Genomic DNA, 70,990 nt, shown 5'->3' on the forward strand with positions numbered 1-70,990 from the left:
GTCATTAGAGCAGAATCCTTTCACTGATGAAATCCCACAGTCCTGATTCATACAACACTGACACTGGAGGACACAGGAGTTTAGATGAGAGCACATTAAAAATGACTAAGTTAAGGTCTCAGAAATAGCAAAGAGTGACAAGTATGAAAAAAAGAAGTTGCAGAAACTGCTTCAATTTGGCACTTTGGCATAAAGTATGACAACACACAAGCTGGCTGTGCAGTTCCAGAAGCAGAAGAAAGCCGGCAACCAAGACTTGTTCTCATCTGCTCTGAAAGTCCACTGGGACAAGGCCACTTTTCTCTGACGTGCTTCCAGAAGTATCACTTCTGAGCACTGTGCCAGGGAGTTACAAGATACTGTTTGTGTGTACAGAGGAGAAAAAGACGTCTGTCTGGAAACAGACTTGGTGAAGGAGAAGCAGCATTTCCAGAGTACTTCAGAAAGAACTGAGCACTGCCCCAAGAGCTTCAGAGCGGCAGGCTGTCACAGTGTGCCAACCAGCTCAGCTGTGAGTTGGCACTGAAGCTGCACCACAGGGAGAACAAAGCCCCCTGTGCACCCTTGGAGAGCCAAGGGTTGGAGATTCATGAACCTTGAGCTCCTTTCCAAGCCGGGCCATGCTGTGATTCTGGGATTCTCACCTTTGCCTCATCTGGCAGAGGGAGGCAGCTCTTTCTGTTGTCTCCATATGGCTGTCAGGTCACCAGGGCCAGTGTCACACAGGGAACTGCAAACACTGTGTGTGCTGTGCCCTGCCCATGGCAGCACAGAGGCAGCTGCCAGCAGCTGATGCCCACAAGGACAGCCAGCCTGGACTTATTTTCATTACATGTCTTTGTCCTGATTTCCTTCTAGAAGCTTGGACATTTCTCCCTCTGAGCAGCAGAGGGCAGGATGGGTCCAAGGTGAGGGCACACTCTGCTCTTTATCTGGCACTCAAAGAGAAAGAGAAAATGAAAACCAGCTGTGTTTCCCTGCCCATGGCAAACACCAGCCTTTCCATCCTTCCAGTCCTTCCTGACATCAGCACTAATTGAAACAACATCCCACTCACCTTTGCCATGTCTGGCAGAGGTTGCAGCTCTTTCTATTGCATCCCTCTAGCTTTCAAGTCAAGAGCTCCTTTGTCACACAAGGAAAAGCAATCTTTTACCTGCTGTGCCATGCTCATGGCAGCAGCAATGCAGATGCCAGCAGCTGATGCCCACAAGGACAGCCAGCCTGGACTTATTTTCATTGCACATATTTGTACTGATGTCCTTCTAGAAGCTGGAACATTTCTCCATCTAAGCAGAAGAGGGCAGGATGGGTCCAAAGTGAGGGCACACTCTGCTCTTTTTCTGGACACAAAGAGAAAATGAAAACCAGATGTGTTTCCCTGCCCATGGCAAACACCAGCCTTTCCATCCTTACAGTCCTTCCTGACATCAGCAGCAATTGAAACAACATCCCACTCACCTTTGCCATGTCTGGCAGAGGTTGCAGCTCTTTCTATTGCATCCCTCTAGCTTTCAAGTCAAGAGCTCCTATGTCAAACAAGGAAAAGCAATCATTTACCTGCTTTGCCTTGCTCATGGCAGCAGCAATGCAGCTGCCAGCAGCTGATGCCCACAAGGACAGCCAGCCTGGACTTCCTTTGATTCCTTCCCTTTGGATCAGCGTCCTTCAGGAAGGCGGAACATCTCTCCAGCTGAGCAGCAGAGGACAGCAGGGCTTCGTTGTCTGGGCATGTTCTCTTCTGGCCCTCTGGCCCTCACAGACACAGGAGGAGGACACAGAGGCTGCTGTAACACAGCCAGCCCTGCCTCTCAGCTCAGCTCTCAGGCCATCCTCTCTCCCCTCAGCAGCAGCTCACTGTTCTGCACTCCTCTGGCCTGGGCTGGCAGAGGTGTGCAGCAGTTCTGCTGATCTCCCAGTGCTGGCCATGTCTGCAGTGCCTGTGTGAAAGACACAGGAAGCTGCCAGCATTGCACTGCTCTGCTGTGCCCCTGCCATCACCGAGTTTGCTGTCAGCAGCTGCTGCTACACGTCCATTCAGGCACAGGCCTTTCCTTCCTGGCCCTCTTTCCCCCCCTCTCTCCTCTGCTCTCTCTCGTGCTCCCCTTTGGCCTGGGCTGGCTGAGCAGTGCAGGCCTTGTTGTTGCTCCCTGGGCCAACTACGTCACGGTTCCCCGTGACTCTGCCAGCTGCTCTGACACAGCGACTGCGTCCTCAGTGTGGATTCCAGAATGCGACAGACGTCCAGAGAAGACTTCCAGGGCTGATTGGAACATGCTGCCATCAAGAACTGCCATGGCTCAGGCCCCCTGGGAATCTGCTCACAGCGAAAGCTGTTGTCACTCTGTGTGGGCACAGCCTTGTCTGTGTAGGCCTGCTCACACTGCAGCCCCTGTCTGCACCAGAACCGTGCCGATCCACCTTCTCTTGGCCTCCTTGCCTGCATGGAAAAGGGCAGCTTGGGCTGAAGTCCCTCAACTTTCAGATGGCCGAGTGAAGTCTCTGAGCCCTGGTGACCCACTCAGCTCTTCAGCCTGCTGACCTGCTCTGCTGGGGCTGTCTTAAAAGGCAGAGGGCACGTTATCCTAATGTCCCCACATCCATCCCTCTTAGCATACTGTAGGCCAGTTCCTAAAAGGACACCTGCACAATCTCTCTGAATGTTAATCAACACGTAGTTGGTCTGTGCACTGCAGAAATTGCACCTAGGTTTTCAGTGGTGATTAGCTATGTGTTTAGTCAGAGGTGCAATGGTTCTAATGGTGAGAGAAAGACATTCCCAGTTGTCATCAGGTGGAACACACTTCAGACTGGAATTGTACTTGAGGGCATCTGTTGCTGGAAAATTTAATGTCAGTAAGCTGCCTAGATAATGACAGAATGAGGGTGACAATAGAATGGTACGTAATCACAGTGCAATGAAAAAAGTATGCAGGGTGCAGGAAGGGAGGTGTGGACATTCTGAGTTGCAACTCTTTATTTGCTCCAGAAAGCTCTATCAGAATGGAAGACTGAAGGAAATACTTTGAGGGGTTTTTTAATGTGACTGGATGAAAGATCCATGTGGCAAATTGAATAACTGGGTGGTAAAGGGACATAGATACCTCACTGTTTCATGGAACCTTTCAATTAAGCATCTGAGCACTGTGTACAGGACTTGGGAATAACAGTATTAGAGGATCATGGAATATCTGTATTTGGAAGGGACCTCGAGGATCATGTATTCCACCTCCTGGTTCCACACCGGACCTCCTATGGGTCAAGCCCTGTGTCTGAGAGCATTGTGCAAATGCTCTTTGGCCTTTGTCAGCTCAGTGCCAAACCACTGCCCTGGGGAGCCAGTGCCAAATTCCATGTATCTAGTTCATCCTACAGAATGATGCCAAGAACAGTTATAGAGATCGACTTACAAACAAAATTCTTGTCTTGAATTAATGGTACACTCACCATTTAAAAAAAAAAAAAAAAAGAAAGAAAGAAAAAGAAAAAAAAATCAAAGCCACATTCTTACAGTGGCATTTTACAGTATTGTCAGATTTTTGTAATTCTGTTTTGTCATATAAGATTCTCTCATCATGAAATAATGACCAAATTCTCTTTTCAGATCTAAACATACAAATGTTAAAGGCAACAGTGCTGTTCAAGAGTACATTACCAGCTCAAACACTGCTTTGGCTGTAAAACTGAAGGCAGTCAGGAATTTTATCAAGGAGTTAGAAGAAAACATGTAAGTGTAGATTTAAAAGCAACCTGTATTGTTACTTAGAGTTTGATATAGTGTAATCCAATGCACAGTACTTGTAACGTGTGTTTTACAAAATGCTTTGCAATGTAGGCATCTATTAAGATAAATGCTGCAAGTTCTGATATGTCCATGACCTTTTCAAACTGTTCCTTACTCCTACACATCACTACGAGTAGTTCTTCTGTCAGGAAGGATCACATGAGTGATTAACCTGTGACCTTAAGTTTGGAATTAAATGCATACAGTGGAAGTAAGAGCTGTGGGTTATTTTGCTCTTTCAGTGTTGAACAGCCGAGGTGTTTTGTTTTGGAGGGTGGATGGTGATGGGACAAGTGGGGAATGGCTTTAAACTGAGACGGGGGGTGTTGAGGTTGAGGTTGGATGTGAGGAGGAAGTTTTTCAGCCAGAGGGTGGTGAGGCACTGGAACAGGTTGCCCAAGGAGGCTGTGGATGCCCCATCCCTGCAGGCATCCAAGGCCAGGCTGGATGTGGCTCTGGGCAGCCTGGGCTGCTGGTGGGCAGGTTAGAAAGCCCACAGGACTTTATTGCAGCCCTGGGTGCAGGGGGATCACTGCTCCTAGCATGCACACAGAAGAGCTGGAGCACACAGGTGATGTACATTCCACTTGTGAGCATTCCTGCAATTGCAGAGAGCGTGCGCCTGTTCCAATCACTGCTGCACAGATTAAAAACTGATTGCAGATGAGCTGTTTTGGTATGGGGTTCTTGCCAACGGTCTGCAGTGGCTGTGTGATTCCTCGGGGAGTTGCTCTCCAGCCCAAAGGTCATGTCCTAAGTCGACCAGATCCCGTTTGTGTCCAGAAATGGCTGACAACAGATCAGCTGCTGGTCAAGTTTCTAACATCACACTGGCCTTGCTCCAGTGTCTGTGTCATCAGCCCCAGCACATACGGTGCACCTCTTCAAGGCTTTGGAACACTGAGACTCTGCACTTGGGCTCCAGACATCCTGCTGCACCAAGAGGTTATTCTAGCTTTGGTATCTTGCAATTTTGTCTATAACTACATCACTGTAATCATAAATGTCTAGGAGCATGGAGATGGAGAAATTAATCTTCCTGTAATTCTCTGTACTGCAGCCCCGTGGTTGTCAACACCTAATGCAATATTGAAATTTCAGTTGAGAAATTGAAAGCTGTCCCTAACAAAAAAACATCTGCATTTGTTATTGAAATCACACTGAGGATCAATAAATCCAAATGCTTCTAGCATAACCACGATTATAGGCAGTGTTTAGACAAGCTCTTACAGGAAAACCATGAACACAAGGCTTAGGAGAGACTAAGTGATGCACTCTGCAGGAATACTCATGGAAGTCTTCACAGTGCAGGAGTATGGTCTGATTACAGATGCTGTGCTTTAAGTACCCCTTATCATATCTTTTTTTTCACTGTTGTGCAGGGGTTGGACTCAGTGATCTCTGGAGGCTGGAGATGCTGTTTGCTAATGGCAGATGGAGAGAGGAAAAGCAAGTGCAAGGCATGCTGTGCATAGCCACCACATGGCATCTCCACCATTTCCCCCTGCACAAAGGAGGAGCAGCTCACAAGCTTGGCCTGGGCCAGGGAAGGGAGCAGACAAACATCTGGACCGACCCCAAACGAGCTGGTTCTGCAGGTTGGGTGTCTTCTGCTGCTTGTCTCACATCCTGCTGCTCAGCGGTAGATTTGTTCCTGCTCAGTGCTAACAGGAAACTCACACAGCATTTCTGTTTCAGCTGTGCCAACGCTTTGATCCCTTGCTGCTTGGATGCGGCGTTTGAAGAAGGATGCCTGTGCTGATGTCCAGCCAGGCTTTGGGGATGAGTCTCCACACCAGGGTCCGTCTGACAGGACTGAGGGTTGGGGATCCAGCCAGGTCGAGTCCAGTGTGCTTTGCTCTTGTTCTTAGTGCTTGTTTTTGCTCAGGAGGGCAGGAGGTGAACCTCGTGAACCAATGCCTGCAGACGGGGTTTGCAGAGAAAGAGGTCCTGCAGGCCTTGTGTGACAGCCACGGAGCTGCAGCAAGGCTGCATCAGTGTAAAACACCAGAGATCCACGGAGGTGTGAAGGGGAGCTGTGGGCTGCAGTCACGCAGGAAGGGATGTGCATGCTCGGGGTTTGGTTGTTGTGTGTGTGTTAAGTGACTGTGATACCACTGCTGGGTCAGTGTGAGTGTACGGAACAAGTGTGACAGCCTTTTTGATGGAGTCCTGTGAAAGGAGTCCTATGGACTTGAGATCCAACTATCAGCCCGTGGGCATCATCCAGGAGTTGGGGTAGGGGATGAGGCAAGGGAAGTTGGGCTGAGAAAGGGATAAAGCAGTCTGGCAGCAGTTCTGTGTTTCTCCCATCTCCTCCTTTATTTCCTTACAGGTGAGATAGATTGGTGCGGCAACATGCCCTTGAATGTAACAAAAGCCACTCTAGTGTGGATTTGACATGGGCCCAGCACTGCAAGGTACGCTGCTGGGAGGAAGCGTCCATCTGGCTGAGGGCAGGAAGGCCCTCCAGAGGGATGCACTGAGGCCAGTTGTGCGAGGCTCAACAAGAGCAAGCGCCAGGTCCTGCGCTTTGGTCATGACGACCCCGTGCCAGCTTCTCCAGGATTTGGCTGGGGTAGAATTCCAAGCAGCCCCTGATTCCAGAACGTTGGGCTGGGCTGTTGGAATCTTCTGCCCTTGTGACTGGTCTTGCCTCCCCACCCTGTCCGTCGTGGTGGAGCAGCCTGGTGGCCCTCAGTGATGTCATAAGGGCTAGAATGAGGGGAGGAGCAGTGCGTGCTGCGTCCCTTCATTGGAGCGCTGGAGCTCTGACTGAGCAGCTCGCTTGTTGCACTTGTGCACCGACTGCGTCCCTTTGTCTTCACACCGTCCTGTGCAGCACCTTGTAGGTAAGCTGAGACAGTGTGGGAGAGATGGGGGGACAGTGAGTGCTGAGAACTGCTGGCTGGCGGAGCTCATAGGATCACATTCTCTCCATCAGCAGAGGGATGGCCATGAGGGACAGGGAGGTGATCGTCCCCCCCTGCTCTGCTCTTGTGAGGCCCCAGCTGCAGTACAGTGTCCAGAAAGACAGGGAGCTGTTGGAGAGGGTCCAGAGGCGAGCCACAGAGATGATCAGGGGACAGGAGCACCTCCCCTGCAAAGACAGGCTGAGGGAGCTGGGCTTGTTCAGCCTGGAGAAAAAAAAGGCACGGGGGTGACCTCACTGCAGCCTTCAATACCTCAAGGGAGCCTTAAAAGAGGAGGGGAATCAACTCTTTGAAAGGGTAGATAACAGCAGGACAAGGGGAAATGGTTTTAAGTTGAAAACTTAAGTTTTAAGTTGAGGGAGGGCAGATTTTGGTTTTTCCCTCATAGTCTTTGCTAAACCGTGGAAGCAAACTGACCTGCTCTTTCTCTCTCCTCTCTCCACCCTCTGCCTGCTTCCCTGCTGCAGCTTTTGCTCGTGGAAGATCAGAGCAAAGTGACAAGGAAAGGCTGCGGATTCGTGAGATTTGTCTCCCTCGTTCTGATCTCTTGCCAGGTACCTGCCATGGTTTGTCCCCCCACATGCTTTAGCAGCCCGTGACGCCCCGTGTTTAGTAACACAGCCTCATCCAGCTTTGATGGGACGCTGGTCACGTGTGGGTTTTCTCCACGTGCTCTGCAGCTCAGCCCTCAGAAGGATGCTGTCTGTGGTGCTGTGACCAGCTGGTCTACAGGAAAGCAATCCCTTAGGCAAAGAGTCCCAGCCCCAGCTTGTGCAGAGCTGCACAGCATCACCAGGGACACCAGCAGGCGTGCTTGGGCTGTGTGAGTGTGCCCGACAGCTGTAGGGAGCACAGCAGAGATGTGAACAGAGAAAATAAAAGTGTGTTTCTTTTCAGTTCCAGCTTGTCACACCTATGCTGATGGCTGTGGCGTGCAGCGAGATCAGCTGTGGGCCTGACCTGGCATGGACAGAGGTAGAGTATGAAGCTCTGATTGGTCTTTGTTCCCTGACTGCAGCCAGCAGAGTGAGCCGCAGATGTGCTCTCCTGCTTTCCAAGAGAGCTCCTCTGTGGCAAGACAGCAGTGCAAGCGTGGCAAGTTTATGAAAGTACCAGAGCCATCTCGGCTGTGGGGTTTGTCCTCTACTGACTTTTCCCTTGAAATGGCTGCAGAAACAACAATCATTCTCTGCTCTGTTTGGCCTCGCTGTTGGTTGGACTGCTCAAGAGAGCTGCTTGGTGCTTGCAATGGCACTGTTTGCACCTTGTAACTGCAGCCGTAGCTTTGGTTTCCCTCTTCCTGGTCTCCTAGCATCTGAAACAGTCAGCCTTCCTGCACAAAGAGCGCAGGAAAGGTGGGGGCAAAATGCACAAGGCCACCTGTCTGCGTCAGTGCCATTGCTGATTAGTCTGGGTGGGGAGAGATGCATCTTTGCTGGCGTGTGCCTGCTGCACACCAGGGAGAGAAACAGCCGTTATTAGACTTGCAGTTCCTTCTGAAGTGCCCATGATAAGGACCGAGTGCATTTCCTGCAGCTTTCTCTGCAGATGTGCTCCTCACCTTGAAGTCCTCCTTGTTGGTTCCCAGCTCCTCACCGTGGCCTGTGCTCTCTGTTTCAGGCTGAGAACAAGGGGAAGCCCCTGCTGGACCATGAGGTGGCACCCGTGAATGTTCCAGCTATTGCTGCTGCCCATGCTATTAAGAGATACGTTGCCCAGGCAGCGGATGAACTCTCCTTTGAGGTAAGCAGTTCAAGGCGTTCCTTGTTGTTCAATTTTACAATGGCAAATGCCTTCAGAGCTGCACTGGTGCAAGTGCTCTCATGCTCGGCCATGTTTGGCAGTGCAGAAGAATGCAGTCATTTGAGCTGTGCTTTCCTCCCAGCCGTGCTGAAGCTGGGATTGACGTTGCAATCTCTTGCAGGTCGGAGACATCGTGTGTGTCATCGACATGCCACCAAAGGAGCTGACCCCCTGGTGGAGAGGCAAGCTCGGCTTCCAGGTAGGCACAAGCTTCAGACTGGAGAGTGCAACTCTCAGCTTAGAGCTGCTCTGCCTGCATAGGATGCCTAATGGACATAAACAGTTTCCCTGTGTCGGTGTCAGAGGACCTTGCCTTTGGCTGTTAATGTTGAAAAATTATTACCTTTATGCTGTGAACTATGGCCATTTTCTGCTGGATAGTCTTATGGAACGTCAGGCAAGCACGTTCCGAGGGAAATGTTATGTGGCTTTTGGTTTAACAGTTCAGATCTGAGAAGTGCTGCATGCAATAGTTGGCCTCTCTTCTTGTTACAGGTTGGATTTTTCCCAGGGGAGTGTGTGGAACTCATTAATAAGAACATTCCTGAGGCACTCATCAACTCAGTGCCAAAGCCAGGTACGGATGTTACATTTGATAGTGTGGGGAAGCAAAATGAAGTCTTTTTTGGGGTGTGTTCCATGTTTAATACCTCCTTTATGCATCCCACATTGTCCTCTGGGTTGATGATCCTTCATGCACACCATGGGGCAGAGATTTGGCCCAATCCTCCTGTGTTTATGACTGGACTTGGGGAAACTATAGAATCTTCATAGAATGGCTTGGGATGGAAGGGACCTCAGGGAACATCATGCTCCAACCCTCCTGCCTCAGGATGGTCTCCCAGCCCCCACATTTAATGTGAGACTAGATCAGGCTGCCCAGGGCCCCATCCAACCTGGCCTTGGGCTCCTCCAGGCATGGGGAAAATCCCTTTTTGTATGTACTGGTTGGTAATGTTCTTCCCGTTCTGACGTGCTCTGTAGAATGTGCTGTGCTCGGCCTCATCCAACGGAGCCAGACCTGAAATGACCTGGTTTCTTCCTTTTGTTGTGCAGTGGCCAAGAAACGCAGCAAGATCCTCACCTTCTTTCGTTCCTTGGTGAAGGCCCGCCCAAAGAAACCGACCGAGCGGGAGGTGGAGAAGGAAAGGGTGTTTGGCGGTGACCTGGGAGAGCATCTTCTCCACTCCGGTCGTGATGGTAAGGAGCTGCCCATTCCTGAGATCTTCCTCTGCTGGGCATCTAAAGAAGATGAAAGGGAGCTCATATCTAGCAGGGGGCAGGCTGATAGCCGTGGAGACACGTGTAATGGGAGTTGATGGCTGAAGGATAAAGTGAGGCGGATGCTCCTAAGAGACAAGCACATCTGTATTTGCTTCAGCCAAGCCTGGCTGGGCTTAGTGGATGGGATGTGAAGCACAGCCTGCAGCAGGATTGAATCAGGAGCTCCACTGACGGCTGGCACGTGTTCTTCAGTCCCCCAGGTCCTCCAGAGCTGCGCTGAGTTCATTGAGCAGCACGGCGTGGTGCAGGGGATATACCGCCTGTCCGGCGTCGCGTCCAACATCCAGAGACTGCGGTAAGAGTGCTGCGACTGACACAGCCTGAGTGCATCTGGTGTGGCTTTGGGCTTGCCTTCCTCTCGCTCAACCGGGTTTGCGTCCCTCTCTCCAGGCAGGAATTTGAGTCGGAGCAGATTCCTGAGCTCACCGTCCGTGACATTCACAGCGTGAGCTCCCTCTGCAAGATGTACTTCAGGGAGCTCCCGAACCCTCTGCTCACCCACCAGCTGTACGGCAAGTTCTCGGTAAGCACAAGGCCACGTCTTTCATTTCCCTCTTCCTGGGCCTCTTGGCAGATGGCTGCAGCAGTGCCCCAGCTCGGAGGCCCTTTTGCTGTCAGCCCCACGAGGTTTACTCGCAGTGGTGTACTAGCCTGATTGGTGTCTCGCTCCCTTTCTGCACTACTCCAGGATGCTGTTGGTGCCGCTACAGAGGAGGAGCGGCTGCTCAGAATGCAGGACGTCATCCAGCAGCTGCCCGCTCCTCACTACAGGTCAGTGCTGCCCTCAGCCTGCTGAGCTCAGCCCTGCTGCGTTGCAGAGGGCAACGATGCGGTTCCAGGCTCTGTCTCACGCCGGCAACACGATGCCTGTGTATGCTGAAGGGTTGAAGGCTCCATGGGCTTACTTTATGGGGTCAGTTCCTGGGCACGGGGGCACGCTTGGTGCAGCTGATGGCTGCGGCTGTGCTGTGCTGGGGCTTGGTGCTGCAGCGTGGCACTCAGTCAAGTTGGATCTACTTCATCTTCGGTGACAGTAGCAATCACAAGAAGTAGCATGAATGGAGGTTTGCTTTCTGAATTGCAGCACGGCATGCTCGTTGGTGCTGAACGTTTGCCTCTCTTGTTTTCCAGGACACTGGAGTACCTGATGAGACACTTGGCGTGTCTGGCTGGGAGCTCCACGATAACAAACATGCATGCCAAGAACCTAGCCATTGTGTGGGCTCCAAACCTCTTAAGGTAAACTTCTGGTTCTGTTTCAACACTTCCTATGTTCTCCAGTTAAGAAAAACAGTCCTCCCTTTTTCTCCATCAAATGTGCTCTTCTCCTGTAAAATCTGTGGCTGACAGAAGAGCAGGAGCCTGGGCTGTTCTCCATCCCCACGGGCACAATGTCTAGGTGACAATTTCTGCAGCCTTGTTGAGATGGGACTGACATGTCCTTGATCATCCAGGGGAATTTCTGCAATGGCATCACTGACTGCCCACTGCGGAAGTCTCCAGAGCCTCAGCTGACAGCTTTTGGCTGCAACAATTCAGACTCGGGGAAACGGTCTTGGAGAAATGACTTCTAAAATCTGCCTTTTCTACAGATCACAGCAGAATGAGTCTGCCTGCGCCAGCGGAAGAGCTGCCTGCATGGAGCTGCAGACGGAGTCGGATGTGGTGGAATTTCTCATCAACCACACAGACGTCCTCTTCTGCTCCAAATCCGGAGCAGACATCGCAGATGCAGCAGGTGAGTGTCTTCCTCCATTAGCTTGATCTTGACCTGACACCTTGATCAAATGCAGGCCTTCTCCGGGACCTTTGAGATACTCTTTTACCATCAAGGGGACAGCAGACCTCTGGGCTTCCATTAGGGTATGGCATCCTATTGCTGGATGCTGAGAATGTCCAAGCCCAAACTTTACAAGGAGGAAACCGTAATTATTATGCTTTGCACGCAGGAAAAGCTTGATGCAAATGTGGCAGCGAAGCTTTCTCAGTTCCCTGCCCCCATTTCCTTGGGTTTTTCCTTGCCTGTTTTGATACAGTAAGCTGCTCTTAATGATGACCGTGTCCTTTGCCATAAACACACCTCTGCCCACATGGTTATGTTGGGCTCCTCTTCTTCCAGTGGCACGGATAAGCAAGCCTGAGAAAAATACAGCACCTCCCCCAGAACTGTGGTGGCTGTGCTACTGCTTTCTGATCCTCGCTCTTACCTGTGGTTTTCCCTGACAGGGCACAATTCTCTCCCAGGGCCCAAGTCTGTGGGGGTCTCTTCTGCTGCCACAAAGCTGCTCAGCCTGGAGGAGGCACAGGCACAGAGGCGAGGCCACAGCAGCTCTCCCCCTGTGACAGAGAGCAGCCACGACATTGAAGTGGAAGAAAGCCCTGCAGCTGGGCAGGGCAAATTCCACACCGTCATCGACTTTCCATCTGACAGGTAAAGAGGACTTTCTTTTCCAGCAGCTAGCATCATTGTTTGGGTGGGTTTTTCTGTTTTTCTGCAGAAACCAGGCAGTCCCAGGAACAAGCAACTGCTGCCAAGAGCTCAGTGCAGCTCTTCCCTCACCCTGCACCACGCACGACTCACAGCGTTGGCTGTTTTCTCTCTCCAGGCAAAATCCACCCAGCAAGAGTGAGGAATCGCCAGCTAGCAGTTGGTGTTGCTGCTTCAGGCTCAGGAAGCCATCCTCTGGCAGCAAACGCCAACTGCAGCGCAATGCCAGGCAGCCCTCAGAAACAGCAGTGGTAGTCCTGGCAGGTAAGGGTGCAAATGCAGCTTCCAAATCCCTGCTTTTCAGGAACATAGAATTCAAGCTTGCTCTGCACTTCTATCTCCTTCTGGCATTCCAGCCCCTGCCTAGCATCTTCAGTTCACCCCTGATCAAGAACCACTGTCGTAATTCAGCTTGTGAAAGTTTGACACTAACCCCTGTGTATCCTTTCTAGGTGAATCGAGCCCTTGCCAAGCCATAAGATCCAGGGCAAGTAGCAATGATGCTCTCTCTGCTTCCATCAGTGGAGAGCTCATAGGAAGCACGAATCGCTGCAGTTCCAACAGCAGCCTTACACATGACAACAGTGATGGAGAGAAGGAGCTCATCGAAGTTCATGCTCTCATTACACCTGGCTCTGCTGAAAATGCTGACCTGGGCCTGCCAGACACCACAGTCACCAGCCTGGATTGTAACCAGGAGTCTCTGCAGTGCAGCCCATCCCAAGAGCAGTGTGAGTGCCCCGACAGCAGCACCTCCATGCAGGAGCAGGTCAGTGTCAGTGAAGAGGAGCAGAGCCTCTTGCAGGGGGACTGTCAATCAGGCCTCCAGTCCCAGGCACCAGACAGCAGCACTGAGAGCTCTGAGCCACTCTCTCCATGACAAAACAGGATGAGTCCCTAAGTCACCGTGGACCTCTCCCACCCTCCTGTCTTTTATACAATAATAAAAGCACACTTGTGCTCAATCAACGCCTTGACTGCCTCCAGAGTCTTCATTCACACGGACTGGGATGAATGCAGCACACAGCAAGGCACCCCAGCTTGCAATGCTGTGGCTGTGGGGTGCGTGCAGCACAGCTCCGGGTTTGTTCCTGTTTTGTCTGGCTTTGGGATGTCTGCAGGGGGAGCTCTGCTACCATTTGGCATGGTAGCAAATAATCTCTCGCATCCTGGATGCTGCTCATGATACTCCCAAGCTTCCTGGCTGTGGCTTTGTGATGCTTTTCAGGGCCTTCTGATGCATTTTGATGCCTTGGCTGTTCCTTAACACCTCTCTCCTCCCATCATGTCCTTTCCTGGCTCCCACCTACGAGCTGGTCGTGCAGATCATCTCCAGACCTGTCATCAGCACACTGCGGCAGGAGAAGCTCCCCCTGGCCAACGTCAGGCAGTACTGCTTGGTCTGCAGCTCAGTGGCCATTTCCCTTTTAGGCGGCTCCTGCAGAAGAATCAAGCAGCAGAACCTTTTGCTGACCCTGCACCACACAAATGCTACGAAAGCAGAAACAACCTGGGAATCTCTGGGTCTGCAAGACTGCATGGACACTCACCGACTGTGTTGATGGCTCCCTCCCATCCTTGATTTCCTTCTCCCCTTCTCCACGTCGGATCCCACTGCTGAGCCATGATCAAGCTGCCCAGTGTGGCAGAGCATCGTGCAGAGCCGTGCTGGCACCTCCTCCCCTTCCTCTCCTGCAGCTCAGCCTGCAACCTGAGCAAGTTTTTTTCTGAGAAAGTGACCAGCTCTTTTCCATCCCTTTGCCCCTACAAACAGTTGTCCAGAGGATCTCGTCCAAGAATTCCTGGAACAGCCTGCAGCTGGCTCTCCTGAAGTTCAGGCTCCTGCCTTTGCTTCCTGCCAGGCCCGCATTCCTTGAGATCACCAACTCAAGGAGGGCATGGTCACTGCAGCCCTGACCGCCTCCTGTCGTAACCCCTGGTGTGCACCATGTCCAGCAATGCTTCCCTTCTGCTTGCTGTGCCCAATGCCTGCACCACAGAGTGATTCTCACTGCACTCCAGGAGTCTGTCAGATTGCTTGCAGCCAGCCATGCTGATTTCCCAGACTGACTGGAATCCCCCATCAGGATGAGAGTCAGTGAGTGCGATGCTTCTGCTGGCTGCAGTAAGCAGCTCCCACCAACAGGCTCTCTTTCCAGGCGGCTGTAGCAGACCCTCACCTCCAGAAGCCCTGCACTGCTGCACGTCCTAATTTTACCCACAAGTTCACAACCTGCTCATGGCTCTTCTTAGTTCTTTGCAGTCAACTTCTCATCATAGAGGGCAAATCCCTTGCCTTCCAGAATTCCATAGTAACACTTGTGTCAGGATTTTTTTATTTTATTTATTTATTTATTTATTTATTTATTTCCATTTTCTAGGTAGGAAAATGAATTTCTGAGCCAGGAGAAGCAGAAGTGAAACAGTCTTCCTGGCACTGCTCAGGTTGCAGGAGTTGCCAAGTGCTCCTCAGGTAATGTGTGCTGAAGAGCTGACCTTGGTGGCAGGGGCTGTGGCTGCATTTTGTGCCTGTCATGCGGGAATCCAAGAAAGCCTATTCAGAGCAGGAGCTGCAGAGCGAGATAAACATCACGAGAAGGTAAGGCTGAGAAGCAAGGACACCTCCAGAAAGAAGAGAAAAACTGAGTCAAGTGAGCTGCGTGACGGCCGTGTGATGCTGACCATGATTGGAGGAAGAGCGCATGGCTGGGAATGACTGATGGCTCTGGTTGGATGGGTGCCTGTGTGCACAGAGTTAAGGAGTGTTTGTGGGATGTTTTGCTGGCATCTAACGGCTGTAAGGGGAAGTCAAGAGAGAAAGCTTGTGAATGCATAGAAGGGATGTTAAAATCTGGAACAGACTGTTTGGATCAGTCACAGCTGAGTCCATGCCAGATTGCCACACTGTCAGAACCTGGGGCCTAGGATTTTCCTTTAAGAGTGCCCATTGCAAATTTTAAATGATAAAAAGTAACATTGAAAAAAGCTTCCCTCCTTGCATTAGAATTACGTATTGATATTTGATGTTTCTGTCTTTCCATTCCTTTAGCAGCCTGGGTGTTGATGCAGCTGCATGCATCTGCTGCCCTCCCCTTCTGTTTTGTGTAAAAGAACAGTAAAATATGCAATCAGTGTGAGATCTTTCTGAAGTATTTTACTTTATTTGCCCCTAGGCTGCAATGGCTGGGAAATGGCAGTGTCACCCAGGAGCCCACACGGCGACCTGATGTCTCATTGTTGGGGTCTATTGGAAACCACCACGATGACAAAAGAATGCCTGGGATTCCTCCGGCCCAAATGCCAAACCTTGCACTTGGCTGTGCTGAACCTCATGAGGTTCACCCAGGCCCACCTCTCAAGTCTGCTGAGCTCAAACAGATGTCATTTTTCTCGTGTCCTTCCATTCCGAGTCCATCTGTTCCCCAAAGCAAAAGAATTCTGACCAAGGCTGCAGTTGCAGCTGACTTCCCAAGGCTGCAAGACGTGGTGGTGACACAGCCTTGTGCTTCTGCATTGGTGCTCATCCCACGTTTCCTTTCTCTGTCTCGCAGGTCAGCTCCTGCTGGAAGCAGATGGTATCCCAGTGTGAATGAAGGTCAGTGCAGGAGCAGCTGCTGATGGGAGGAAGGAAGTCCATGCTGAAGAGCTCTGAAGCATCTGCAGGTATGGTTCTGGAGGAGGCAGCAGTGATGTCGGAGGGCTCCCCAGCAGGAAGCTGTCTCATCCAAATGCTTGCTGAGTGGTTGGAAGGGAGCTTTCTGCATGACAGCAGCACCAGTCACTTGCTTCACATGTTGCAAAGACAAGGATTAGCACGAGTTCCAGTATCTACAGTATCATCACGAATCACGATAGGATTACAATGTGTCCTCATACAAACGCAGCCATTTCTCTCTGAGTCCAAAGGCTGTCCGGAAAGCATCTTTGAGGTCTCTCACACCAAACCACTGCTGTCCGTGTGGGATCTGACTCATTAGGGTATAGGGGTTAGGAACCACAGGCTGTCTTTTGAGAACGGGTTCAGTCATTTCCTTACATCTTGCACCAGCCGATACGTGCCGTCTGCCTTCCGTGCCGACAGGATTGGGGTGTTATAAGGCCACAGACAAGGTTCCAGAAGACCATCCTTAACCAGTGTCTGTGTTACAGCTTTTAGACCCACTCTCCCTTCTAAGGCTATGGGATATTGTTGCTGTTTCACAGCTCCACTCCCTCCTTGGGCAGTTCTTTGTAAGGGAAAATTGTGAGTCCACCCCGATTTCCTTCCCCTGCCCACACCTTTGGATTCATTTCTCCTTCATCACAGCTGTTAACACATTCATTGACACCTGATATCTGTTTCACAGACTTGCAGCTGTAATCCTCATTTAACTGTTAAATCTCTCCCCCATAAATCGGTCCCTGCTTCAGGCATAGAGAACAATTGCCCTGCAACTATTTTATCTTTCCATTTTAGTTCTGTGGTCTCCAAGAGTGGAGCTGTCATTTCTGATCCCTCAGCCCCAGTTATGCACAACAGCCACATCCAGATACACGCCTGGTACCTCTGAACTAGCTAATGCTGTAGGATGGAATGTTGTTTCTGCACTGGCTATCAAATGTGGGATTGCTCTGAAGCAGTACAGCACCATGTGTTTTGTAATTTGCCCTTGGAAACAGTTTGAAAAAGTAGAAAGACTTTATTAGTATTAGTAAAAAGAAGTTATTTCATAACATATTTTAGAAATACAGTTGTTCAATCATGTGATCAATTCTCACTTACAGAACTGTAATAGTTACAAATTGCATGGGTATAGCATTAAGGACCAGAAAGCATGTAGTAAGGCCATTCTGTTTGGATAGGAGAAGCTCAGCAAAAGAAAAACAGACTCCAAAGAAGCCAGGGCCTCCACACAAGGCCGAATTGACTCACTCTGTGGGCAGGTTGGGATGCAACAGGCAGGCATCAAGGGACTCCCCTCTGTCTTCCTTCCACACTTCTCTCTATTCAGGGATGGGCAGCTGTCCAGAAATAGTGCCCAAGTGTTGATAAGCAGCTGTCAGACGTTCAATAATTAGCAGTATACCTGCTGAGCTAGCAGCAATTGGTGTTTAGCCAGTCACACACACACACACAGAATGGCCCGGGTTGGAAGGGACCTCAAGGATCAGGAATCTGCAACCCCCTGCCACAGGAAGAGTCACCAACCTCTGTACCACTGCACATATGCACATTGCTGGATAGAAACAGCAGTGTGGGAAAAAATTGTACACTGTGGTTCAGAATGGCTTAAGAGCTCAAATTATGAATGTATTTTCACCTTCACATTACCCATATAATGTCTGAGAAGGAGCTGTGTGTCAGATGTTTTTCTTATGCTCCCTTTCTTTCACCAGCCCTCATGTGAAGTGCCTAGCTGATGGCAGTCCTGCTCAGCCTCAGAGAAAGGTGACCCCAGCCAGCATTTCTGTGCTTTGTGTCCTGTGTCAGCAATAACTCTGAGTAACTAATGCATTCAGTAAAACCAGGGTCTGTTCGTGGACCATTTGCAAACATAAAGAGATGCAAAAACCCAATGGATAACTGAGCTGTTATGAATGATTATCCCCACCTCTTCTGTTTGCAGCTCAGTGACTGTGGGCAGCCAGTCGAGCCAATGCACACCCCAGAAACATCAGACAAGGCACTTCTGACCTCGTTCTTCCTGTGACCTTACAGCACTGCCCTGCAGAATGAATGTGTGTCTTCAGAGATCTCTCTTGGCATGACTTCAAGAGCAGCTCAGTCAGTAGTTCACAACTTCACACCCATCTAGCTGTTAGATCTACGAGGGAACTGTTGATGTCAGAGCTAGAACATTGCCAAGCTGCAACAAAAGCTGCATGGCAACGCAGTGTTGATGATCTCCACATCTTTCCGGCAGTGAAATTTATTTTTAATTCTCTGCAGGAAAAGGTTTGTGCCAAATGACAAAGGAATGAACCCTTCCTGCAAAACGTCTGTTAGAAAGCAGCACGTTGTCAGCTGGAATCATGAGTTATTTCAGCCCTCACTGGGCTGATCTGGAGAAGGGCTGTGCCAAGGTATTTACAGATGTCTTCTGATGGGTTTGAAGCATTTCTGGCTTGCGGGGTAGGCATAATTCTGCAAAGCTGGTGGATTGCTAGATCAATCTGAAATACAAGAAAGATCAATAAATGACCAAAAAAAAACCAACGGAAAACAAAAACAAAAGCAAAAACCGAGATACATTGATAGCTACATTATGTACTACATGATTCCTTTCAGCTATATGTTTTTTTTTTTAAATAAGAAAGTGTAGAGCTGCCAGTTCCCTTATCCATCCTTTCAAGCTCCAGGCTAAGTAAGAAATGTTATTCCTCTCAACTGGAAGATGTATTCTGGGAAGAATGGTCTTCAAACTATTTGCGTTTCTTTAAGACATTCAGTTATGGGAAAATAAAACAAACCAAAACAAAACAACAAAAAAACCCACCAACAACCTCTATATTCTGAAAATGAAAAAAAAACCCTTTTGACTTTCTCTTGACTGATTTAAAAGTATAACAGATCACATACAAATGTTTAAGGAACAAAGAGCTGTCACGGAAAAGGAGGGAGCTGCTCTTTTACCTATCAAACCTTCCACATCTTTGAGTGTCTGCCAACAACCAGAATGTGTGGAGGCACCTTCAGTAAATGGAGGGCAGTGATGGCACTGCACTTACATTAATCCTTGATGAAATAGTACAGCACTGATAGAAACTTCCCAACAGTCTGTGCTGATCTGAAATGCTCTGGCAACTCTTTGCAAAAGGTTCATCATGCTGAGTATTTTTATGTCATTGCTTGCTTGCTGGTATCACCTGTGCTGAGCTAGCTGGACAAACCCAGATTGGCAGCTCCTCAGATGTGTTACCAGCTAATTTCTCACTGATCATTAGAAACAGAAAGTTAATTCTGCTGGGAATTTTGACTCAGCACGAAAAGGAGAGCAAAAGGAAGGGCAAAATGAATGAAATAGCAACACAAGTTACCCAGCTGTTCTGTTGGAAAGACCATTTTTAAGCCAAAAGAACTGCAGAAAGAAGGAATGGATGGATTTCCTGGAGCATCTAGTTCTCCAGATGCCTACAAGAGACTGCCTTTCTGCATGTGGGACACAGAGCAGATCCCCTCTGATGTTCGGCACAGGGATGGATGGTGCTAAAAGCAGGTTTGTGTTTACCTGCAGGGCCCATTTGTTGGTTTGCTTCCATGTACAGAGAGCCCGTAGGAGGTATCAAAACCATCTCACAGTTTGTGCTTGTAGGTTCAGTGTTTGGGAGCACTGACCTTCTGAACAGCTGAAACCAAAATCTGCAATTCAAAACCTGTCAATAATATTCACATAATAATTACTTAAGAAATGCAATAGATAAACCTTTCACACCTGGAGCTCAGCTGCCATCACAGACCATTGCAGTGACTGCCCATGCATTAATTCTGTGTTGATAGTATCACTGGTGTCTCTCTTCTAGAGATGGATCCAAGCTGAAATGTGACTGCTGGTCGAGTTTCCACCTTAGCAGCTCCTCTACTGCTGCTGTCACGACTGCATTGTCCACCTGAACTGCGGGTTGGATGTGACCTTGTGAGCAGCAGTCTGCTGGCAGACTTGTGAGTATTTTCCAGTATGTAGTTATCCCTGGTCAGTAGAAGGAGGAGAGAATTAATGCATATATGCATATATTACAAATACATTAATTATATAATTGTATAAATTACACTTAATTACATAAATTATATGTAATTACATATTATAAATCTATGAAATAGACATGAATATATACAAACAATTACAAATCCATAACCATTTTTGTGCATATTTAAATGTAGGAATGCATTCTATTAGAGGCATTGATAAGCAGGCATTTAAGCACACCTTGCTTTGCTGTTTAAGCAGGTCTGCACCAGAATCCTGACTGTAAGTGACATCTGTGAATGTCTTGAAAAGGACAGCTCAAATCTCAGGTGATGCATGAGCATGGAGAAGCTGATTTCCTCTTGATTAATCCTTGAATGTTCAGTGTACAGTGGTCAGATGGAAGACAACATGTAGTCCAAATGTACTGATTTGAGAAAACAGCTGCTCTGGGTACTAGGAAACGGAGAGAAAATGGAGAAACAGACACTGCCAGAACTCTGCTGTGAGCACTTGTCTCATGAAGGATGTATCATAACAAGCCCAAAACTAATGGAGGAAGAAATAGGCTTTCTAGCTGTGTATTCATCCTTGGCATAACTAATTCTGTCTTTAGACATGTTTTTGAAACACTCACACGTTTTACCAACAGATAAGTAGATAAGAGACCAAAATGCTGAATGGGAATGAAAAAAAAAAAGCCATGTCAAAACAACAACAACAACAAAAATAGAAGAATTAAAAGTGTTCCAAAAGGTTAAAGATGTGGACTGAAAAAGTCTCAGCCAAACGTATTTCTGAGGAATTTTTAAATTTATTTCTGTATTTCTTCTACTTGCCAAGAAAGCACGATCTTACTTCTCCAGCAAAATTGGTGTGCCCTTATCTTACTAGAGAAAGGGCCTCTCACCGTGGCACAAAGCTGCTAGAGTTTCCCAGGACACAGGAACAAGATTTTCTCCACTTTTCCACTCCTCCACTGTAGCATTTTGCAGTCAATGCTTTGGGGTTTTGGCAGAACTCACGGGTTACCCTAGTGTAGGATACTGGCTTCTATATTGCCAAGATACCTCATGGTAATTTTGGTCGCCCAGATTTCAGCTCTGTTGGGGATGAAAAAAGAGGCTGAATTTCCCACCGTCAGTCCCACAGATTCCTTCTCTCCCATTGGAAACGTCTGGGACATTACTGAGAAAAACACTGCAGTCTTTTGTTCAGGCGTTGGCAAAGGCAATGCTCCCTGCATTCCTTGCAGGGGGCTTTTTCCATGACTTTTTCACTGCTGTACACAAGTGCATACGGATACTTGGACACTCCGATGTAGGTCGCTCCAAAAGTAATGCCTGCTGTTGATTTCGATGGAAACTGCAGCTCTGCTGCCATCTGCTGGCACGACAACAAAACGTAATGGAGTATTTGTAGGAAGGTTCAGCCTCTGCTGCCGTACCACCAACAGTCACCTCTGATATCACGGGCATTCATCATTATCTGTCATCACAACACCTGAACGTACGGCCACTGACACAGATTGCTGACAAGGCCTACGATTAACCTGCAGCAGTGAGGAAACCCATGAAGTCTACGTGGAAATGATAAAAGCTGACCAGGATAACTGCCAGCCAAGTTTCATGTTACAGATCGGTGCATCATTTCTGTATTTGGCAGGGTTGAGCAGTCGGCAGTTGGAAAACAAAGCACTGGATTTTGCAGTGTTAGTGAAAGAGTGAGATGTGAACAAATGAACCACTTGTCACGTACTGCCTTCTTCTGTAGCGACATTAAACTCTGCAGAAATACATTTTTCCTGTGTTTGCCTGCATTTGTGAGGAACCGGGGCAGAAAGAGAGCAGCGTCGGGCAGAGGGGATGAAAGATGGAACCCTGCTTTCTCGGGCTCTCCTGCTTGCAGGAGGCCGCCACCGCAACCGCGAAGAACGTCTGCTTTATCCGAGACGCCGTCCCAGAGCGTTATGTGGAGACTTCCCACACTGCGGCACGTCCTCCGGCATCACCGCGAAGTGCGGACGCCTCGACCGCCGAGGTTCGCCGCTTCGGAGCCGTTCCCGCCAGAAGCGCAGCGACGGCCCGCGAGGCGCGGCGCGGTTCCGGCCGCTTCCCTCACTCACGGCTCCCCGAGGCGACGGAGCGGCCGCGCGGCTCTCGGCCGGGCGGCTCTCGCGAGAGCGGCCGACGCGGCGGGGACGTCGCCGGGGCTCGCCTGGAAAAAGCCTCGGGGGCGGAGCGGAGGCGGCGGGGCGCGAGGATCGCCCGGGCCGCTTTAACGAGGAGAAGCCGCGAGCCGCTCGGACGCGGGACCGCGCGGCGAGGGCGGCCGTCGGCGCCGCCGGGCGAGCGGTGAGTGCGCGGCTCCCGTTGACGGCCCGGCGGCCGCAGCTCCGGAGGCGCCGAGTGGCCGCGGCCGCGCCCGGCGGAAGGCTGACGCCGCAGCTGCGGAGCCCCGGGTGCTGCTGGGCTGATGTTCTTTTGTGTCCGTGAGATTGGCAGTGGGGCTGAGTGTTCCCTCAGCAGGTCTGTAGATGACACCGAGCTGTGGGCTGTGGTCAGCACACCGGAGGGATGGGGTGCCACCAACATGGACCTGGACGGGCTTGAGCACTCGGCCTGGGAGAGCCTCAGCAAATTCAAGTGCAAGGTCTTGCACCTCTCTACTTTGCGCTGGTGAGACCTTACCTGGAGTCCTGTGTCCAGATGTGGAGTCCTCAGTACAGGAGAGACGTAGACCCCTTGGATTGTATTGAGTGGAGGGCCATAAAAATTATCCAAGGGGTGAAGCACCTCTCCTATGAGGACAGGCTGAAAGAGCTGGGGCTGCTCAGCCTGGAGAAGAGAAGGCTCTGAGGTGATTGTGGCATTTCAGTATCTCAGTGGGAGCTACAGGAACAAAGGTGATAGACTCTTTATCAGGCTCTGTTGTGATAGGACCAGGGGAAATGGTTTCAAGCTTAAAAAGGATGGATTTAGGTTAGATATTAGGAAAAAGTTTTTTACAGTGAAGGTGGTAAGGCAGTGGAACAGATGCCCAGAGATGTGGTGGATGCTGTGTCCCTAGAGACTTTCAAGGCAGTGTGCTGGATCAGACCCTGGGGAACCTGATGTAGATGTAAATGTCCCTGTTCATTGCAGAGGAGTTGGACTAGATGACTTCTAAAGGTCTGTTCCAACCCTAAGGATTCTATGATAAAAGACACTATACACACTCTCTTGGCTTTGATTTCTGTCTCTTGCCACTTACTCTTCCTTTCCTCCTGTCACTGATACAAACATCTCATTTGCTTTTCTCTATTTTGTTTCCATGTAATCTTCTAGTGTCTTCAGATGCCTTTCTTGCACTCAGTTTCTTTGTTTCCTACACAAAGGAAACCCACCCGTGACCCTTTCTTCCCCCCACTCTTCTAACTTCTTTCCAGGCATTCCATTCCTAAACTTATTGGTATTCTGAACTCTCCTCTGATTTCATCATGCAACAATCCATCCTCCATCCTTGACATCTCTCTAGAATTTCTCTCACTAAAGCCTTTGACTGCAGCTGAATCTCAGATCCACATCAGTATGCTTATCTTTTTCAAAATATCAGACACCTGCCTCACATTTAACCAGGCTTTTCTTACTGAATTCTTGCCCTTCCTCAGGGACTGTATCCTCTCTGAGCTTCTCTCATTATTCTCCAATTTATTTTTTTTTTTAGTTTTGTTTTGGGGGGGTGGGGTAGGAGCAAGACAACACCTTTAACTTCCTATGGGTTTTGGATACATTTTTTGTCTCTATCCACGCTGTCTGTGGATAACTTTGTCGGGAAACAAAGTCAGTTCCAAATTCTGAGACAGTGAAGCAGATTAAAACTTGGTTTTCTCTCTTTGGTGCTCTCTTCCAAACATTCAGCAATCCACTCTATTTAGCTGTGACTAGAGGAAAACTCATTTTCTCTAGGCCACCTGGCAGCTTTGTGTCCTGTTTGTTCAGTCCTTAGTCACTGAGGTTATGGCCTGTGACTAGAGTGCTGCAGCAGTGTGACAGCCAGAATGACAAATAGCCACAGAGTTGAATTAGGTAGAAACAAGTCAGTTTTGAAACGAGTGTCACAGTACCTTGAAGAACACCTACATGAAGATTTACTGTCATTAAAAACTAAGTATTTGACTCGGTTGTTCAGCATTTGTGTGCGTGCTGCATGGCCTGAATTCAGTGCTCTACAAAAGTTTCTGTTGTTTGGCATAAAAGAGGTCTGGATCCTGTACTTTGCTACCCTAGTATCTCTGGTTCTGCTGGTACATCTCTTGTGCCTGGAGCTGGCTCTCCATCTAACTGAGGCATCATCTTTAACACTTAAAAAAACAAGCTCAAGGAAAAAAGGTTTTGGTGATGTGACATGAAAATAGACAGCACAAATACAGACCTGCAGTAACAGAAGAAATACGTGCTAGGTGTTGAATATAATTTGGAAACCAAGCCACAGATGAGAGGTCTTACTTGATTTGGTTTATTTTTGCTAATCAGAAAGTCAGTAGATGTAAACTACAGATGCAGCATAGGGATATTCAGTCAGGTGATGCAACATGTATCTAATTGTTTTTTCATAATTACAATGATTAATAGATATTAGCATGATAATGACTCTCTTCCTACCTTAATATATGTTATCACTAAATTTGAAAATGGCACACTAATAAATAGGGCTTCTAAAAGAGGTGTGTTGGTAAAACCTTCTTTTATCTACTTGTTTTTCACTGTAATATCAATATATTGAAACCATTTGCACAGGGCCAAGTAATTGTGAGGGAATAAAACAGCATATGAGGTTATAATTACTATGTTAGGTAAAACAGAGCATTATCAGTCTTCATTGTTGTTGTTTTTTTTTCCCTTCCAGTTACTTGATAGTCCAGGAAACTTTTCACAGCTGAGCCATTGTATTTTCTTCAGAAGTTAGAAAGAAGATTGGCAGCCATGCAGCAAAGTACTGGAAGAACTGCACTATTTCATCCTACTCTTCTGTGAGTTTCTATTATTTACCATGTAAGAACAACTTCTTTGTAATGTCTCCCTTGTAGAAAAATGACATGTTTATCTTCAGTGCCAGCCCTGGATTTCCAGTGCATGTTCAAAATAGTTAATGGGTAAAGGAATGCTGGCTGGTTTTATGCTAAGAAAAAAAGCTCCACAAGTTCACAGTTAGTAAAGTACACTTTTTTTTTTTTTTGCCAGATGGTCTGCTGGTTTCTCAAGTCTTCTTATGTAACATGAGGGAGCATTTTGTTGTTTGAATTGTTATAACTGCCTATTTTCTGTGCTCAAAGGAATAGATTCCCTTACATGTGGGGTATTTTTAACTGGATAATGTAACTCAGAATGATAATATATAAAAACAATCTTCTGTGTTGGTTGTTTGAAAGAAAGTTGTTTCTTCATTAGAAATACTAGAAATGTAATAATTTGATTTGGTAGTTAGTTTTTCATCTGAATATTAAGTTCTGAGTAGAAAAGAAAATAGCACCAAGTTTAATTGCATGCTTTGAACAAGTTTTAATAACCTATACACTTTCTTAAATATCCCTCAGTAGTGTATGCTATTATTGTCCTTAGAACCCCTGGATGTCCTTGTTTTAATGGTTCAAAGCATGTGAAAAATCTTTGTCTGGAAGAATATAACAACTGGGATTTTTTATTTGTACATGATAACACACTAAATTCTATCACTTTTAATTAAATTGATTAATTATAATTTAATAATTTAACTATATATAAAAATATATAGCCATAATTCACTGCTGCAGATCTCAATACAAAGATTGCTGGGGCAATGCTTTCAGGGCCAAAACTTCAGCTAGACTGTTGTGTCTTTTGAAGGAATTATGCAGATCCTTCCTATTTGAGGGTCTAGCTTTTGGCTGTCATCTTATGAAGTCACTGCTTTCCATGGACTTCCTGGCATTCACCTTAATCAAGAGTTGGTGAGGGATAAAAGCCCCTGGCTGATCTCTTATCTGCACTTCTTGCATAACCATTGTAGTAAGTATCATCTTTAATCTAACATTGTGAAATAGTTTAATTTATAGTGATTAAAAAGGTGCAAAAACATGTCAACCTTCACATACCTTTGGAAGATCTAGAATCATATAATGGCTTAGATTGGAAAGGACCTTACAGGCCCCCCCAGCCCCAACCCCTGCCATGTGCAGGGCTGCCCCCCACCAGCTCAGCTGCCCAGGGCCCCATCCAGCCTGGCCTCCAGTGCCTCCAGGGATGGGGCACCACAGCTTCTCTGGGCAGCTGTGCCAGCGCCTCACCAACCCCTGGGTACAGCATTTCCTCCTAACATCTAACTTAAATTGCCTCCTTCTTAATTTAAAATCATTTCCCCCTGTCCTATTACTAGCAGACTGTGTAAAAACTTGTAAGCTCCCTTCAAGTACTGGGAGGCTGCAATAAGGCCTGCCCAGAGCCTTCTCTTCTCCAAGCTACACAAGCCCAGCTCCCTCAGCCTTTCTTCACAGGAAGTGTTCTCCAGCCCTCTCATCATCTCCATGGCCACCTCTGGACCTGCTTCAGCAGCTCCACATCCTTACTGTACTGGGATGCAGTACTCCAGATGGGGCCTCACAAGGACAGAGTAGAGGGGAGCAATAGCTCAGGTTGGGTAAAACCCAGCATCCTGGCCGAGAAGCAAGGATGTGTAAGCAGTGTGCTTACATGTATTTCTGAAGCTGTAGTTTGATTTTTATGGTGTATATATGTATGGGAAGAATGGCCTGAACCTCTGATTGATCACCTGAGGCGAGCAATGAGTCAGCCCTGGGAGCACAGGTGAAGGCAACTCAGCTGTGCTGCTGGAAGGAGTGGAGCCTGGCTGCACCTCTCCTGGTCCCATTTAAGAGCTGACTACCAGTGGGGAAGGATCTTTTTCTGGAGATCCCTTCTTTGGGGTTTTACAGCAAGCCCAGGTAAGCGTAAGCACTGTGCTTTCTTTGGTGTATGTAATAATCTGCTTAGCCAAACTCTCTTGTGTTTCGTAATTATAATGTCCGTGTATTCATTGATTATACAGTATAACTAAGGTTTTCTAGCATGTGTTCACTGCAGTTGGGAATTATCTAGGGCAAACACGAAAACCTGGCAAACTGTAGCATTGTGGAATAAAGAGAAATCCTGCAGTAGAACAACTTGCAAGCAGAGGCATCTAAGCAGAGAACTAATTGCTTAATAGTATTGTTTAATCGTTTGTTTTCTTGAGAGCAAGAAGGCAAAATGGAAGTCAAGAAGTAAGAATGGACATCATGAAAACATCAGTAAGAATTTCTGTTCTAAAAGTAAGCTAGAGAAGGAGTCTGTAAATACTTACAATGCCACATTAATCATAAATTGTTTTTCTTGAGTTCCTATATTCAAGTTTATTTAAATAAGAGGTTGACATAATCTCTGTTTATGCTTGTGTGTGCATAGCAGTATGTTTGGAGATGCTCAGGTAGTAGAAAATGGTGGGCCAGTAACTCAGTCACTCTGTTATAGCAAGAAAGGGATGTTTTAAATTCTTTATTTATTAAATATTTAAATATTATAGAAATAGTTGCTAGTCAAAAATGGATTTTTTTGGTTCCCAGTCCTTACCAATACATTTCTCTGGTCTTGAGTCAACAGATGGGTCGCTCATTACAAGATGAAGAAAATCCAGCAGAACTGTGTGGAGCACTGAGGGCATAGCAAAATAATGGATCGTCAGTACCAGATGGATGTATGTATTTCTTAAAATTCCCATGTTTTTATGTAGCAATATAGATGGCTCTACTTATCTTGTCCTTAGTACACTTCAAATACTTTGATTCCAGCCTGTTCTGACTTCCTTGTCAGTACCAACTGGGGTACAAATCATCTCACTTGACATCAAACCTGTAACCGTTAGGTGTGAAGTTAAGCTGGCTGAAGATCAGATTTGGCTGCTATGGACGTTCTAAGTGCATCTACAGAGGAAGCTTAATCTTTCCCATCCCAGATGGCTGTCTTGAAAGGGTATGGATTGCTATCCTTAATCACTCCTTTCTCTTTGCTGAATATATAGAGACTGTAAATACTAACTTAAGATAATGTCTAATTTTTGGATGGCTGATTCTAGAGAGCAGAAATTCTATTTTAAGGAGGCACACAAATCCTTCCATGCGGTACTGTTCTTTCTGGGATGTAGTGTCTTATGTACTTTGAGGAAGATAACAATTTAACTGCTCTGTCTTGTACTCCTGGTGTATTTGTTTGGTGCTGGGGGAGTACTGGTCCATTAGGATTCCGGTATGAAAGGCACTCAGAATCTGTAAGGTACCATTTGACCTGCTGTTTATTAGATCGAATGCTAAAAGGACAGAATAATAAATAACTGCTGTCCCTTTAGATGCTAAGAACCCCAAGTTATGCAGCACCGAAGAAGCATCTGATCCATGCACAACACTATGCAGACCCCTTATTTGAAGGGGTACTCCCATTTGGATAATTTCCCAACATGCCAGCTTTTTGCTGTACTTCTAGACAAAGGCAGGATAACCCATGTGGCATAATCACTGGTACTAAATGGGAGCTGGAGTTTTTGTGAAGGAAACTTAAAACTTGATTGCAGTACTGAATCAACAGGTGAGAATGATGCCTAGAGCACAGATCCACGGCAGTTCTAGCCGTTCGGTTACATTCACTTGTGGCCTTTAATGTCAGGAAAGGAGTTGAGCACTGAGCTGTGTATGCTCTGTTTTGCTGAGAGTTGCAGCGTGGCTTATTGAGTCAAACTGCCATCTCTTCCTGGAAGGCAGGTTCCATTTAAGACACTTTTGTTTCTCACACACTCCAGATTATGCAGATGCATGTTTAAAGGTTGTGAATGACTGGCTCTGGGTCTTTTGAAATGCTCCTTTCCTACCTATCTACTTCAACAAGTAAATAGTTTTGTGTCAAGTTAAAGATCAGAGGGCATTATTCTACCTGATCGTATTTGTGGCTTGGAGACAATCATTATGGCAGATTTCCTGCTCTGAAGAGTACTGCTATGGCATTTAGCTAAGAAACAGAAATTCTGTTGAAAAGACAGACCTCTTCTGTTACTGAGGCTTACTGTCTAGAAGTGCTTTTTTTGGGAGAGCAATTTGAAGGAAATTGTCCTGGGAGCTTGAGACATGTCTAACTGTAGACAGAGCTGTTCAGATCTGTTTCCAACCACCACAGAGCCAACAAGAAAGCTGCCCCAACTCCTCTGTAGAGGTCTTATGTGACTGATGATGGGGCAAGGCCAGGGCCGCCTCCTGTTACCTATCCCCCTGTCAAGGAAGAAGCATTGCTGCACTTGTGTTTTCCAGAAGAGGTGACAGACCTTGGCAGTGTGACGTCTGGGATGCTAGCAAGGAAGTCAAGCTGGCCCTAAGAAAAACTGAAAAAGCGTCTGGATGTAAATATTGCCTTGATAACCTGGGATTCCCCTATTGCATCTGTTTGCAGAGGGACTGGGCTTTTTCTTGGTGATGGACTGACAAATTAATGAAGAAGATTCAGTATGGATCAGATAGATAGAATTGGAGCTGGAGGTCTCAGCAGCAGTATGAGATGCCTAAACAGTGTCATCCTATGAACTCAGAAGGCTCAGGGTGCATTACAGCCATACATGGATTCATGGAGTTCAGTAAAAGACTCATGGTAGGGGTTGCATGGTCAAGGCATCTGGCTTTTGATCTGAAATATGCTGCATTTAACACAGTACTCAAACTGATGGTGTGGGGCCAGAGCAATGGAAATCTGTGTCCTAATATGCAGTTAAGTCATATTATGGGCCTTGCAGACAAATTTAATGTCAGATTATTATTATTTGGAAGAGAATATCAGTGTACAGCATGGCAGACACAGATGAATGAAAGGATTTTCATTTGTAATTGGCTTGAAGCTAATTTCTTTTCTATTAGCATCTCCTCTACCAAGATTTAATAGCAATCAGAGGGCTGAGGAGGCTTCCCGTGCTCTTCAGCTGCAGTAGCATGTGCAGTGTCAATTTACTGGATCTGTAGGTGAAGTCTGTGCCCTTTATCTCAAATCCCTGGGCACTGCCTGCCTTTTAACTACATTTCTGGCTTTTCATCTGATGTTCCTCCCGTTGTTTACAGATACTTGATTTTACCTTGGTAATCCAGTTTGGCTTGAAACTTTATTCTGGACGATGAGCTTTAATCTCTTACTAAGTTAACAAGAAAGCAGGCATGGTTTTAGGTTTGCTCAAAGAAAGCTTAGCAGTGATTATGTGGGGACGTTTTAGAAGCCAAAGGTCTAGTTTCATTTGATTCTGTTTTCTGTATTGTTTACCATCTCTATCTTAATGTTTGGTGGCATAGCTGACTTCATCTCCCCAGCGTCACCGATTCATTCCTAAGTTTGTTGCTTGGATGAATCTCAGCTGTATTCACTCCTCTCTGTGCCTTATTCTCAGATTTGGTCGTTTCCTCTTTTTTTTTTTCCCAGGCATTTATTGAAGTGCAACCTTTTCCATGTAGTCCTCTTTTTCCTTTGGTGTCCAGACAGTACTACCTCCTCTTCATCCTGAGCTGATGAGATTTATTGCCACCCTGCTTCAATCTGATCAGGCAGTCAGGAACTTTCTTGCTGTTGATGGAATTGTTAAAACTTTCCCAACTGTGCTTTTTAAGAGTTTCCAGTCTCTTGAGTTTACTGTGGCAAGATCAAGGTTCTCAGAATTGTTGTATGCCTATTCATTATGAGTAAAAACAATGTTTTTCATCTGTCAACTGAAGACATGCTCAGAGTGCTAAGTAAACATGCTACAACAGACAGCAAGAAGGCTAAGCCTTTAAAATCCCCTTCATTTGCTGTGATTTGTGACTGCTGTCTTTCATTTTTTGAGTTTTGTAGGACTTGTATCTAACCCGCTTACCCTATGGCATTCATTCAGATGTTGTGCAGGTCGGAGCAGAAGTCTGCATTTGTGCGTTTGAGATTTGCTGTAGTTTGAGTCTAGCTTTAATATATTGATTCACTGGATGAAGGACTGATTCAGCCTTGATGTGACTGTTAAACTGCAGTAGGTAGAGACCTTGACTACAGCTTCCTCTGCCTTGAACTTGGCCGTCATGATCACTTGGGCACCACTCCTGGAAAGCTGCTGAGTATAAACTTAGCCTGAGAGGATGAATCTGTTAAATTATCTAACTTTTAACAGGTGGACTTCCTTAGATGGAGAAGTCTCTGTTATTCTATGGAAAATGCCTTTCAGAATTGAGGAAGAATGTATGAAAAGGAAAAATATGCAAAATTGGCATTTTCTTTGGCTATGGGATGCTCAGAACAACTTAACAGTTACGGTTGGCATGTAAGTAATGTGAGATAAGATGAAGCTTCTTTTTGAATCTGAAGTTTTCAAAACTTCAGAGATGACGTAGATGCTATTGCAAAATAGCATAGTGGTTACAAGTGACATGCTTTTGTACCCATATAACAAGCAGAAAAGATTGTGTATTATTTAGAATAATTTAGAATAATTCAAATAGAATTAGAAAAAATCCTTTATGTAAGCAAGAATGAATTTGGTATTCCAAGCACTGTCATTCATTATGGAAACTTGTCAGTGCTCATGTATCATAGATATCTACTGGGATACTTACAAATACATGCACTTAGGTACAAGACCTAATATTTGCAAACTAATGAAGATCATTTAGTTCAGACACTGAAACTAGCAAAAAAGAATAACCTTAATGAAATAAAATAACCCCACAATAATCAACTGTTAGGATTCTGATAGGCTTTTGTAACAAGTCTTTGTCTCAGATACTAGAAATACCTTTGGAAAAGACAGATGGGGAGCTTTCTGACTGGTTTTGTGAGAACAGCCAAAATGTGCTCTGAAAAGGAATTTCCTCCTGTATGACCTGATGCACTGATGTGTGTCCAAGCTGCAGCTCATTTCACAAGTGTTGCTGGGCTTGTTAATGGTGCGTTGAGAGAGCTTTTCCTCATCTGAAACTGCTCATTAATGACACAGAGGATCTAAATAACCTTAATTGGTTTCAAATACCTATATACTGAACTCAATTACGTAAATTTGATTTCTCTTCATTCTTTGGAGATAATTTGATCGGAATATCTTCATCTTAGCTAAAATGATCCCATTTGCTCCTGCTAGTATAGGTATTGCTATCCACATTTCTTAAATAATCACAGATTTCTGTACATTGCATAGTTAGTCAGGATAAGACAGCTGTTACATTCTCCAGACTGGCTCATATTGCATTGTATGCATTACTGTTTTTGAAACATTGCATATGCCTCTGCTGACAGCACTTTCATATCTTCAAGATTAACCTTCTATTGAGTACAGTGATACCATGGTTTTCATATTGCTTTACCCCAGCCTATGCACATCTGATTGCTGTTGTGGGTTCTTCCTTGTATAGGTTTGATTTCACACATCTTGACAGTATTGACCTGTATTAAATTGTAAAAACCTTTTGCTTGGAGAGTAATAAATGACTTTACCCCGGAAAGAACAGAAATATTCCTTCCCTCCTTCCTTCCTCCCTCACTTACTGCTTTGGCTTATTATTGGAAATGCAGAACTCCTAGAGATCTTATTTCAAGTGTTTCAAATATTCTCTACAATACTTGTCATTAATTTCTGTTATTGCTTTTTTGCCCACATTCTATTTATTATATGGAGCTGGCCTCAGTATGAACCTTGAGAGGTTGCCATCCAGGAGCATTAAAGAGATTTAAATCCCTTAACGTTCAATGCATTAAAAACTATTTTATGATATGGCAATTAAAAATGACATGCTGTGGAAAGTAAGAGGATCCCACAGAGTCTGTTACAGGTATGGCTCAGCAGAAAATGAGCAGTATGTCCAACTTCTCCCCTTGGCCTCTTCTTATCTCATAAAAACTGTAACTTTCAAAACATAAAGGAAACAATACAGATCTCTACTGGGTTGAAGGATGATGTTTTGTTGCAGGATGGAAAGTTGCAAGTTATTAGAAAGAAATGACCATTGAAAGTGGTCAATTTATGGTGCAGGAAATCTAATTTGTGGAGCTGTGTGTGCATGTATGTTCTCACTTCATCCCTGTTTCCAGATGATGGGGCTACAGACTCAGGCAGTAACTATCATCAGTCATCATTAGTCTCAAAGTTCAGATCTTCTTTCTGACTTTTTAGAGATCATTTGATGTTTGTAGCAGTGGTCATGGCATTCTCTGTTTGGCTGCAGCTCTGACTAAATGGAATAGAATGATGAAGGAAAACATGGAAGCTGATATTCCCTGGGCAAACCTGCATGCCAAATGTACCTTTCGCAGAAAAAGATGTAATGTTTTAGAGCTCAGGAGAGCTGTAGCCACACGCTGCAGGCATATTTGATGAGCTTGCATTCCCCTTCTGTTGAATCAAAAATCTGGGCTAAGAAGGAACTTTGTAGGGAAAAGAAGATAGAATGTGTTCCTTTCCAGGCTCGCTTGGGAAATGTCAGGTCTTTCTAAAGGCACCATTCAGCCACCGGCATTTTTGCCAAAAAGATAACAAGACAGCCAGCACTGCAGAACTGAGTATTCTCCATGTATTTACTCATAGCCTGAAATAGACTATGGCAGTTGTCTTTAAGATCATCAGTATACAGTTAAGAAGTGAGCAGCTGACAAAGGTAAGGGCACACCAATGAGTCTTTCCATTTTGAAAGATTTTCATGTAGACCTTAACTCTAAGTATTACAGATTGATCACAGTCACAAATGCCATCTTTCATCCCAAACCTATTAAGCTATTGCAAATTGACCTTATCTGAGCCCTGTTCTTTTTTCTTTTTTTAACTTAACTGCTTATTATGTATTCATTTTATGTAGCTCTTATTTTTGCCTTGCCTCGAGCTGGAAGTCACTTTAAGAAAGCCATCTAAAAAACTCTCTATCTCTATTTAGTATGTAAGTAAATCTTGTTGTGAATTGTAGGGTATGCGTATCTTTGGTTCATCTCCTGTACTGCATAATGTGGCAGTATGGCTTTACTCTTTCCAAAACAGTATGCCTTTCCAGAAAGCACTTCACTGACAGCTGAAGCTGTTCCTGTTTGTTTTTTTTTTTTTGAAATGTCAGGGGGATAAGAAATGCCATGTGGCAGCAGCAGCTGTGCTGGCTGCATCTCCTCTGTTGTCTGGGGGAACATCTGATAAGGTGCCCATCTTGCACCTTATCTGTGGCTCCAGTGGAATGTGTAGCAAGGCAGAAGCAAAAGACTTGAGCTTTGCAGCTGTGAAGAAAACCTACAAAATAAGACAGTTACTCACAGCTTGAGATAAAAGTGACAGATGTGAATAATGAAGAAGTCCATGTAATATCTAACCTTCTTCCTCATCTTCCTCAAAGCAGAGATTCACTGTCAGACAGGCTGCTTCAGACATTGATCTCGTATTATCACACATCTGGAGCAATGACAGCCTTTGCTTACTGCTTACAGGGAGACCTCTAGGGTAAATGCACACACAAGTGTACAAGGAGAGTTAGCAGTTGTCACTCTTCCCAAATGCACTGTGACACGGGATGTGTTCAAGGTAACAGACTTGCTGGAGGGGCAGATTTCCTTGCAGCTTTATAGGAAACCTGAGAGCTCAGTGCAGAACTCTATGATAAAACACCCTTAGTAAAATCTATTTAAGAGGTGAATCCTCCTGGTTTCCATGAAGTTTGGGACTCCCTAATAATGAAATTAAAATTTGCACGATTGGAAATTATATGTTTGGTTCTTTTGATCCCACTGGACTTTAGTTTTAATATTTACCTTCCTGCCTATTGGGGTACTTGAGTAATTTTAATCTGCCACAATATTATGCAGCTCCTCTCTTTAACAGAGTGGTGTAGGCTGTTACCAACTTGGCTGAGGGAGCTGGCACTGTTCAATCTGCTGGAGAGGAAGCTCAGGAGAGACGTTATAGCTCTCTCTACCTACCTGAAGGGAAGTTGTAGCCAGCTGGTCTCGGCCTCTTCTCCCATGTAACTAGTGACACGACTGGAGGAAATGGCCTCGAGTTGCACCAGGGGAGCTTCAGGTTGGACATTAGGAAATAGTACTTCTCTGAAAGAGTGGGCAGGCATTGGAATGGGCTGCCCAGGGAGGTGGTGGAGTCACCGACCCAGGAGGCATTCAGGGAACGTTCAGATGTTGTGTTGAGGGACGTGGTTTAGTGAGAAATATTGGTGATGATCTTGCAGGTCTTTTCCAACCTCAGTGATTCTATGATAGCAGGAGAAATAGTTATTGCATATCCTTTTTTTTTCTATTCTGCCTCACTTTGTATTTGGGCTGCTGCTTGGGATCTGCTCAGGATCACAGATTATCTTAGATACTTTTGATCTATAAAGATGAAAATAAGAATGAAGATGGGGTGGATTTTAATATTAGCTTTTGGGTGAGTACCAAAGATGTAGAAAGGGATTAGAAATATTTTGATGGAGAGAGATAAAAAAAAGATCTAGTAGAGATTGAATTGTCTTTCTTTCTTCATGTATCAAATTTGTTAATAGAGAAAGTGCTCTTTAAGATCAAGCGAAGGTGACAAATTTTAATTAAATCATGTCTTTATGGATTTTTTTTCTGTTCTTATAAAATCATCTAAAAATGTAAAGAAGACTGCAACATTTCAGAGGAGGAGTGAGATTCAATTTCCAGTTGATTGCTTTCCTGAACATAGGTGTCCTCATGTCGGTGTGCACATGGAGCTAGGAACTTGGCTCAGTTCCCCACATGCAGGCACTGATGAAAGTTGAGGTGCTCTGGGGTGCTCCTTGTTTCCTGCTGCTGGCACAGACGAGTCTGGGTGTCTCTGAAGCTGCCTGTCACGTTCAGCAGTCCTGTATGTGCTGAACTGCAGCACAGTTCTGTGCACTTTTAAGGCCATGCTGTTGGATAAGGTGATGAGAGCACTTGACCAGTATAGGGCAGTGCAGGAACACAGGATTCAGTATTGCCTTGAGACTTTGGAGAGGAGAAATAAGATTCAGCTACAAACAGGCCCAGGACTGGGAAAGGGTCTTCCATCCCAGACAGATCCTGCTGATGAACTGCTCAGCATAGAGTTGCCTCCTGCTCCCCAGTGAGGAAACATCAACAAGAGCAGAGCTGAAAGCCTCATGATCAGGGACTTTGCCTGAAAGAGAGTTAAATGTGGCTCTAATTCTTAGTCTGAAAACCATATCAACAATTTATTCAATTACTGTTTATAGTAGAAGTAGCTACAGAGGCTTACAATTAGTACAGGCTCCAAGAACGCCTTCTATTTATGTGCAGTTTTTGTTTGTTTTCCCCTTGATCTCCAGATGGGTTTTTCATTTGTTCACATGAGAAAAAAATGAACAGAAGTAGAGAGGTGTGAATTGAGTGTGTGTATATACTTTTACATCTGTTCCTTGTGCTTCGCATGCTCTATAGGAACGTAGGTGACCTGGATGCAAACTCCATAAGGCTGTGGGGGAAACTTAAATATATTCCTACTCCCTGGGTGGCAATTAAGTATTTGTTATCTTACAGAAGGAGGCTGTGTATGAACTGAGATGCCTGTCAATTTCTAATGACATTTCTGTAAGTCTTGTGGTGAAAATGGTGAAGACAGATGAAAGGCAAGTAGGTTGGTTTATTAAATGATCATTCTTCACATTGAATAGCAATTTCATGCACTCTGAGTCTAAGTATTAGAGCCTCTTGTTGTTTTGTAACTTGATCACACACAGTAACTCCTAAGCTAATTTCTTAAAGGCTCATCTGTAGTCTCAGCTGATTATGCTCCGACAGTGAAATGTTTGGGATGGAAAACAGCAGCAAATGTAGATCACTGATTTATTTTATTGCAGCCATTATGTCTACCCTTGGAGGCCTTATAAGCAAATTCTGTTTTCCATGTATTCATGCTAGAGTAAACCTTTGCTCCAACAGTACAAAATGTAACTATCTGAAATGTTTTGTAGTGTATCAGTAGTTAAGAGTGAGCACCCTATTCAGAGTCACTGAAGTCCAAGACTTGCAGGTAGCTGTCAGAGCTGAAGACAAGTGGCTCTGTGGGCATGTTGCATAGCCACGGTCCCGCATGCATCCCTACTGGTGGACGGGCTGTCGAAGTGCCCTGTGGTTCCCTTTCAGCCTCTGCACTTTCCTTCTCAGGGAATCAGAGTAAGAGATCAAAGGCAGAGAGAAGGTGCACAGTGTTTTGCCCGCCCGTATTTTCTGGAGAAGTGCCTTCAGATGCCTTGGCACAAGTTTTTCCCTAATGATTTCGTAGGGCTTTGCACATGGCTGCGGACTAGCACTGTCTGAACACACAATATAAAGGTAACGTAGGTGCCCTGCTCACAAAGAAGCAAAATTGTTTCTGACAGATTCTTGGAGATACCAGGCAAAGCATTCACAGGTAGACCAGTAATCATAGCAAGAAAAATTGTGCTCCCCCAACTGGTGAAGGGGCTCTATGGCTACACAGCACTCCTTCCCAGGAAGCAGCCTAGCTCCAAGAGATCCTCTCTTGTTGTGGTCTTATGATTTTTGGTCAGTATTCCACATCATAACATCACACTGTACTGGGAGTTAAAGGGTTAGTACTGCAGTTCAGTGGCTTGTCAGCATTTCTGGTTTCCTGGTCTCAGAAGAAAAGAGTGAGCTACAACTCCCAGAAGACTTCATTGTTCCATTTCCATTCGAACAAAAAGATAAAACTGGCGGAGTCTCAAGACTGCCTCTCTTTGCTCTCTGTGCTCCTGGCTGTCTCTCCTATAGCATTAGAGTAAGGAATGCAGTTTTGTAAACTCTCTCCTGTTTTATTTGAGTTATTTACTCCAAATCCCATCGTATTCTATTATCTCACGTTCCGCCACTGTATTTTTTTAAATGAAGTTTTTCCCTTAGTTCACTGCTGCTGGTTTTTTTGCCTCTTCCCCCACCCTTTTGTCTTCCCAGTCCATAGATCCCTTAGCTCCCTCCCACCAAACCTGGCCAAACTATGACAACTTCCTTCAGTGACTGGCCCTTACATAAGCCCAGGCTAACAGAAGGGGACTTATTTTCTGGAGAACATTTTTGTCCTTTTGTTTTTCTTCTAAGACTGTGCAAGCTTTGGGTAGCAATGTCATGGTAGGGAAAGGAGAACGTGTGGACTTAGCAACAGGTAGGACATACTGCCACCTGCAGAGCCTGAGTTGACTTCAGACAGAGCACAGAGGGCACCTGAAGAATGGGGGATAGGGCATAATGGATATACCTCATCTTACTAGAGGATCATTAGATGAGGTAACTGGAGGTAAAAGGTAAAGGAGTTTACACTAGGCAGCAGGGATTTATCTGAGCATCAGCTTAGTAAGGGCTGTGCAGAATATCTCATCGTGCCAACCTAGCTTCTCCCCATCTCACTTTTGAGCACTGCAGACTTTTTGACGTGCTGTACTTTCTGACGTGGTGGGACTCAATAGTCAGGAACCAGAGGAGATAGACCATACCCTCTCAGCCCACCTGGAGGGTTTGGTTTGGAAATGTCTTGGGCTGATGCAAGCGAACAAATCAGGAAATAATTTTAGCTGCTGTATTTTCAGTTAGTGAGCAGGTGTAGCTTGTGAGCTCTCAGGGCCAAATCAGAGAGTATTCAGGAAAAGCAGAATTACCTTTAGAGTGAGGGTGGAACCACTGATGTGATGAAGTTCTGAAGTGTGGTCTAAGCTACTTAAGTAAACTCCAGATTGAATGAATATAGCTTCACATGAAAAATGAAGCCGTGTAAATGCTTACAACACGACAGTCTTGAAAAATGCAGCTCTCTTGGTGTTAGATTCTTATATCCTATTAGGGAAAGAAGTTGTGTGATTCCTAATGATTTCATCTGGGAGCACCCAAAGGTACAAGAAGAGTAATTTCAGAGAATTTCAATTGGAATCACAGATTCTGGAGGGACACCTTTGGAGATGTTCTAGTCCACTGCTTGCTCAGGCAGGGTGTTGCTCGCAGACGTGTCCAGTTGGGCTTGAGCATCTCCAGAAATTCCATCACCTCTCTGGGCAATCTGTTCCAGTGTTTGACTTCTCCTGGAGTAAAACTGTTGTTTTTTTTGTTTTGTTTTTCCTATTTATAGAGACTTTCACAGGTGTTCACTTTGTGTTCATCACTTGTTATCCTGTCACTTGGCAGAATCTGGCTCCCTCTTCTTCATTCCTTCCTATCAAGAATTTATATCATCAACAAGATCCCCCTAAGCCTCTTCTTTTCCAGGCTGAACAGTCTCAGTTCTTTCAGCTTCTCTTCATGTCACATTATCCTCTTCCTTTGTTATTTTTGTGCCCCTTCACTGCACCTGCTGCAGTAGCTTCCTGTCTCATACCAGTAAGCCCAGAGCTCCAGATGTATCGCACCAGAACTGAGTACAGGAGAGGGAATTCCTCTGCTGACCTGCTGTCAATGCCTTGCCTAATGTGACTCTGGAGGTCGTTGACTTCCTCTGCTGTGAAGGCACAGTGTTGGCTTGTGGTCAGCTTTTTGTCCTGCAGAACCCAGATTCCTCTCTGTAGTGCTTCTCCTCATCCTGTCATTATGTACTGGGGAGTCATTCCTTGTCAGACACAGGACTGCATTTCTTCTTGTTGAATATCACATGATTCTTTTCAGCCTAATACTGCAGCCAATCCAGCTCCCTTTGAATGGCAGCACACTCAACTAGTGCCTCAGCAGCAATGTTGTACCATCTGCAAACTTGATGAGAGTGCACTTTGTCCAGACGGTCAGGTCATTAATGAAGATAGACAATGTTGGCCCTGATGTTGTCCCCTGGCATACTTGTTGTGGTCTCAAGATTTCTGCTATTGGTATTCCACATCATAGCATCAGGTAATGCACGGGGAGTTAAAGAGTTAAGGCCTCAGTTCCATGGACTGTTGATAGTTCCAGGTACATTTCACAGAAGAGAAAGAATGAACTGTATCTCCCAGAATACTTCACTGTTCCATTTCCATTTTCTGTTTAAAGGGAAAGAGAAAACTGGGAGTCATGAGACTTCTTTTTCTGCTTGGCTCTGCAGTGTATGCTCCGTAGCTGTCTCACCTTCAACATTAGAGTAAGGCCTTTGGTTTTGGACAATTTCTTGTTTATTTAATGTATTAGCTACAGTTCCAATTGTATTGTGTTCTGTTGCATTCTCTCACATTGTGCTCTAATACTTAGTGAATTCATTTTCTCCCTTAGCTCGTTCCTGCTGTTTTGTTTTTAGACCCCCACAGGGTCCCCCTGTCCCATTTAGTCAAGGAACCAGGTCAAACCAGGCCAGAACTGCGACAGTGCTGTATCTGAATAACTGGGTAAAAGGCACGAGGTGCACTGAGTAGGACTTCTGCTCCACCATACGTTTTTGTTGAGTTTGTAATATAGAGCTGGTTGTATGGAAGTGGAGCTTAATTGTAACTTTCCTAAAATCAGCATGCTGTAATGTTGTAATTCCAAAGATGTTCACTATATGTTTCCCATTTACGAGTATTTATAGCTGACCTACTGTTACTGAATCCTTGCTAATTTTGTATTTACTTTTATTCTTTGAGAGACATAACTGTGAGGTGAGAAGATGAAAAATTCATTGTACTCTGCGGAGAAGACAGTTTTCTTTGTATGAATGGCAGAACAGCCCCATGGCAAGACTTGTAGGGTGAGTTAATACCTTTTTCTGGAGTAACTGAAAAACCATAGAGAAGACATGAAAGCTACTTGCAGTCCTGAAATGGGGGATATGGCAGAATAATTAATATTGACCTCCAAAGGTAAATCCAGACTGAGAACAGTTGTAATGACTGCAACTGCACAATGTTGCTCAGTTAAGGAAAAATTAAATGTAACGCAGTGGAGAAAAGGAGAAAGAAATGAAGAGTTTAGTGTTCAGATCACATACACGGAGCCAAAAATTTCCATATATCACATGTGAGATGCCTCTGCTAAGTGAAAAAGCATCATTGATTTAACCCCTACAGACTAAAGCACCATGAATTTCTACCAACCACTGAAAGTATGCTTGCTTCATCACATTTTTTCCACTCTCTGTCAAGACTAGTGGGGTAAGAATCCTCCACAAGGGAAACACTGGGGCAAAAGTACTAAGAGAATCTGCTGGGAAAAGGTGAAAAGGAGTTGGGGGGTGTTGTCTGTAAGAGTGGATGTGATGATGCCCCAAATTGCAGGTGTATTTTGGATGTTGGCAGCAGTGTTTTCTTTGCGTAACTCTGCTTCATGGTATGAGTGGTGAGAGGCAGTCAGAAAGCTCACCTGGCTGTCTGCTCAACAGGGATCACACTGAACCTCTATTTCAGTAGCGAAAAAATGGTGAATATATGATGTCTGACTGTCTGCTAGCAGTCAGTTTGGGTATGCAATTTTTGTGGGAAGAATGGTGGAACTGAGCAGACAGCTGGCCTTCTAGTTGTTCCTGAAAAGCAGCTTATGCTACCATGGCTTGGAATCACAGAATCATGGAATCATAGAATGGTCTGGGTTGGAAGGGGCCTCAAGGATCATGAAGCTCCAACCCTCATGCCACAGGCAGGGCCACCATCCTCCAAATTTAGTACTAGACCAGGCTGCCCAGGGCCCCATCCAACCTGCCCTTGAACACCTCCAGGGATGGGGCATCCACAACCTGGAAGATCTTCCTGGAAGATCTGGGCATTCACTTAGGGACTACCTGAGTTCAGTAACTCCTCTGCTATCCATAGAAGTACATGGAAATTGTGAGTAAATGATACTACAGCACATCAACCAATATTAGTACTGCTGCTAATGCTGATGGAGGTAAATGAATAGATGTAAGAAAAACTGGGAAGTTAGAAGACGCAAAGTTCTCCTAAAACATTTGCTGAGAGTTTTACTCACGTAAGTGTTTCCATGTGTTAAAGTGGGACTGTTCATGCACATGAATACATGTTTGAAGGATTCACTCTTTAGCAATGTCATCTTTTCCACTTTAGAAGATTTTAATGTGACTGTTGTACTTTCTTGAAAAGACAAACAGATATTTTACTGTAGTATTCTTTTCTTCTACATCTTTTTAGTTGTTTTACATAAACTGCTTACATATGTGATTTTTTGAGACCTTTTATGCTTCTCTTACTGTATGATTGTCAATTTCTATATTTGATTCAAATGAATGACTTTTTAAATTGTAATACATTCTATTGGTTATATTGCAATGAGTCACAAATATGTCTCATGCTCAGTTTCCTCTCATTCCCTTTGATCACTCTGTGCGACTGATTTCTCAATACTGGTGTGCTGTCTTTCATGGTTTTTGTCTTTTCCTTTTGCAGAAATTGCTGACCTTCACACAATCACCATTCATCCATACTCTGTTCTCATCAAAGTTAGTATAACCACAAGCTTTAGGCTTCTTTTTTTAGCTTTACTCTTTCTCATCTATCATAGATGAGCTGCATTTAAGCTACAGCCAACAGTACCTCCTTGCAGGTCCACGCACTGGAGATAACGGAGGTTCTTGCTGTGAAGAAAGGGGAATAGAGATGCAAGGGAATGATGGAGCTGAAAAGAAGTACAATAAGAGAGTTTGGCAAACTTTTTTCACAGGACAATGATTCATCAGTTTGCTCTCTTCTATTTATAAGTCATCTGGAAGTGGGCTTTGCCACAGTGTATGCTCGATCTGTGTGTTGCTTTTGAGTTAATTACTATGACTATCAGCCTTTCTATTAATTTGTAATGTGTAATAATCGAAATCACTTGTGTGATGTCTTTTCCTTGGTTCAGAGATTCATTAATCCCACAAATGGCTTTCACTATAAATGTGAGTACGTTGATATAACTTTCTGTTCACAAATCTATGTTCAGAGAATAGAAGTAGTCCTATCTTAATTTTTTTTCGCTTACAAACTGCCATAGAGTGCGCTTTCAAATTTACATGAAAAGAACATGAACAATGTGTTGAAGGAGAATTTACAGACATACAGATATCATTGTGCAATATTTGCCCACGTTTAAAGTGTTTGTATAAGTATCAAACATGAGGAAGAATCAGAAACTCATTAACAGAATTTCATGTACAGTTAATGTAAACACTATCTACTGAAGTCTCCAGTTAGGAAAGCATAACATGGTTAATGTATGTGACTCAGCTGAATCCCAGTGTTAAACGTGCTGGGATTAAGTAATGGATGGCTTTTGGGAAATGAATTGATGGTCTCAGGCTTGTTCCTGCTGGACAGTTATCACTGTCATACAAATGAAATTGTTATCCTATTGCTTTACGAGCTAAGGAGAAAGATAATGAACAGAATAGATAAAGCAGCAGAACTATTCCTTGTCCTTAAAACATTTAAGTGGCATTTAATCATCAGAATGATGTGGTAGTAACTTATATTGCCACTGGCCTCGCTGAAATCTTTGTGGCAAAAAATATAACTTCCAAGGTCTCTAAATCTTTCTTATCAGTGACATCTCAGATGTAAATGTTCACGCAGGTTCCTACATCAGGTTGCTTTTTACTGTCAGAATTTTACACAGAAAGTTTTCTAAAAGCTTTACTACTTACTGGGAAATGAGTCCTCACGTGGAAGGAACCCAACCCTTGAAAACCAAAATGTTGGTTATAATAAAGCAAAATAACAATATGCAGTAATGCAACATTAATTAAATAACTTTTCTCGGAGAAAAAGTTCATAAGGTATTTTTCATCAGCTCACAAGTGTTCGAGAGGAGTCCATTCTGTTAAAAAGAGCTCAGATACTTCCAGTACTTAAAGCTGAAGATACATATTATGAAGTATGAAATGTCAGGAGATGCCTTAAGGTACCGTCTACTCCATCAGTGCCTAGAAAGACAGGATCAACCACAGATGTATATCATTCTTTACCACTGTCTAACTTGTTATTGAAACTCTCAGATGACGTAGATCCTGTTTGTTGAACCAACAGTACATCTCATTGTTTAATTAGCTCTGTTTATTCTTCCTCATGTCTGCTTGGATTCTTCTGTACTTCAGTTTAAGCCATGTTTTGTCTTACTGTCAATGGATTTATGTAATCCATACGTAATATGTATGTATGATGCCATGGGCTTCTCCTGCCCTATTCCCTACAAGGCTTTCTCCTCTCTATCGTGTAAGCCAGTTGTGAAGATTCTCTTTAAATCCTAATGATTAATATTTTTCATCTTTATTATTTTGTCAGTCTTCAAGGAATTGAGAAAATGACAACATGGCATAGAACTGTGGCTTAAACTCTCTTCTAACAGCTGTCACTAAACCAGCCATCTGTACAGTATCTGTAAGGATTCCTAAATATTCATTTTTCTCTGTTTTTTGTTTTAGAAAAGATGATGGCTGTACCATGAGACACAGAGGACCTGAGAAAAGATGAAACAAAGGTCACTCATCTCTGGGCCCTGCAAACAGTGCAAGGCAAAAAACTCTTACCATCCCGAAGGCCTGTTGTTGCACATCAAATATCCAGTGTGGAACCCTGCAGATACCAGTAAGGTGTGCCAATTAACAGAATGATGATGTAGATTGCTCTTACTCATAATAGGCCATTAATTTTCTGGTAACTCATAATACAAATAAGACAGTAGTTATCCAAGCATCCCAGTCACCTCAATTTCACATAGTAGTTTCCCTCCAATGATTTTCTTCCCAGTGGGAAACTGTCCTCATGGATTATTATAAAACCATTTTTCTTGTCTTTCATATCCCCTCTGCTTCCACTCATTTGTACAGTCTTCTTCCCAGATGCTTCTACTGAGAATGTCAGTAGGGAAAATACAGCAACAATAAAGCCAATGAGATAAAGGGTGAAGAATAAAACTAGGAGATTTGAAGTTGGACAAAGGGTTGCTTTCCTCAGTTCCTCTTAAAAAAAAGAAAGAAAGAAAGAAATATATAAAGCATTAGTGATAGGGTACCACTTTGCCACTTAATGCTTTCTCAAAAACATGCTATTGTTGATAAGAATCGTATCGCCCCTGTGGGTTTTGGATCAGCTGTATCCTTGAGAAGTCTCCTAAAGTCTCTCTGCTCTGAAGCAGACACTCATGCCAAGAATAGGAGTGCTAGAGATGGAATACCACACGTGCTTCAGAGTTTACACACTGCATAGTGCTACAGGCAAAGAGGCATAAAGGAGGAAATATGCAGAGCAGATGTGGAAGTTTCATGTGAGATTATCTTCTCCTCTTTTACCAGACCACCACTAGATTAATGCTGATGTCTTTTGCTGACAGGTTTACAAAATTACCTCATTATTTCCTGTGAGTGTACATTCTTCCACTCAGTGAACAAATAAGCAAAGACAAAAGCAAAACCAAAAATCACAGCAGGCTGGAATTCCTACACTAAGTACGGGTCAGGCAACACAGCTATATGATGAAAGGAATTCACACAACAGAACTGATCCAAACCAAACCAAAAACACCTTGGTGAAGGCTTTTAGTTAGAGGTATCTGGTTCAGCTTGTTATTGGAGTAATATATTGATCAGCATTATTGTCACATTTTCCTGGACCCCATAGGCATTCTGCATTGCCACTAGTTGCTTCTGAAATATTTCCTATTTTTCTGTAATTTTCTATGTTTCTCTAATTTTCTTTCAGAATTGTGTTCCTACTAAAAAAATCCAGTTTTATGCAAGCACTATTGTTAAATACTATATATTAAAAATATAGGTACATAATATATTTAAAATTTAAAACAAAGGGTATAATTATACCCTTTTTCAGAGTGATAAAATTAACCCTTTTCATTTATAGGAATATTTGAATACTGTCTATTTATGGACTACTTACAAATCATCTTATTTCTAGATGAGCAAAACTATTTTTGGAACGTGATGTTGCATGTGTCCTTTTTAAAAGCTAGAAACTATGCAACACTTCATAAAGTCTTACAGGTCTTACAGTCCATGCTTGCAGTATTTAGTTTTGAGGCGTATGGCTTTTAAAGCTCATCTCCTTAATGTTGTTTGTGTGCCAAGTTTACAGCTTGGCTTCCAGACTGGGATTCTCTTCTTTGTTCTAACAACTGTGAATGCCTAAAGCCCTAGCAATGTGTCTGGAGAATTTGTTTTCAATAGCACAGTCAGCTGCTCATATGGAAATTAGTGAGCTACTTTGACACTTGTGAAATACACGGATCACTTCTTAGAGCTTAAACATGGCTTTTCTTTTTTTTTTTTTTGAGGAATTGAAGTTGAATAAGATCAAGTGGGATAAAGATTAAAAAAGACTGTGGACAGCTTAGAAAGTAGGTGGAAGGGAAATTTTCAGGACTCTACTAACAGTACACAAATCACATAGGAATGACAGAGAACAGAGGCTCATGGAACGGAGGCTGAATAAATTACAGAAAATATCAGATATTATAACTGAAGTAAGATGCCTGTAGGTGGAAATTCCACACCTAAGTAGGTGAGCAGAGCATGAAAGCCATGCAACTGCCTGCCTCTCTTTATCCAGGTGATGCCAGTGACTATGGAGAGCAAGTGACCATGGGATGCTGCTACCTCACAGTAATCTGATTGGAAAGGGGCTTCAGGAAGTCTCTGTCCCACCGTAGGACAAGCTTTGGGGTCAGACCAAGTTGCTCAGGGCTTTGTTCATTTGAGTATCTAAAGCCATCACAGCCATATCATTTGCATAGTGATGCCAACACATGTCAGGGCAACCTGCTCCACTTTTCCAGGATAATTAAGAGGCCTTACCATGAGCAGCTCCCTTCACTAGGTGCATTCCATCAAGTTCCTTGGGCTCACGTCCTATTCAAATGCATCCTAATCTGATTGTCCTCTGCTCAGGATAGGTCCTTATTTGGCTTCTGACCTTCCCTCTTTTCTCAAGAGTCAGGAATTCCTAAAGACCAGTCTTACCAGGAAAGACTGAGGTAAGAAAGGCACTGAATACCTCATTCTTTTCAGTGTTCTGCAAAGGGTTCCTTCTTCATTCAGCATTGAGCCCTTATTTTCCCTAGTTTTCATATTCCTGCCTGTGTACCTGTAGAAGTCTTTCCTGTTGCCTTTTATGTTCCTCACCAGATTCACCTCCAGATGGACTTTGGTTGGAATAATGACTCTGTGTTTGTCCTGGGTCATCTGTTGCTGCTTACATTTGAGTTTAGTCAGGATATCTACACTTGATCTTTTGATCACCTGTGTCAGGATCATCAGTGCACTCCAGAAATCTGGATTGTTTCTGATTGTGCTGGACTGCGTTGTCTCTTTTGCATTTATTAGGCTGTGCAAACAAGAGGTTTCTTCCAGTTATCTAATAGGCTCTAATTATGTGAGGTATCCCACTGCATTCTGATGAAGTCATAGCCCTTTCACTGCATACAGGCCTCCATTTCATGCTTTTGTTCCCATGACGTGGGCATCAGTGTAGAGCACTTCAGCGAGTCACAGAGATGTGCTGGTTTTCCAGAAAGAGTGTGAAAGCCTTCCCCACGTGCTGAGGAGACCTTTTCAGGAGACTGAGGCAAAACAGAAAACAGATGAATAATGTCAGATATTTGTAACTTCACTAGACCACTTTTGATTCAGAAAAGTTATATTACTAGGATGTACTTGTTATGTATTCAAATAACATTACCTCTGCTTCTTAGAGCACGTTGTCCTGCAGGCAAAAAACAGCTCATGACTTAATTATAGAATCAGAGAATTGTTTGAGTTGGAAGAAACCTGCAGAGGTCATCTTGTCCAACACCCCTACGATGATCTGGTGCTCAGTGCCCCATCCAGCCTGACTTTGAGTGTCTGCAGGGATGGGGCAGCCACCTCCTCTCTGGACAACATGTTCCAGTGACTCACTACTATTACTGTAAAAATCTTTTTCCTTATGTGCAATCTAAATCTCTCCTTTTAGTTTAAAACTCCCCCTGTCCTATCACAGCAGGTACTGCTAAGGAGTCTGTCCTCTTCTTTCTTATAGTCCTTGTTTAGATATTGCTAAAAATGACAGTGCCATTATCAGTTTCGTCACGCTAATTATTCACCTAGATAATTTATCTCGACGTAAAATGAAAGATGAGTCAGACTGAGCGCTATAGATCTTTCTGTGTTCCCTACCTGTCTCGTGTTAGCACTTTTACTCAGTGGAGCAGTGTGGGAATCAACCAAGAAAAGAATATTTTCTTTCTTTCCAGTATCTCCAACTAAAAGATCAATCAATTTGTTTTGCTTATGTATATATAGACATATACACATATTCTTGGGATATCTGTTCCCAAATTAGATGATAGTTATTTGATGGATATATTTGATTTTTATTTGGGTTGTTTCTTTTTTTCCCCCCTGAAAGCATCAGTTGGTGAACTCTTCTCTGTGAATTTTCCCTTCTTGTAGCAAGCTGGGGAGAATTTTCTTGCCCTTCTCAAAACTCACTGGCCCTCAACCTGTGGGCTGGAGTATCGTCTGGTCTGCTTGGGTTAGCATGCATTCTACTTTGCTGAGCATAAATGTTAGCATCTTTGATAAAGCAAGAAGGTGCCTGCCTGGAGGCAAGTACTGATACAAATAGGGAAAAACCTCACTCTTAGAAAACCTTTGACAGCACTGATAACCTGAAAATGGCTTTCATTGCTAGCTGAGAGCAACATAGAAAAAAACGTAGACTTGATGTTCATGGAGAATGAAAAAATCAGGTACAGTTCTTCTTCATAACACCCAAACATTCCTGAGTCTTTTTCTCTAGGAGCAACGAAATTGGTTTAGCTTATTCACATCAGCAGAAAGTTTCATTAGGGAAGTTTAATAATTTTTAATAATGTCATGGCATAATATTATTAAACTGTATCTCACGTATTAGAGTCTTTCAGTCAAAATAAAATACAATAAACTATTTATTTTGTCTAATGACTAGTAACAAGGTTACTGATTACCTTTCCTACACAAAGGGAGACTTGTCTCTGTGAAGAACTGATTGTCTTCAGATGCTTGTTGGCAGCAGGTGACGTTGAGTGTTCAGGTATTCAGCAAGTATTCTTGTCCAAAAAAACCTCATGGCCTTGCTATGTTCTGCCCTCAGAATGAATCTGTACCTGTTCTGCAAAGTGGAAGGCTGCACTGGAGTTCTCAAACAACTTCACACGTGCAATTTGTCAAGGGCAAAAGCCACCAATCCCCAAGAAGCTGATAAAGGAGTGGGAAGTTCATTCTATGGCTTTGCCTCTGTCTGAATTGCACCTGTTCTGTTTATATCCAAAACTGTGCTGAATCTTACAGATATTGCTGCCTTATACAGGGTATGAGGACTCTGGGGAGCCAGATTTGCTGTGTTATGATCCCACAGATGGAAAAAATTCTGCCAATTTATTTAAATAAGAGGCATAATTCATTACATCTTTATTCTAGGAAACCTAACTTTGTGTAATAGTAAGTATTTGAAGAATCCACGAAGGAAAAGGCAGCAATCCAAGTTTATCTGCTGTCAGAATATCAGCAAATAACAGAAAGTCTCTATGTCTGCATTTTCCTACCTCTGAGTCTCTAACCTATGGAGAAGTGTAGTGATACAACTTGAAACATCCCCTTAGGAACAAGGTCTAACTGGAGATTAAACTGAGGATGTTATCAAGATGAAATGAGCAATAGATGGGGCCCTGCACAGCCTGAGCTGGGGGGGGCAGCCCTGCCCACGGCAGGGGTTGGGGCTGGGTGGGCTTTGAGATCTCTTCCAATCCAAACCATTCTCTGATTCTATGATTCCAACATCTCTACTAATCTCTACTCTAATTCAGGGATTTCCAGTAGTGGAAGTGTAACAGCAGAACTTCCTCTGTCTATTCTGTGATTATAAGCTCTTGTCACATGTGCCCAGGGTTTCCAGGCTCTCTCTCCTGCAACTGTGAGACTGGGAGACTGGCAGGGCACGCAGCAAAACTCCTGTCTGTATACCAGCATCGATGGGAGCAAGGGATATAGCTGTTATAGCTGCATAAGGTAAACCAAGAAAAAAACAACAACAAAGCTATTTCTGTGCCAGATGAATGTCACATTTATTTTTTACTGCTTTATGACTTACTATCCCACTACAGTATAAAATAAATATCCCTGTGGACCTGTGAATCAGCCTTGCCCTTGTTTTAATATAGGGGTTTGTATTTATGTTTGTGAGTATAATAACTTGTCCTCGACTGAAGGAGCTCTGTGATTTTTCTTGCTCTTTGTTAAATTTATTTTTGAGAGGTACACTTGCTGCTAGTTTGATACTTACATTTTCTTTTAGCATTGTGCTGAATTCAACCTGATAGCAGTGAGAGCCCTAGGCAGAAAATACCAATTTTATGATTGTATGGTAGGTTTATTACGCCTGAGTAAAATTTCCTAATTTGCTATTGCTAGTGTCATACACTGCTACAACTGAGCAAAAGTACCTTAGATGTTCATTGTGCATTCTTATTAATAAGACTTTCTTGCCTCTGAGCCCTTGCAAATCCAAAGTTGGTCAGTAGGAGATAAAAGGAAATATCAGAAAGGGATATTCTTAGGCAAGTTCTATGAGATTATAGGAATTTTTCTCACTAGGAAAACAGACCATACGTTTGGCAAATTACTAGGTTTTTTTCCCTATGTTCAAAAGTTTTTATGAAAAATAGTCAAAATAATCCTGAAGACAGACAGCAAGAAGAGTACTCTTCTTTTCCAGTGGAGATAGTTCAGCTATTGATTTTCACTTTTCAAATACTGTTAGCCATGAGAAAGCTATGGAAAAAACAGAGTCTGATGACTATGTGCAGTGATTAATGTAATTGCCTGCAGAACTAGGCCCCAGATATGTCTCCTATTTTCATCTTGTGGGCACTGTTGGTTTAGGAAAGCTATCAGATGTGTGGATTTCTCCTCCAGGTGTGTACTAGAACCACAAAATTATATAGGATGTAAAGGACCTCTGGAGGTCATTTAATCTAATGTCCTGTTCAAAATCAGGTACAGGCTAGATCTGGGTGCTGAAGGCTTAACGAGTCAAGCTCTGAGTATCTTCAAGGATGGAGGTCTCACAACCTTTATGAAAGAACCTGTTCTAGATTTTGACTACAATTTTTGTTACAAGATTTTTTTTCTAGCATCCAATCATAATTCCTCTTCTTGCAAGCAGTGTCTGTTGTCCTTTGTCTTTTTCTCTATGAATCTTCAAGAAGTGATGAGTCTTGTTCTGCTAGCCTCCCACTGGCCAGTTGAAGATACGGTCTGTCCTCCTTCCACATCCCAACACTGAACAAACACAGTTCTGTCAACCTCTCCCACATGTTTCTGTAGACAATGGCATAAAAAATAAAAGAAAGGGATTTGGGAAATATGTGGTAGAAGGGAGAAAGGTCATTGCTGGGCTGCCCAATATTAGATCAGATATATCCTTAACATATATTAACTTGTATCCTTGACACTAAAAATGTCAATATGTGTTGAGTGCAGGTTTAATTTTTCATTTGTTAAAAGTCTGTAGGAAAGAGAAGGGCTCTTCAGCCACAGTGCAGCCCAATGGAATACAGGTTTTCATGTCTCCTGGTATGTGTTCATATCTTCCAGGTTCCCACAATCACAGTGCTTTATGTATCAATGTTGCACTGCAAGCAGATAGCTATTTTGATCTTCAGGCACAAATTGGAATATTTTTACCCTACATATTTTAAAATATTCCAAACAAATGATATTTCTGTTTTGAGTTATTCTCCCCAGAGACATCAGTCTACATATTTAAAATCTAACCTCTTTTTTTTTTTTTTTTCCATTTCTCAGTCTTCTAGATTCCTTTTCCCTCTATTTCATTAGAGACTACAATCTTTTCTATTTGAATAGAACTTGCAGCACACTATTGACCCTTTCATCAAGTTATGGAGAAGTCAATTGGGCAGTCTTTCCTGTACTCAACAAGAACATCCCTCTGCACTGTGCTGGTCTATCGTGACATCCTGCCAGCATTGCTCCTCTCTGCTTATAGCCCTTCACTGAGTTCATTACTGCTCTAACCTGCCATTCCATGCAAAACAAACTGCAGTACATTTCACTCTTCAAATAAACTATTAACCTGTATTCTTAGAGAGGGAAACTTTTCGAGCTGTGTCCTACAATATAGATTGAGAATATCAGTAGAAATGAGCTCAAAGAAGTGTGAGGAAATATTACCAAGAAGTTAGGAATTAATGTTAAAGCATTACATGTCCTCTCCAGATTGATGCAGCTATATCCCACTTAAAATGTCAGTGCATATGCAGACACCATCTTCAAAGAACTTCTACTATATGCATACACGTATATATAAAACTATGTTAATAAGATCAGCCATTTCTGTCTTTGCTCTGAATACTTTTGAGAAAGTGTAGGTGGCTTTCTGTAGTATGATGAATATCTTTTCAGATTAAGAGACTGTAAAAAGAGAACATTGACCTAAGAAGGGCCATCAAATGATATCCAGACAAAACAGTGAATGACTGCATTTCTTTGTGCATGGTTACTTCTTTTCCCTGTTTTTCAAGATACATTGCTGTTTGTTTAAAAATCCCACTAGAAGAGTTTTTCTGTTGAACAGACAGAAACAGCCATACTGGATTGAACAGGAGATGCCTTAGGGTTAAGTCTTTATTGTCTTTTGAGATAAGCCTTAAAGCAACCTTACAGCCAGTGTGCTATGCCACATGGACTCACTCACGCTCAGCCACAGGCACATCAATCACACATCAGTCTTTCAGGGACATGCAGGCAAACTCCGAGCATGCCTCTGGGTCCTGCTCTGCTCACTCATTTAGAACAGGCTTTGGGATCTAAAGATGTGTAAAGCAGTTGGTATCCCATCTCTTATGCAGTTGGGGGTTAGATGCTTCAAAGGAGGATTCCTGGCTATACTAATGGTGAAGAATTTTGAAATCAATTAGAATCATAGAATCATTGAATTATTTAGGTTGAAGGAGACCTTTGGATGCCATCTAATCCAATCTGTTGCTCAGAGAGGGTCTGATTATATCAGTTTGCTCAGGGAGGTTTCTAATTGAGTGTTCAACAACTCCAAGGCTGGAGATCCCAAAAGCTGTCTGAACACGTTCCAGTGTTTGACTATCCTTATAATGAAAATATTTTCCTTATATCTAATTGGAATTTCCTGTGTTCCAAACTCTGCCCACAGCCTTTTTTCCCCCTGCTGTTCTGCACATCTATTAAGAATTTTGCTCAGCCTGGCTCCACCTGCTCTGAGTCTTCTGTTCAGGTACCAACTTGGTTGTTCCTCCTAATCTAGCGTTGTCTGCAGACTTGCTGAGAATGCATATTGTCCTGCCATTGGGGTTAATAATGAGGACTTTAAACAGTATGAACTTCAGTGTCAGCCCCTGAAGGGTGCTGTAGTTTCTGGCTGCCAGCTGGACTTTGCACCGCTGATCACAACATTTTGCTATGTTGTTTTCGCAGGGACTGAACTGAGACTGACCAGCCTTTAAGTGACCTGGATCCTTACGCCTGCAATTCCTGAAGCTGGATGAAGACCTGCTGAAATGTTCTTGCCCTGAGGCTCCTGTGCTTAACCATTATTTTATTCTTTATACGTAAGAACTTACAAACCTCATAGATAGTGTATCTAGACTTCCATTAAGTAAAAAATGCTGCAGATTTCGTGGCTCTAAGAGTAAACTGGGTTAGCAAATTCATGGGTCTGAAACTGTTCCTGTCGATTGTTGTTCCTGAATATGAGCCAGTGCCAATTTTTAGATGTTCTACTTCTCACTAACACAGCTTTATTAGGTTCCTTCAGAATCCCTTGCAATCTTCTCTGATCTTGCCAAATGAAATAATTTTCAACCATCTACAAAATTAATTGACTGACTCACTGTTCACATTTTTTTTTCTCAGTGATTGTACTCATACAAAACACATGGGGTTCTATCAGACGTTGGTCCTATCATGTTCCCTGAGATGTTTTAAAAGACTATTTTTATTTAAATTTTACAAGATTAACCTATATTGAAATAAAACTCTATGATCTGTGTTTCTCCAGTTCCCTACCTTTTCTTTTTTCCTTTCTTTTTTTTTAATAGCTGGAACAGTTGTTACCCTGCAGGTCTCCAGTGGAGCTGCTGATTTTAACCAGAGATTGAATATTTTGATAGCTGTTAAATCCCTTCTGTCTTCAGCATCTGCAGAGCTTTGGAGAGGTACCAGCTAGTCCTAGTGAGTTGTTGTTTGCCAGTTTGTGCCAGCCTCGTTTGCTGTACTTTTCATCTTCAGTCTCTGTTTGAGGCCCATCTTCATTACTTGAAATTACTGATCCTGGATTGGTGAATGAATACTTTTGTTGTGACATGGTGGGAAGGGATTATTCAAAGAATTCCTTAAGTTTATTTGCATTTTTGTTGTCTTTTAGTTCGTGGTCGTCTTGGGCTTGGAGATAACTAATTCACTTCTGACTTCCTGCTTCTGTAATACCTAGAAAGTTTCATTGGGTTTGTTGTATCCCGTGCAGTTCTTCTCCAAATTCCTGCTTTGCTCTTCTATCTTTTTTTCTGCACACTGTCACTAATGAATTTCCCTTTCCTGTTGACTTCCCTTTTCTTGGGTCAGATTTCTTTCTTCTCAGTGAGATTAAGTGCACGTCAGTAGATTTTTAACTTTTTTTACTTATCTAGCTAACTTCCTCAGCTACTGGCTTATATTTCATATTAGTCTTTCTTACCTGTATATATATATACATAAGATTCATTGTATCATTTTTCCTACAAAGTAAAACTTCTAAGATACTTCTGTTACTGCACAGAAAAATCCAGCTTTAAATAATGTTTTGTGGAAAACCCAGCTAATCATGAAATCTTTAGCTGTCAAGAAACGTGTTGCTCAGTCCAGTAAAGCTACTTCTGTTAATTAAGGATTCCATTAATTAAGCATTCACTTCGTCAATGGAGACCACAGTGGAAATGTCAGGAGATGAGGAAGTGGGAGATTTTCCAGCAAGAAACGTTTAAAGCAGTAACCCTGAAGTCAGCTTTAACAATAACCAGAGAACAAAAATTTCAAAGTGCTTGACAGTGGCCTTTAAGGTGAAGGATGAATACTGAGGGAGGAAGAAAGAAGCCACACTCGTGTAAAAGCAGGTTTTGGATTTATAGGTTGCTACAGGCTACTGAAGATGCTTATGTTCTTCAGTTTCTATAAATCTTTCTGTGTGAACTTGTTCATCCAGATGGAGACTCAGTAATAGTACTGATACTGCAGCCTGCAGAGTGGAGTTGTAGATTACTTTCTTAAAGATTACTTGTGAACTTTTGTTATAATTTCACAGAGATCCACATATATTCATGATTTTTAAGAGTGAAGAAACTTTTATTTATAGCTAGAAGATAATACTTTCTCAGCACCAACCCTCAAGTACCACATTTATTTCTCTAGCTTTGTTATTCTTGGCAGCAACTGAAACCCACAAGAACTTCATCTTCATAATCTGCAGCTTTCACTTCCCTGCAGCAATTCTGAGTACTTAACAAGTACATTTCTAAACCAGACATAGAAAGATGTATTTACGATAAAAAGAAATTGCCAAAGGAATTCTGAAAGCTAAGCAAGCTATCACTTTCTTTCTTTCCCCAGTTCCGTCACAGTATGATGAATCACAAATCAAGTTATCTTTTATTCTCTTGGAAAAGCTTCCAACCAAATCCGTGTTTAATGTCATAGGCAGTGTTTCAGCTGGGTTTTCTCAAGAGAGTAGCTCTATTTCATGAAACAATTACATTCAAATTTGCTTGGTGACCTAAAAGTCCTCAACTGGATTTCAAGCTTGTAAACACAGTGGGAAGAAAATGATTCCTGAGAAATGAGAACGGAGTCAAGCTGGGGATAAATACTCTAAATAGTGATCTCAGCCACAAATCCTGTTTCAGGAGCAGAGAGAATGCAGGCAAGGTGGTGATCCAGACTGACAAGACATGAAACTGCAGTACTGGTTTATTAAGTCTAGCACAAGCATGTTAATCAAAGTCAGTGAAAGAAAAAAGGAGTTGCTGGACTGAAGTGATAAAATCAGATACAAAATCTGATTTGCTAAAACAATCTGCAAGAGGCAAAATTTCATTGTAGGGAGCACGGTCACAAAAAGGTAGAGAGTGCTGTGCTCACTTACACTGAAGCAAAAAGCTGTGTAACAGTGAGGGAGAAAATCAGTATCATATAGGAATAAACAAAAAGAGTATGTGCCAGCAGTAAGTCCTTTCATTCTGTTTGAATTCTAGGAAGCTGTGGGGACTGCACTGGGATCTGAATGCTAACTGCATTGCAACTCTTTTCAGGTTAAAGGTAAGGATCACCCCCAGACTGTCTGATTTTCCACTACATTCACATCAGTGCATATAAAAGCAGTTAAGCAAGATAAGAGCTGAATCATAGAAACATATAATCGTTAAAAGGTTGGAAAAGACCACTAAGATCATCTGGTCCAACCATTCACCTACCACCAGTTAAACTGTTTTTGGATATTGTGTTTTAGGAAAGCCTCAGTCAGTGTCTTGCTAGTTCATACTTGCCTTCTGCAACACTTTTTGAACAAACAGTTTAGTGATACATTCTGATGGGGGGACATAGCTCTGGTCTTTGGCACTATGTCTGACATTTTCCTTAACTTGCTAGCAGTACCTTACTCCCCTCCCATATACTTACTCTACCAAGCTTTCTCCCTGCTCTGATCCAAAGGATCACTGCATTTTCTGTTGTACGTGGCCCAAATCTTGGTCTTCAGCAAAGTACGTATTTCTGTGTAGATGTTCACTGTTCCAATTGGTCTTTTCCATGGAAAGGATGACTAGGTTCAAGTGAAAACAGATTGTTGTAAAGTTTTTTTCTATGCCGTATTTTGGCCCATGGAAAGGATGGAATAATGCTGCTCCACTGCCACACTTGTGCTGCTTTTGAGTTGTGTCAGGGAAGATATGCTGCCACAGTGAGACCCGGTGTGAAGGGCTCTTGCCAGTGCAGTGGCTGTTTCCTGAATGCAGTCCCTGTAAAGATGGGAAACAGATCTGACTGTCAATTCTTTTTCTGCTATTTTGTAACTGCTGGAACTTTTACTATTTGATGCAGGTGCTCTTACTAAAACCTCTGTCAGTTGCCATCCCTAGGGAAGTGGTGATACTTGGCTGAGTGTAGAAAAGGGAAACCTCAGATAGAGAAAGTGAGAAGCCTGGGGCAGGGAGCAGGGGGAGCACCCACCATAGATTTTCCTGCTGGAACCAGCAGGGAAAGGCTCCATGCACTTCTCTTTCTGCTCCCTCTTTGCTGAGTGGGAGGCAGAACACTTCTCCCCAGACATCCCCTGGTGCCTTCTGACGTGTCCTGTGCGGCACCTCTGAAGCACACAGCAGTCCCTGCAGATGAGAGAGCTGTCCTTCCATGCTTTCCTGGGGACGTTCGAGCAGATTGCATTCTTCAGGATGGTTACTTTTTGTCCTAATTACCAAGAACAGCTTTACAAGGTTACTCAAACAGTGGTCTATGCAGAGGAAATTGTGTAACTTGTGACCTGATGGCACTGTGACTGACTCAAATGGGTTTTGAACGTTCAGATCTGGTGTTATTGGCTCTTGTTGTCCAGTACAGTTTCTTTTCAACATGGGCAGAGTGTTGAAATATTTCTTCAGTACACTGCATCTTCAACATCACACAGGCAAACAAGAGCCTCACAGCTCCTCCCTTCAAATTTGTGACAATTATTTAAATACCACAAGAAACATCACAAGAAGGATTGTATTTTTCTTTTTCTTTTTCTTTTTTTTTTAAATATATATATTTTTTCTCTGTTTACAGCCTTTAAATTTATGGCTATGGTGGATTGCCTCCAAGTGGCAGCTAAGTCCCCACTCAGTTTCTCACTCCCTACCTGCAGTACTTGGGAGAAGGAATTGGAAGAGCAAGAGTAAGAACAGATTATGGTTCAAGACAAAGACAATGTCTGTATCCCCAGCTTTTATGGTTGAGCATGACGTCATATGATATGGAATTTTGTTCAGCTGGAGTCAGCTGTCCCTCCCAGCTTCTTTTGCAGCCACAGCATCCTCACTGGCAGGGCAGTATGGAAAGCTGAAAGTCCATGACTTGGTGTATGCACTGCTCAGCAGCAGTCAAAACACTGCTGTGCTATCAACATTATTTTCATCCCAAATTCAGAACACAGAACCACCCCAACTGCTATAATAACTCTGTGCTACCTGAGACCAGGACACCTCCCAACCCCTTCCCTTCTCTCCAGCCTACTTTCAGTGGGGCCAGAAAGGGAAAAAAAGACAAGGCCTATATACCGTGCAAGCGCTGCTCAGCAAAAGCTGGAACACCAGTTTGTTATCACCACTCTCTTGGTCACCAATCTAAAGTAAAGCCCCAAAGGAGCTATAAAAAATTCCAGCCTAGGTGGACTCTGTTCAATCTCTGCCCCTTTTTCCATGCCATTTACATCATGGTCAGTAATGCCCCACTATCTAATGCCTCTTTGTCAGCCACACCTCTCAACCTCACCTTCAGCACATCTACCCATTCCCTGTGTAACATCTGTAAAATGTACAGCAAATATCCACCAGGTTCATTCAGCTCTGCCTGTCCATGCCCACCCCTGGGCCTTCCCTTGCCCAAGCCCAGGCCCCCACACCATCCTGGGGCTGTGGTCCCTTTCCCAGCAAGACAACAGCAGGCTGGGCTTCGGCCCTTCACAGCCCTGCCAGGTCAGCCCTTTGCCCAGCTGAGCCCACCTGTGGCCCAAACCCACCCCAGCTTGTGGGCCTGTCCCCCCCCAAGGAGACTCCACACCCAAGGTCTGCACCACTGTCCCTGACCGCCTTCCTGTGCTTGGGAACACAGGATGGGATCAGGTTGCCAGGGCCTGCCCTGAACTGCCCATGGGGACCCCCAACACTCTTGTCTTACAGGGTGCCCCTGGCCCATCTTCCCATGCTGTGTCACTGAGTGGCAGAGAACTCTTCCATCCTTTTAAAAAAATTGTTGTTGTTTTCAGCTTTTGTTTGTTTCTTACTTTCTGCATCCAAGCTGTTTTTCTTGCCCAAGTGTGAACCTTAGAGATGAATCTTTCAAAAACAACAGAAAATAAAACCATACTTCACAGCAAAATTGTGTTTGCACTTGTGAATGTGTTGACAAAAAGGCCAACTTTCAAGAAAGAAAGAAATTCAAGGGAACACAAGAGACACAGGAATAGTCTGTAGACAGAAATATGGCCTGCCCTTACGTATGAATGGGAAAATACTTCTTCTAATGTAATATGTAAATAATTGCAGATGACGAGCCCTAAGAAATATCTTACAAACAGTTGCTTTTTCCAACACCTTCTATTTTGTTGGTTTAGGTTGTTGTTTTTTATTCAGTTTTTTTGTCTCCTGGGCTGGATCTTATTGCCTTCTCTGGACTGAACAGTTGAAACCTATCATTAAAATATTCCTTCTGCTAGATCTTTGAGAGCGAGCACTCAACCTCTGCAAATCCCCATTAGTTCTATATTTTAAGTTGCTGTGGAAGTTTGTTCTGCCGTGTCACATGCACAGTGTGCAAAGTGCAGTGTGAAGGGTCAGGCTGTGTCAGGTGGAATTCCCAGTCTGAACTGAACGGTGCTCAATTTTCCCACTGCCCAGAAGCATTTTGAGAAATGCCCTTTCAGTCATGCCTTTAGGCAGACTTCAGACTGTCCGACTTGATCCACCAGCCCTCACAACATGGGTATATGAAAGTTGGGGCCAGGACTTTATTCCAGACTACAGGATATTTTAGTACTGCTCATCAAAGCCCCTGGTTACTCTTACCAGTGTAGTGCACACCATGTTCTTAGAGAACATACTTCTAAACAACTTAGCTGGCCTTTCAGCATGTTCTGCTTCTCACCTGAGTTAACCATTAAAGAAGGCTGAACAAAGGACATTATTTTCCTACTGATGGCAAACAAATCCAAAGAGAATGATACGGTAGAATTGACAAAGCAGCTTGAAATAGAAAGAAAGAGAGCTCTGACACTGATGACTCAAAACCAGCAAATACTCCAAATTTCAAAGCCAGCGTAATTTGAAAACTGTGATGAAATCATAGGAGTATGTTTAGCAAAAAACTCTGTGATTACCTCTTTCTTGACAGTCTGCTGCTTCATGGATACTTGATTGATATTATGTGCATTCATAGCAGTACATAGTTTGAGCAAATGAGTTTCAAAGTACAAAGCTAAATGTTTTCATAATTCAGTATTTTAGGATGAACATAGTGCAGATGAGACCTAGAAAATCAGTTCTCTAGAAACATAGTCCATTTCTTTTGTTACATTTTGGCTTATTGAAGGATACAGGTAAGACTGCATGTTACAGTTGTCACTGGAGCACATATTTTACATAGAATGTCTATTTAAGTTTAAAAAATATTTTACTTTTTTTTTTTTTTTCCAATATTGAAAAGATATTATGCTGATTTGTGGATTCTGGGCTATCATTTATTCACACTTTTATGTACCTCTGACTGCAATTCCTGCATATATTAATTCTCTCTTTACAGCTTCATCTGCAAGAAAAAAAATTGCAGCACAAGAGTTGTCCTATCTGCAGATTTTGCAAGGAGCAAAATATGTAGAGCAAACTCTGAAAAACATTTCAATACAGTTTTCCTTGTGCGACATCTAATACTGCTAAAAGCAGTGTTTTGTTCCCATTTCTAGAGATTTATTTACAGTATGAGGGAACCATCAGCTGCACTTCCTATCTCTTGTAATTTTTACTCCTTGATTGAAGTTGCTGTTACATGGCTTCTCCTGGAAGCTGTTGGCACTGTCTGTGGTCTCTACCAGCATCATGATTTGGAAGGTACGACATTTCTGGCTCGATGGAAAGAAAGTACATGTAGTAGATGTAGAAAGTCATGCTTCCATGTTCTGACAGCACTTGGTTACAGGACGGCAGCCCTTTGGCACTGTGCAGCTGGGTGTGATTTAGAAAGAAGTTTGCCGAGGCATCTCCAGACAGTGTGGGAAATTCAGTTCACCAAGGGCTTAGAAATGAAGGATGTATATTCCTGTGCCCTTTTTCTGTTGCTGTGCTTTTTCTTGGCAGTGTGAAAGTAGGAAACAGTAACGGAAGGAACAGAAACCTGCAGATGATGTTCTTGCAAACAAAGTACGCTCATGTTACTCTTGAGATTTTCTCCTTGCAGATCGCTGAGTAGAATTCAGGTGCTTATGCATGAATGGCTAGAACTGTTTTAGATGCCTTGGGACACCTGAAACATTCAGAAGCCTGCAGACATGCCATGGATCCTACGGAAGATGTGTATCCTTGTGGAGAGAAAGTTACAGGCCAAGAGAAAAGCTGGGGAGGCTTAATTGGTGTTAGATGTCCTGTGCTTATTTGAAAGATTCCTGTCTACACTGCGTCTCAGGTGAGTGTCCTGTGTCTGAAAGGAGAGGGCAAAGAGTAGAGAAGGGAGGTTCACATGGATGTGTTGGTAGAAATGTTCTGTAGATTGTAGGTAAGTTGGCTCTTATCTTCACCATCACTGTTAGTAAGAAAACTATTTTGCACTGTATAGCACTGTATGAGTGTGCCTTTCAGTGCATGGATTGTTCTTACCGTGTTTGCTCTGAGAACTTGCCCCTTGCTCTACAGCACTGGTGACGTGAAAGAGGGGAAGGTTGAGCTCATCACAGCACCAGTACTTTTTGTGAGAGCACTTATATAGTGTATGTTAGCCTCCAGAACTGCTGGATGTTCTTTCCCCAGGTCAGGAGGTACTGCTTAAAATGGAGATTGCTTATGTTACCTGAAAGCAAGTAAACTGTGTTACAAATACTGATGAAATGATTTAATCTTCTTCATTCATACAAATACAATTAAACCACTTTACTCTTCCCTCTAATCCTCACATTGACACAGAGTCAGTGGGACAGTTGTTATTCAGGGGTTTGCTATCTGATAGAACAAAAAAATAAAGGACTTATTCATTACAGAATGGTTTATGGTCAGTGAAGCTCTGACTACCTGTTCTCTTTAGCTGTACTGTATTCTCATGTCAGGAATGAGAAAATACAAACTTGTCCATTTCATTTCTCTTTTGGGAGCAAAAGAAGTTGTAGCAATTTTTGTTTGGACACGTGCTAATTTTTCTTCCTGCCCTAGGACAGAATGGTTTGGAAATGGCTTTAACAGAGTGCTTTGGAAACTGTTCCCAGCTAATGAAAGCTATTAAGTAGCCAGATCTAGCTGAAGGAGGATGGCTTTGGTAACCTGTGTAGAGCAACATGCTGGTTTTGCTTTGCAGTATAATTAGTCCCTGGATGAGGCACCCTGCTTTTATTTTAAAAGTAAAATATATGTGTGGTTTATGAAAACCAAGCATCTGCCACAGAGACACTAAAATATGTACCCTAAAATATCTTCTGCTAATACACTGCTAGGTACATTAAACAAATTAACAACGATCCAAACGGACATTTTAACACTGAAATTATGGTTACCTGTCACTTAACTCATGTATCTTCTCATTAACTATACTTCTGATATACAAAAATATATCTTCCATGTTTCTGAATCATCTTTTCGTCTACTGACCACAAGACTTGCTTCACTCCCAGAATGAGCAGATCTTATACATTTTTCCTCTTAATTGTATAGGATTGATTCCTCTTTATCATTGCTCAGTGATGTCTACCCTAGAAAAACAGAAGACCAGTTTGTCACCTGTCAGATGCTGGCAGAATAAGAGACACTGATTGATGGAACGATGACTTGAATCTCCCCACATATGCCGAAACTGCCTTAAATATTCTTTTGGCCGTGGTATTTACAGGAAAAAATGCTGGAATGTGGCAATAAAGGAAATGAATATGAAGGGCAGACTGACTTTTCTGCTGGTGGTTTTTGCTACACAAAAACTTAACTCCCAGGCGGTGACACCTTGTACTAATGAGAAGCACCGTTATCCAGTGTCTTTCTTAACAGCACATGAAGCTTACTTGAAATTTCAGCTTTCTCTCCCCTACTAATTGAAACTAGAAAACACAACTAATGCATTTGATAATTAAACTGCCAAGTTACTTCATGGGAAACCGCTCACACCACTTCAGCTTGTGTTCAAATCAGCAACCGGCTGGAGAAACGTGGTGTCTTTTCATCATTCTGTTGTCAAAGGGCAAGCTTGGAAAACAAACTGAAACATGCATGCTGGCTTTCTGTCACTGAATAGGCGGTAGCAAAAAGTGAATGCTGACACGGACTTAAAGATTGGAGATCCTGAAAGTGAGGGAGGCAAGTTTTCCTAAGATTTCATTAGAACTCTGTAGTAAGGTAAGGCAAGGCTGCACTTACAGGCACTGAAACTGTTGAAAATAGAAATAATTTCTGTTGAGAGTCAGAGTTGTAGTTCATGGGAGGAACTACTCTTAAAATCTCCTCGTCTGAATGCAGTTTGATAGCTGGATAAGCTAATGGTGTGAATTAAGTTTCTGTCTGTACATTCCCTTTTATTTATTTGTTGATTTGTTTAGTTTGCTTTTCAGGGAGGAAGAGGCAGTAGGACAAGACCAGCTGTTTTAACATCAGGCTGTGAAAAACAGCCACCAAATAATGCAATAAATTATTCCTCTTGTCCAGTGAGCAGCACTATGGAACCACCTTCAGTGAGAAAACAGAGATTCGTAAATACAGAACATTTCACAAGGATTATATTAAGAAATCTTTGAAAATAATTTGTTTCAACTTCATTTAGAATAAAAAATGTGTGCATTTTTTATGCTGCATGTTGATGGTAAACTTGAGACACACACAAAATGAACATACTTCTACATGTATAATAAGCCATGGTGCAAATGAGAAATCTTTTTTAAAAGAAATAGGTTGTTTTTCACTGAGGGCATTCTGAGTCTTCATTCTGGAAAACTATGGCTCTCATTTCAGTACGATTTTAATTGCAAAGTCTCTTTCAGCAGAAAAACAATGAACTGCTGGACAGGTAGATGAAGGTACGTGATTAATGGAGTTGTTACCTGGAAAGGGAAATATTCGGCCACATTAGAAGCCTAGCCTGTTTCTGTTTGCATATTTGGCAGCCTTAAAAAAAAGGCATTAACCAGTACTGCTGTGTCAGTGGGGTTATGTCATATTGTGTGGGGACACCAGTGGTTCTTCCCTATATGATATTCTAAGGTTAAAAAGGAGAGAGAGAGAAAAAAAAAATGAAATGAAAAAGAAATCAAAATCAAAACCAAGTTGTTCATTTTTGCTGTTGTAGTGTTTCTTTTAGAGGATAAATTAAAACATAGTTTTATGATGCTTTAAGACATGCGACCTTTGTCTGTGAATAAAATGTATCAGAGAATCATAGAATCACAGAATAGCCTGGGTTGAAAGGAACAATGATCACACAGTTTCAACGCCCCTGCTGTGTGCAGGGCACCAAGCACTCAACCAGGCTGCCCAGAGCCACATCCAGCCTGGCCTCGAATACCTCCAGGGATGGGCATCCACAGCCTCCTTACTCTTCTCCAGTGTGAGAAATGCTATTGCTGAGCTACCTTTGAGTTTGTTCTGTGTCCTCACGATGTTCTAGTGAGGCCAAACATCTGCCAACCTGTCTAATTGAGTGTGGCTGACAGCTGCTTTTGCTTCTGGAAGTCTGTAAACCCACTGAATCTAACTAGGAGCACAGCGTAGTTGTGAGAGATGTGTGAACTTGCAGCCTAATTCCACCCTTAGCTGTGCAGCCCATCTGCCACTGCTGAGAGTGGCTTCTATTACTGTTGGTTCACATTTCGTGCTGTTGCCAAAATAATGCAAATTATTGTGTGAATATTTCCAGATTTGCTGCCAAGATAAGCAGAGCTAGCAGATAAATACCTCTTTGGCATCTGAGTTGCCAAGAGACATTGCTGAGCTTTGAACGAGCGTCAGCCACTCAGTGAGGAACCACCCACAGCTCCAACATGGACCAGATTCTCTCAGTGGTACTCATGTCTGACTGCACAACTGAGGAGCCTCCAAATTTAAGGCGTCTGCAGCAACTACATTTGAGTGTCTAAATGTAAGTGTTGAATCTAGAGCTGAGCTACACAGCTTCTGGTCTGAAAGACTGTTAAAATTAAAGCCTGCCACCAAGCACTGTCTGCCAACATATTATGACACACTTTGTCATAGATGCTAGGGATGTGAGGAATTTAAGGGGGAAAAAGAGACGTGTAGATGTGTCCTAGTTTCATGAGAGACACATGCACTTAGACTGCTGAGGTAAACTTTTACAGTTCATAACTCAACTAGTTTTTCAATTCTGAAGGCCATTCAGACTTTCAGACCCTTCAGTAAGGGTGATGGAGCACTGGAGCAGGTTGCCCAGAGAGGCTGTGGGGTCTCCTTCTCTGGAGACATTACTCAAAACCTGCCTGGATGCGTTCCTGAGTGACCTAATCTAGGAGTTCTGCTAAGGCAGGGGATTGCACTCGATGAGCTTCCAGGTTCCTTCAGCTATAAATAGGAAGACTGCTAAAAAAGTACCCTTTTCACATCTCAGCCAGGATTCTCGCATTTATTTATTTTTAATAAATGATACAATCTTCTCTCTTCTCTTCTCTTCTCTTCTCTTCTCTTCTCTTCTCTTCTCTTCTCTTCTCTTCTCTTCTCTTCTCTTCTCTTCTCTTCTCTTCTCTTCTCTTCTCTTCTCTTCTCTTCTCTTCTCTTCTCTTCTCTTCTCTTCTTTCTCCTCTCTTCTCTTCTTTCTCCTCTCTTCTCCTCTCTTCTCTTCTTTCTCCTCTCTTCTCCTCTCTTCTCCTCTCTTCTCCTCTCTTCTCCTCTCTTCTCTTCTTTCTCCTCTCTTCTCTCTTCTCCTCTCTTCTCTTTCTTTCTCCTCTCTTCTCCTCTCTTCTCCTTTCCCCTCCTTCCCTTTTTCCTTCCCTTTTCCTTCGCTTTCTCCTTCCATTTTCCCTTCCCTTTTTCTTCTACTCCTCTCATTTTAATTTTTTTTTTCATTCCCTTTTTCCTTCCCTCTCTGTTTCCTCTTCATCCCCTCTCCTTTCCCTTTTCCCTCCTCTCCCTTCTCCTCCCCTTCTCTCTTTTCATTTTCTTTCCTCTCCTCTCCTCCCCTCCCCACTCCTCCCCTCCCCTCCCCACTCCTCCCCTCTCCTCCCTTCTCCTCCCTTCTCTTCTCCTCCCTTCTCTTCTCTTCTCTTCTCCTCCCTTCTCTTTTCTCTTCTCCTCCCTTCTCTCTTCTCTTCTCTTCTCTTCTCTTCTCTTCTCTTCTCTTCTCTTCTCTTCTCTTCTCTTCTCTTCTCTTCTCTTCTCTTCTCTTCTCTTCTCTTTTTCTCTTCTCTCCTCCTTTCCCCTCCTTCCCTTTTTCCTTCCCTTTTTCCTCTCCTCTCCTCTCCTCTTCTCTCTTCTCTCCTCCTTTCCCCTCCTTCTTTTTCCTTCCCTTTTTCCTTCCCTTTTTCCTTCCCTTTTTCCTCTCCTCTCCTCTCCTCTCCTCTCCTCTCCTCTCCTCTCCTCTCCTCTCCTCTCCTCTCCTCTCCTCTCTTCTCCTCTCCTCTCCTCTCCTCTCCTCTCCTCTCCTCTCCTCTCCTCTCCTCTCCTCTCCTCTCCTCTCCTCTCCTCATTTTAAATTTCTCTTTTTCATTCCCTTTTTCTTCCCTCCCCTTTCCTCTCATTCCTCCTCATTCCCTCTCCTTTCCCTTCTCCCTCCTCTCCTCTCCCTTCTACTCCCCTTCTCTCCTTCTTCTTTTCCTTTCTATCTTTTTTCTCTTCTCTCCTTTCGTTTTCTCTTTTTCCTTTTGTGTCCTTTTCTTTTTCTTCCTTTTTCTTCTACTGGCTCCACCGTTGAAGGCAGAACTCTCTTATTCTCTTCCACGTCTCACTAGAAAATGGAGAGTCTCAAGTTGTGACTGAGTAATTTCCACCTCACACAGACTTTGAGAGGAAAAAAGAGAAGCTGCCTCCTCCCTGGATCCCTCTGGCAGAGGCAAGCTACAACTACAGCAAAGGCAGGAGTGCCAGTACCTGTCTGTGGGTCCAGGCGGCCGGGAGAAGTTGTTCATCACGGCCTCAGTGTGACAGCGGGTGAGGATGACCACCGCCTGGCACAGGAAGGGCACGAACGTGCTCTGCTGCGTAGATGACGCGCAGCTGCGCAGGATGTAGAGGATGGGTGGCACCTGGAAGAAGAAGGGGAGAAGGAATGACTTGCTGCATCCTGGACTCTGCAGGGCCTAACCACGGACATTCAGCGCGTGAGCAGTGCCTGCTCCCTTGACATGCTGCCAGCGCCTAAGCCTAAATTTCAAACCAGCCCCCCTGTCCAAGCCCTGGCTCTGCGCTCAGGCTGTGCTGCTTTAGTACCAGAGGCAGACGGCACAGGGCATGGTGCAACAGCCAGAAACAAACCAAGACACGTGGAAGAAAGTCTCTTACGTTCCAACAGATGTCCTTCCCGTGCATCTGCAGAAAGGTGGTCACCCACTTCCCAGCAGCACGCACGCGCACTCCTGTGGCTTTCCGGATGGTCTCCTTGGTGGCCATCATGAAGTCGACGGTGCGTTCGACGGGGAAGTTTCTGCACACGATCTGCAGAGAGATGAGAAGCAGGAGAGATCCCATCACTGCTCTGCGCAGCTCTTCAGAGCACAAAGCAGGCTGGAGGGCATTCTTAGCTCAGTGGCTTGCCGGCCATTCACAACGCTCCTGCTGTCCGTACCCTGCTATTTACACGGAAGGCGGCTGAGCCTTCGCTCAGCTTCTGCACCCATGGTGTCTGCTGACATGCAAAGCCTACCTCCCAGCAGCCACAGTCACACATGCACGCAAGTGCACACACACACACACACACACACACACACACATCATGGAGTCAGCCCCTTGCACTGCGTGCCTGAAGGCCAGCCATAGCTCAGAGCCTCCTGCTGCTTGCTGAGAACAGCGGTCTCAGGGTGACAGCTCATTTTGGAAACGGTGTGAAAGGCTGGGAGCAGCACAGAGTCGTGCAGAAGCCTCCGCACAGAGATCCCACCACCCCTTTCTGGGTCCACTTACCATGGCCATTTTGGACGTGGTCTGGAGCTGAGAGACAGTGCTGCAGGCATGCAGTCCCTCAGACAGGCTCCCGATGTCTCTTGGCTCCCTGTTGGCTGCTTTGGCTGGAAAGAGCCCAGGGAGAAAAGGGAAGTCATGCTTCTGGAAATGGAACCGCTCTCCACAGGGGAGAGACAGAGGACAGGGTGGGGACGAGAAGAGAGCTGTGCACGGTGCCTCTCCCTCCTGTAAACAGGGCCCAGCCCCTGGGGTCTGGCAGTGCTACGGAGGAGGGCAGAGGGCTGGTGCAACCTGCTCTGCTCACCTTGGATTCGGAGAAGGGAGCTCAGACAGGAGGCAGCCAACTGGCGGGATGCGGGCATGGGGTCGCACGTCAGAGGTGCCAGCAATCCCACCAGGGAGCCAAAGTGCTCGCAGGCATCTGCTCTCTGCAGGGGTGAGAGGCAGGAAGAAAGCTGTAGGCAGCCCCGGCTCTCCCTGGCTTCTCCGCCTGTGCCTTCCTCACGCCGTGGCACAGCATGCACAGCTGGGCGGAGCTCGCCTTCCAGCTCAGGGGCTCTGGGGAGGGAGCAGGGGGCATGCGGTGGGGCTCTTTACTCACTCGAAGCTCTTCGCAAACAGCCAGAAGCTGGGAGCAGGTCTGCAGGGCCCTCTTGCGCTCCCACACATTCTCTGAAACCATGCATTTCTGCAGGACCTGGGGTAGAGCATCTGTCTCACTGAGGACGTCTTTGCTTTCCCTCCTGCCGCCCCTCTCCCTGTCCCTCCTTCTCCAGCACTTTCCCCCAAGGCTGCCCTGTGGCTCCACGTGGCCTCCAGCCTCACTGAGCACCGGCACTGCTGCCCCCGCTCTCTGCAGTCATCCTGCCTGCCAACCCGGGAGCTTTTCCTCGGCTGTGGCCTGCCAGGGGCTGGCTCCTGCCTTTCCCCTGCAGGGCCCATTGCTCTGCCCATTTCTGAGCTCGCAGTGAGCTGGCACGTCAGCAGGAGATTGCTCCCCTCTGATCACCCTCTCAGTCCCCAGATCTGCCCCCACTGCCGACAGGCACCATGCTTTCTCCCTTGCCCCACACATACTCACATGCACTATGTTCTGAAAGAAGCCGCCGCTGGGCTCTGTCTGGAGCAGAACTGCCATGAGCCGGCCCAGAGCTTTCAGGGACGTTTGCTGAAGCTGAAAGCAGAAGAGGGCAGTGAGGTTTAGCATCACGGCTGTTGCCAGAGCATAGGTTGTGTGTGCTGAGGTCGGGTTTGACCGAGAGGTGGCCGGGAAAGTTACGGCAGGTTACCTGCAGGTACTGCGCTGCGTGCTGTGACTTCCTGATCTTCAGCATCATCTCTGCTGAAGGGTGCGTCACGATGTTCTTGCAGCACAGGACCAACATCTCCCGCATGTCCTTGCTTTCAAAACAGGGCTTCAGCTTGCTGACAGGAGGAAGAAAGAAAGAGAAATCGGAAAGGGCCTTTAGCAGTGCTCTCCAGCCTGGTTCAGACAACATCTGACTTTCTCCTAATCGACAGCTACCAAGCCAATACCCCCAGCTCCTGCTGCTGAGCACTGTCTTCAGTTCAGCAGCGCCCACCTCCTCCCCGGCAGCACTGAACCAGCTCCCTCTCTGAAGGGAAGGAGACCCCAACTCTCCCTTCTCTTCCCTGCCAGGGGACAGGAGCACCAGGGCCTTTCTCCCTGCCCAGAACCTCAGTTTTGCTGGGCGCAACAGCCCAGTCTTCACTCCTATAGATGCGGCTCCTCGCCCCCTACCTCCTCCAGACCTTCAGGAGCTACCCAAAATGGGGACCTTACCTCAACTGCTCCAGGGCCAGGACCACCTTGAGGGGCACTGGGGAGACAGGAATGCCCGAGTAGTATTTCTTCAGCAGGTCCTGCAAGTCCCAGAGAGACACTGTCAAGTTGGGCAGGGGTCACATGAGAGCTTTTCCACCCAGCCCCAAGACAGGCACAACTGCCACACACCAGCCCCATCACTCCCATGTTTCCCATGGAAGCACTGCAGGATGCAGCAGCTCGACAGCTGGTGCACCTAGCCCGCTGCCCAGCAGCTGCATCCAGCACCCAAAGTCCCCAACAGCTGGAGACGTGTGGCTGATGGAGACCTGTATGCCCCCAGGGAAGCAGGCCTCATGGCGCAGCCCAGAACTCTGCAGGCAGCCCTGCCTCTAGGCACTCACCATCAAGATCTCCAGAAGCTTTCCCTTTAAGGAGGGGTTAAAGGATGTAGAATCACCCACGACTGCTTGGAAGGCAGAGCTGAAGTCGGTGATGCTCTGCACCAGTGCGAGGTTGTTCTGCAGGTCCTGAGGCCCAAGAGAGAAGAACATTCTTTGAACTGTGGGATGGGACAAGGGCTGCAAGGGGGACACGTGGGGGCAACGCTAAGGGAAGGGCTTGGGTCTTCATCTGGGCACAAACCATTCCCCGAGGCACCTTTGGAAAGGGAAGGCCCCTCTCAGCATCCCCCCTTGTGGAGGGGCTACAGCTGGGCGCTCAGACACCCTGGCACGCTTTGAGCTCTCACCCGGCAGCTGCAGCTGTAGAGCATCAGGATGTTGCCCACGATGTCTCCCTCCAGGTGGGCGAGCAGCTGTTCCTTGGAGGCACGCAGTGCCAAGCTGCCGTGGGCGAGCACGAGAGCGCTGCGTGTGGCCTGAGCTCTCGTGCTGTCCAGCTCCATCTGTGTGGGAAGAAATGCCTTGAGACACTCGCTCAACGGCCCCCAGTGCCCCGCGATGCACCTGGGCTCCAAGGCAGAAAATAAGGCAGAAGAATGCCAAGATGGAAACCCGTAACGCTTTACCTTCTTGCGCCTGGAAATCCTCGCGTTGCGGCCTTTGCACAGCCTGGACGCAAACGTGGTGAGCGTGGCCAGGACTGCTTGGAAGTTACTCTCAGCCGCGTGGCTGAGAAGAGAGACCATTCCCTGCACAAAGGAACAAGGGGCAGTTGGCACAGGCCTGAATCTACAGATCCTCTCCTGAGGAAAAGGGCAGCA

At 44.6% G+C, this 70,990-nt stretch overlaps 1 protein-coding gene and 3 long non-coding RNA genes across 6 annotated transcripts; all 4 read left to right on the top strand.

Moving 5' to 3' along the window:
- The first annotated feature begins 3,564 nt into the window (after positions 1-3,564).
- Positions 3,565-5,529, top strand: LOC149912641 (uncharacterized). The gene is made up of 3 exons (XR_016461477.1): positions 3,565-3,727; positions 5,167-5,382; positions 5,483-5,529. It is a non-coding gene; the product is annotated as an uncharacterized LOC149912641 (long non-coding RNA).
- A 2,091-nt stretch (positions 5,530-7,620) lies between these two features.
- On the top strand, positions 7,621-12,239 carry LOC149912642 (rho GTPase-activating protein 32-like). Its single transcript, XM_090131863.1, has 11 exons — positions 7,621-7,692; positions 8,338-8,460; positions 8,642-8,719; positions 9,016-9,097; positions 9,577-9,720; positions 9,997-10,099; positions 10,195-10,327; positions 10,493-10,575; positions 10,936-11,043; positions 11,397-11,542; positions 12,031-12,239. Exons 1-11 carry the CDS (start codon positions 7,633-7,635, stop codon positions 12,237-12,239), a joined length of 1,269 nt encoding a protein of 422 aa, XP_089987989.1. The 5' UTR covers positions 7,621-7,632.
- A 9,171-nt stretch (positions 12,240-21,410) lies between these two features.
- Positions 21,411-25,973, top strand: LOC149912643 (uncharacterized). The gene is made up of 3 exons (XR_016461642.1): positions 21,411-22,310; positions 24,844-24,967; positions 25,821-25,973. It is a non-coding gene; the product is annotated as an uncharacterized LOC149912643 (long non-coding RNA).
- A 129-nt stretch (positions 25,974-26,102) lies between these two features.
- On the top strand, positions 26,103-53,505 carry LOC149912644 (uncharacterized). 3 transcript variants are annotated; one of them, XR_016462038.1, is made up of 7 exons: positions 26,103-26,914; positions 27,205-27,259; positions 27,602-27,702; positions 40,541-40,644; positions 42,450-42,644; positions 44,305-44,472; positions 53,377-53,505. It is a non-coding gene; the product is annotated as an uncharacterized LOC149912644 (long non-coding RNA). The 3 variants fall into 3 exon arrangements; XR_016462039.1 differs by lacking the exon at positions 53,377-53,505 and having other exon boundaries at positions 27,205-27,280; positions 44,305-45,570; XR_016462037.1 differs by lacking the exon at positions 53,377-53,505 and having other exon boundaries at positions 44,305-45,570.
- Positions 53,506-70,990: the final 17,485 nt, after the last annotated feature.

Source organism: Phasianus colchicus, chromosome Z (genome assembly GCF_987193195.1).
Source record: "Phasianus colchicus chromosome Z, bPhaCol1.hap1.1, whole genome shotgun sequence".
NCBI classification, from domain to species: domain Eukaryota; kingdom Metazoa; phylum Chordata; class Aves; order Galliformes; family Phasianidae; genus Phasianus; species Phasianus colchicus.

What these genes read in the sequence shown, in the direction of transcription:
- LOC149912642 (XM_090131863.1), top strand. Translation starts at nt 7,633, where the DNA reads ATGCTGATGGCTGTGGCGTGCAGCGAGATCAGCTGTGGGCCTGACCTG. An exon ending in CTGACCTGGCATGGACAGAG is followed by an intron (nt 7,693 to 8,337) that starts GTAGAGTATGAA and finishes TCTCTGTTTCAG; the next exon opens with GCTGAGAACAAGGGGAAGCC. An exon ending in AGCTGTACGGCAAGTTCTCG is followed by an intron (nt 10,328 to 10,492) that starts GTAAGCACAAGG and finishes GCACTACTCCAG; the next exon opens with GATGCTGTTGGTGCCGCTAC.